General features: G+C 39.5%; 1 pseudogene; it reads right to left on the reverse strand.

Annotated features, from left to right (window-relative positions):
* Positions 1–24,970: 24,970 nt before the first annotated feature.
* Positions 24,971–60,552, reverse strand: LOC138329593 (N-acetylated-alpha-linked acidic dipeptidase 2-like; annotated as a pseudogene).
* Between the last annotated feature and the right edge of the window lie 396 nt (positions 60,553–60,948).

Genomic DNA, 60,948 nt, shown 5'->3' on the forward strand with positions numbered 1-60,948 from the left:
ATAAGGAAACCTCTATAATGTGTAATACTGTCAACAACAGGACCTTGGCTCTATAGATATACGGATACATCTATGATGTGTTATACTGTCAACAACAGGACCTTGGCTCTATAGATATACGGATACCTCTATAATGTGTAATAATGTCCACAACAGGACATGGACCATCTATATATGTGTAATACTGTGATCACTGGCATCTGGAGATACCAAACGTTATTGTCAAGAGGACTCGGGTGTTTAGGAAATACTAAACATTAGTGTCAAAAGGACTCGGGTGTTTAGGAGATACCAAACGTTAGTGTCAAGAGGACTCGGGTGTTTGAGGAGATACCAAAACGTTAAGGTCAAGAGGACTCGGGTGGTTAGGAGATACCAAAACGTTAAGGTCAAAAGGACTCGGGTGTTTAGGAGATACCAAACGTTAGTGTCAAGAGGACTCTGGTGTTTGAGGAGATACCAAACGTTAGTGTCAAGAGGACTCGGGTGTTTAGGAGATAACAAACGTTAGTGTCAAGAGGACTCGGGTGTTTAGGAGATACAAACGTTAGTGTCAAGAGGACTCTGGTTCTTGAGGAGAAACAAACGTTAGTGTCAAGAGGACTCGGGTCTTTGAGGAGAAACCAAACATTAGTGTCAAGAGGACTCTGGTGTTTAGGAGATAACAAACGTTAGTGTCAAGATGACTCGGGTGTTTGAGGAGATACCAAACATTAGTGTCAAGAGGACTCGGGTGTTTGAGGAGATACCAAACGTTAGTGTCAAGAAGATACCAAACGTTAGTGTCAAGAGGACTCTGGTGTTTGAGGGGATACCAAACGCTATTGTCAAGAGGACTCGGGTGTTTGAGAAGAAACAAATTCGAGATAAATCTACACAGACAATAAAAACACAATCACGAAAAAAAATATTCTAACAGGAAGGACTAAAAGCATAAAAGGTGATTTCTTTCTATCAAATAAACATAATCACATCCATCAATTTATCAATATTCATGATTTTGTGTAAAATTGCATATTTTTTTCTTCAATATATAATTTTACGGGCGATGATAAAACTATGAATATATTAAAACATATTCAAGCACTTGGTATGTAGATGACAAGCGGCATAAATACATATTAAAATAAAATGTTATAAAAGGTTTTACAAAGTTTCCGATTTGTCTCAGATATTGCGAAACAGTGTCTAGTAAATGTAGTTGATGGAGATAATGAAGGGTTGTGCGAACCTTTTGTATTTGTTTTCTAATAAACAATACGACTTTCATGACGTCAAAATTTTCGAAATACATGTATCGATTTCCTATCACTTAACAGATAGGTACAAAATGTAATAGTGAAAGTGGTAGCCTAAGCTTCACATCATGTTGTTTGTGTTTGCTGTATATATGTAAATAATATTCAGATATAAGATATTGATAACATTACCAGTTATATGTCCCGAATTACCCTGTATCTGTATTAATTACGGATTAATTATGCATAGCGCGGTACCAATAAGTGTTATCTGATCGAGATAATCGCTTTAATGAGCTAAGATATGGGCTATACTGGGAAATCATAACATATCGATTTTTACACTCCTCAATCGCGTGATTCCGAAGGCTTTATCGGCGCGTATCGTCAATCGTGTGTTTCCGTCATTCGCCTCGACCGAAAGGCCGTTTACGACCGGTTCAACCAGTTTTTGATAGTGGACTTTGAGTATTTTGTCAAGACTTTTTTTTTAAATATGAAATCAGATCCGTGACGTACGCCAGCGGTCTCCTTAAGCTAATTAAAATTATCCTTGTAATTCTCCTCCACTACGATGCTCTACGTTCCGAATATATCAACCACACCGAAGATTTCGTAGCCAACACGCTGATTGACCAACCATAGGGGTCATGTTAATGTGACCTCGAACGGGGAGTTGTTAGAGCTTGTATTGGAGCGTAAGGTAGAGCATCGTAGCGAAACGGACAAGTCTAATTAGATCGACGGCCTCTCCTGTCGTCTGCATCTAGTCTCGTTTGTCATAATAGGTTTCCGTCGTTTATCTCGTTTGTCGGGTACATTTTTGTCAATCAGAACTGAGAAATTTCCTGCAATCGTCGGAAATGATATACATGTATTTCCGAAGAATGCTAGAAATTAACCTGATATGTTGTGATTTACATTTTTGTATTTGCGTCGCCATTTTTGTCCGGTGTGTGTTTCCGCCAACAGTCTTGTTTGTCGTTTATGTATTTCCAGCGTTAGTCTTGTTTTTGTTGTATTTCCGCCGCCAGTCTCGTTTGTCGTTTATTTCCGCCGTCAGTCTCGTTTGTCGAGTATTTTCGCCGTCAGTTTCGGTTGTGGTGTAATTGCGCCGCAAGTTTCGTTTGTCGTGTTTATTCGCCGCCGGTTTCGTTTGTCGTGTAATTCCTCCGCCAGTCTCGTTTGTCATGTATTTCCACCGCCAGTCTAGCTCGTTTGTCGCGTATTTTCGCCGCCAATCTCGTTTTTTGTTTATTTCCGCAGTCAGTTAGACTCGTTTGTCGTGTATTTCCGCAGTCAGTCGATCTCGTTTGTCGTGTAATTCCGCCGTCAGTCTCGTTTGTCGTGTATTTGCACAGTCGATCGCGTTTGTCGTGTTATTCCGCCGTCAGTCTCGTTTGTCGTGTATTTGCACAGTCGATCGCGTTTGTCGTGTATTTCTGCCGCCAGTCTCGTTTGTCGTGTATTTGTGCCGCCAGTCTCGTTTGTCGTGTATTTGTGCAGCCAGTCTCGTTTGTCGTGTATTTGTGCAGCCAGTCTCGTTTGTCGTGTATTTGTGCCGCCAGTCTAGCTCGTTGTCGTGTATTTGCACAGTCGATCTCGTTTGTCGTGTATTTGCACAGTCGATCTCGATTGTCGTGTATTTGTGCCGCCAATCTCATTTGTCGTGTATTTCCGCCGCCAGTCTCGTTTGTCGTGTATTTGTGCCGCCAGTCTCGTTTGTCGTGTATTTGTGCCGCCAGTCTAGCTCGTTGTCGTGTATTTGCACAGTCGACCTCGTTTGTCGTGTATTTGCACAGTCGATCTCGTTTGTCGTGTATTTGCACAGTCGATCTCGTTTGCCGTATTTCCACAGCCAGCCTCGTTTGTCGTGTATTCCCGCCGTCAGTCTCGTTTGTCATGTGTATATTTGCCGCCAGTCTCATTTCTCGTGTATTTCCGCCGTCAGTCTCGTTTGTCGTGTATTTCCAGTCAGTCAGTATCGTTTGTCGTGAATTTCCGCCGTCAGTCTCGTTTGTCGTGTATTTCCACAGCCAATCTCATTTGTCGTGTATTTCCACAGCCAATCTCATTTGTCGTGTTTTTCCGCCGCCAGTCTCGTTTGTCGTGTATTTCCGCAGCCAATCTCATTTGTCGTGTATTTCCACAGCCAATCTCATTTGTCGCGTATTTCCACAGCCAATCTCATTTGTCGTGTATTTCCACAGCCAATCTCATTTGTCGTGTATTTCCACAGCCAATCTCATTTGTCGTGTATTTCCACAGCCAATCTCATTTGTCGTGTATTTCCACAGCCAATCTCATTTGTCGTATATTTCCACAGCCAATCTCATTTGTCGTATATTTCCACAGCCAATCTCATTTGTCGTGTATTTCCGCCGCAAGTCTCGTTTGTTGTGTATTTCCGCCGTCGTGCAGTCTCGTTTGTCGTGTATTTCCGTCAAATGTCTTAAGATCATCTGTCGTGTATTTCCGCGACATAACTGATATGGGCAACATGGGCATTACAATCACATGACACAAATCTTACGCGCTATAGTACTTTGCCTGTACTTTGTAAATTAACGCACGTGACTCGTCCCATAAATATTTCACGGACAGTGTATTACTCTGCACTCCTCGACACTTCCCAAAGGACTATCTCCAATTCTTCCCAGAAAGTAGACATGACCTTTTTACACGTAGTTCTCTACAACCAGCCAGTACAAACTATTATCTCCCCTGAAAAACTCCTCAATGCCTAGGCCGGATAGCCACCACATGTTGGTTTAATCTGGACATTGTCCACTCTTCCTCTGATGGGCGATTTTGGAAAGATATATCGACCGTCCAAGCTATTTCAAGTTTGGAAATGGACATGATTGACTGACCTTTAATCATAACAAGAGCGCATGCGCAAATTTTTGTTGCGCGCACCTGCATAAGGTTTAGTTTCGTACACTGCCAAGTTATGAAATAATTATGACACAATATTGGATTGTCTACGTATTCTACAAAAAATGCTTTTGACGAACAGAAAACTGACAATGAGAGTCTGAATTCGGTGGCAAATGAAATATTAACGAGGCGCATTAGACATGCAATGTCTGTTACGGGAGGATCGATGGTGTACTCCTGTCAGACTCTAAAGCTTCAGCACGTATCATCACTGGGGCATATGGAATAATGACATCACTGATATGTTGGTGTAATCACCATTATCAGAGATGGACCCTTTCATAGAATGTATTCTTATACTGTGCATAAGGGCGTATTCTCAAAATCGAAATCCAAGCTAAAAGCAAATATAAAAAGATAAAAATTTAGGTTGATAAAGGGTCACTCTTTGGATAAAATATCGTTAGTGTGTAAACTTAGAGAGTTTCAAGTGCATTACCTGTTCACCTGTACCCAAGTCGTTTTGGTAATTTGGCCAACAAACTCAATGCATGTGTTATCACCATAATTAAATCAGTTTTCATTGTGGGCGGTACAGAGAGCAGTGATGACTTCTTAACCGAATACATGGCTCAAATCTGATATATACCTAATTAAAGGAATGAGAGTGAAGCAGAACGTGCACCTTTTCATGATTTTGATGTCTTCATATATCACGAATGTTGGCCTGCGTAGCAGTGCAAGGGGGTCTTAACCGTCTTGATGACAATTAAATACCATTTTATCAACCGATGGCAGAATGCGAAACTGACATAACTAATTCCATATTTAAAAACAGCCCTATACAATTATACGATAGTTTAATATACAATCTTACAGACAGAAAAGTTCAAATAATAGTTTTCAATTTCATTATGGTATAATCTATCTGGCGCTGGTAACACTGGTCGATGATATGAACGATGAAATTATATTGCATGCGGATACAATACTTTTGTGTTACATGTACGTGCGACAATACAACTTTACCACGCGGTAGCACTACATGTCCAATGGCACGCAAATCATAGCGTTGGCAAGGTAAAATTTTGAGCTCGCACGCAATAGTATTTTTTTGATGTATTTTTTTTTCTCACACATCGTTAATTATGTTTATGATTTTTGGAGAATTTTGGAATTCGAAATTTAAAAGTTCAACTATAGTGCCCGTGTTATACTAAACCTCGGTCCTGAGAAGCTGACCGGGTTCATTAAGGCCGGCTTTATCGCCGTCTGATCAATTATTCATAACAGTTAGCATTAATATTTGATTTGTATGAATGTTATCGCATTGGCGTTAGAATGGAGATCGCTATCTTTTATCAAATTTATCAATAATTAATCATTTTGAACTCATTAAATATTCAGACACTCCGCCTTTTGTTCAGTCTGCCCAAGTCCCAACCATATGGCTTTCTGTCATACTCAAAAGGAGGTGTACATGTAATGGGGGGCGGGGGAGGGGGAGGTGATAGTTACCGGTGCCGGTGTTCATTTGTACACACTTATACAATATGCAGTTCCTGACAAAATTTCATTTATTTTTCTATGAAAGCAAGCACCATGGAATTAATAAACCACAACTGAACTGATAGCTATAAAGGAAGAATCATAAGTCATATATATACAGTGGAACCTTAATTTATGCTCAATTATAACTCTCCACATTTTTATTGTATTTTTGTTTTTTAGTTTTACATTTATTCCAAATTCACCAAGAACTTAAATAATATAAGATATTGAAAGATACATTGTATATCTCTTTTTCAGAACTATTTCAGACCCATTTTAAATACAAAATAATCATTTAATAGTTGATTACTTAAACTGCAAGAAATATTCACAGCTTATGAAGCCTACAAATATAAAAAAAACCATTCAGACATTTACGTAAATTTTGTGTAAAATTATGTAAATTTATAGAAATTCTGAAAAAATTATCATTTCTCCGCTTCTATGTTACTTACATTAGTTGAATGTTGTAAATAGGTCTCTCTGTACACCGTATTTTGTAAAGAGACTAAATAGTTTTGATGCAAGCTCTCCATCGGAAGGCATTAATACTGTATTGTGGTCAGTACATCTAGAGAGCCTCACCAAGTAGCGGAGAAACAACAAATGTATATCTACTGATAAACACGGGTAAAATGGAATCAAAATTACGACAACACCAAGCTATGTCTATAATTGACAATTACTTTATTTATTCTGATTCGCAAATAATAGATAACACTTTCTGGAAAACATATACAGGTACAAAGATAAATAGTGAAGAAGTGGAGACGAACAACTAGGCGTACTCGTATATCGAGCTAGATCGATACCATAAAATAACTGCTTATTGTGCTCGGATACATAATTAATCAGAATCTAAATGTTTCATTAGCTTTTTAGTAGAAAATGATTGGAATATCGAGCCGATTTATAACTGGACATGGCGCATGCGCATCGTGAGCGACACGATCCATCCAGGTGACGCGTAATTAAAGGTACGTTTAATTATTTATACGCTATAGCCAAACGCCGATTCCATGACCACACTTTCCAGCTATATGGCACTCTTATATGAAATAGACACAGCTCCACGTCACAGTTCGCTCGTCGATAGAAGCGATCAAATTAATCTATATGTTAAATATTAGTTTATAAATAATATACATGAATTAAGCAGCTGCTCCCTAAATATCCCACCCCACGACCCAGGTAGATATTGTTCTGATGCCACATGGGTTCCCTCTATACAGTGTATCGACTCGTATAGACACAAGCGCGCTAGTGACATTAATTATTCATGGTGCGGCGGACGCTTTTCAAATAACCTTCATGGAGTAAAATGATTAAGAATGCAGTGAAACTAATAATTTACTACGGGAAAGGAATTCGTGTGAATTATTTATTAGCATAGAGTTTTAGGCGATAGAAACGTGGCTAGGACTACTACCAGCGTCACCGATACAGCGTGTTCAGTACCAGTCAGACGGTGGGAGAGGTGAGACGGGGTACCCCGACACTCCGGCAAACTCAGGCACATATATAAAACTTAAAAAAAACATATAGCGATGCAGTGACATACAGCCTTGGCTGGGATAAACACAACATTGATTTTGTCACTTAGACTTTGTGTTTTAAACATTTGTGGAGATTTTTTTCTCAAGAAAGTAGCACAGAGCATTGGTTACAAAGTGAAATACTACTTAGCTTGTTGGACGTATGAACTTCTTGGAGAAAAAATATTTTACTGTTCTCGGAATTCCATTTGAAGTAAAATGGAGCTACCTGGCGAGCTTCAGATTAATATCAAGCAAGAGCCTTTGGAAGACTTTGGCTGTGAAGAGTTTGGTAAAACTTGTGTAGAACAGTTGTCAAGTTCATCGGACCCTCTCTCGGAAGTTTCCTCGAGACCAGAAAGTGAACGCGGTGATAAAAGGAAAAACTTACACGGTACTGAACTAATTTCATTAACGAAACGAAAACGCTGTGATACTAATGAGGCGAATGACGTAGAATTATTCGCGGAAGATTACGTCACCACAACATCGAAAGGTGATCAGCGCCGTGGCGAGAACAACTCTGTGACGTCAAAGATCTTGGGCAAACTAGGTAAGTTTCAGTGCCTACTTTGTGATGATGCGTTTGACACGGAAAACGAACTTATGACACATCTGTCGCTCGTCCATAAACATGTACCCATCAATCGTCGACAGTCCAGTCGTTTTGCACGACATACCTGTCAAGTTTGTTTCGCGCGTTTCAGAACTTTGAAAGACTTTTTCAACCACACGTCATGTCATAGTTCTCACCCCGGCCTAGCAACAGTTGACAGGGACCTGAGTACCCGCGTATCTAACAGTCTAAGTAAAAACGCACTACAGAACTATTTTCTGAACGCTGCCTCGGGTTTTAACAGCCGGGATCTGATGCAGCCTACGTTTAAATGTGACTGTTGCAGTACAGTTTTTGGGAATCGAGATTCATATGCGATGCATGTGATGATGCGCGTTAAAAATGAGTCATGTAAATTGTTAAATGGTGGCGGGGAACCGTCAGTGGACATGGCCATGTTAAACTCGGGTAACGTCACTATCAACGGCGACCAATCAAAGTCTCCGGGATCAGTGACGTCACCGGAGGAGCAAGGAAGAGTAAAGGCGGATACTAGCCCCCCGGCTGGACTCCATCAGGCCTACTACATCGACGTGACGTCATCAGCCGATAAAGATGAGTATCTGCAGTCTGTCTTGGTAAAAAATAATACAAACGGGAACCAGTCGGAACCGTTCGGAATAGATAATATCCGCGCGGCCATTAAGGAAGGGAGGAAGTGCGTCCTCTGTGAGCAGATTTTTGATGATCAAGATTCTTTAGCTATGCATGTCATGTCGCGTCACTCTGACAGTATGACGTCATCACAGCCTGTGACGAGTTCAGCACAATACAACAAAACACCATCTCCGCCCACGTCATCCCGCGTGATGAAGTACTTCTCCCCCTATACACACGACAGAATGTTAACTTTACAGACTGAAGTTCTCTACTGTGAACATTGCGGACAGTCTTTTGTTAACCGTGATGCACTTGCAATGCACGTGTTGACGCACATGCAAGATCAGGATGTCACTGCCAGTCAATCTACGTCATCAACGGCGGAGGCATTGCGTTTTAATAATCGTATTCATGAGAGCATGTGTAACACAAGATACCCACGTCATCTCGGTGGTTCAGTCAGACCCACACAGGAAACGGAGACCAATGAACCTCTTGATTTAGTCGCTAAGAAAACTCTTAAAGCCGGAAGTGTGTCAAACGGAAACGAAAACAATGGCCCTTCTGATATGAACGTTTCTATTGACCTTCGAATGTCACGTGACGAGGCGAAAACCGATACTCAGGGGATCATAAACAACAGTCAATCTACTAGTGCTTCTGGATATGATAGAAATCCAAAGAATGAAAAAACATCACGTGATCAACAAAACGTTCGCAGCGTCATGGAGAATGGCGTTTATGTGGAATCTGGTGACTTACAGGAATCAGTTTGGACGCGAAGTGCAAGTGTTCCGAGTGTTAGTTGTCAGGAACTATCGGGGACTAGTGAGAGGGCAGCATCAACCGGATGTCTACCTTCAGCCACTCAGATGGCCAGAATCCCGGCTAATTTTGTTTTTACCGCGCAGGGAAATTATAAATCAAGGGAGACTACTCCAGAGAAAAACTCGTCAAACGAGGAACACAGCAAAGTAAGCGAAACTTTAAAGCAAAATACAACAAACATTAAAAGAGAAAAGTCGATGCACGGAAAGAATAGCTTGGAAGGATTACTCGGATTCAAATCCCCGGAAGTTGTAGCGTCGACCTCACAACTTGTAGGCTGCCCTTATATGGCTTCTGATGGAAAGGAACCAAATATCATGGCGACTTTAATGAAGAACAAAGACTCGCACATGTGTAAATATTGTGAAATCATATTCCCAAATAGGACGCTGTATTACCTACATATGGGCTTACACAATGTCAACACCCCGTGGCAGTGCAACATGTGCGGTAAGGTGTGTGGGAACGTGCACGACTTTAACGCGCACATAATCCATCTATAAATAGAAAGAATGGAAGTGACCATGTAGGTTGCTGATAACTTGCTCAATCGATCATTTCATACAGTGCATTATTTTACTTTTTTCGTTTCGTACATAGTGTGCGTGACATGTTTTTACTAACAAATGTGCATTTGTACACAAGGAACTGTGATTTTGTAATTTTGAATAATAATTCATTTCCGCTTAATTGGGATCACTACACCAGATATCTTACCACGTGACATTTACAAGAAAATGTCAGACAAATGTGACTTTATTGAATAAAATCATTCTATCGAAGTTGGGTTGTATCGAGATGTTTCATTGGATATCGCGTGTGTTCCTGTTACGTTATCTCTGATTGGCTAATTAGCGATGTACTGGATAAGCGGTATATAAAGTGGATATTTAGCTCCCCGGGGATCTGTAATACCGACACATGTGTTGCATAACCTGGCGCACTTCATTGTTTATTTAACATTTGATCCTCAAACTGACACAATCCGATCGATAAGAGCAGTCGATATATTGATTTCTCAATAAACTGACACATATCAGATTAAAAATTTAAACCTTGAACGATCTGTTATTTCACCTTTATTGTCTAATTAATGTTTCATTTAAATCTAATCTGACCTTTCGACCTTACCTTCTGACCTCCAATGAGGGTAAACGACATTACTAGTATTATCACGATACTCTACACACTGATTTATTATTAGTGTAACTTTATTACAAGACAAATGGCCATACAATTTAAATTCCAAGCCTGAAATCGATACTAAAATTAATTGATTAAACATATCATAGTTCCCGTTACAATAGATGCAGTTACGATATTAAAATTTACAAAGAGGCGCTCATGATCAATGTATGTGTTGTGTTGTACAAAGAGGTGTTCGCAATCAATGTATGTGTTGTGTTGTACAAAGAGATACTCACGATCAATGTATGTGTTGTGTTGTACAAAGAGAGGCTTATGATCAATGTATGTGTTGTATGTTGTACAAAGAGACGATCATGATCAATGTATGTGTTTTGTATTGTACAAAGAGATACTCAAGATCAATGTATGTGTTGTGTTGTACAAAGAGATACTCATGATCAATGTATGTGTTGTGTGTTGTACAAAGAGATACTCACGATCAATGTATGTGTTGTGTGTTGTACAAAGAGATACTCATGATCAATGTATGTGTTGTGTGTTGTACAAAGAGATGTTCACGATCAATGTATGTGTTGTGTTGTACAAAGAGATACTCACGATCAATTTATGTGTGTGTTGTACAAAGAGAGGGTCATGATCAATGTATGTGTTGTGTGTTGTACAAAGAGATACTCACGATCAATGTATGTGTTGTGTGTTATACAAAGAGATACTCATGATCAATGTATGTGTTGTGTGTTGTACAACGAGATACACTTACGATCAATGTATGTGTTGTGTTGTACAAAGAGATACTCATGATCAATGTATGTGTTGTGTTGTACAAAGAGATACTCATGATCAATGTATGTGTTGTGTTGTACAAAGAGATGTTCATGATCAAGGTATGTGTTGTGTGTTGTGCAAAGAGACGATCATGATCAATGTATGTGTTGTGTGTTGTACAAAGAGATGCTCATGATCAATGTATGTGTTGTGTGTTGTACAAAGAGATACTCACGATCAATGTATGTATTGTGTGTTGTAAAAAGAGATACTCATGATCAATGTATGTGTTGTTGTGTGTTGTACAAAGAGATACTCACGATCAATGTATGTGTTGTTGTGTGTTGTACAAAGAGATACACTCACGATCAATGTATGTGTTGTACAAAGAGATACTCATGATCAATGTATGTGTTGTGTTGTACAAAGAGATACACTCACGATCAATGTATGTGTTGTGTTGTACAAAGAGAAACACTCACGATCAATGTATGTGTTGTACAAAGAGATACTCATGATCAATGTATGTGTTGTGTTGTACAAAGAGATACTCATGATCAATGTATGTGTTGTGTGTTGTACAAAGAGATACTCGTGATCAATGTATGTGTTGTGTGTTGTACAAAGAGAGGCTCATGATCAATGTATGTGTTGTGTGTTGTACAAAGAGATACTCATGATCAATGTATGTGTTGTGTGTTGTACAAAGAGATACTCGTGATCAATGTATGTGTTGTGTGTTGTACAAAGAGTGTGTATGTGTTGTGTGTGTACAAAGATGATCATCATGATCAATGTATGTGTTGTGTGTTGTACAAAAGAGATACTCATGATCATGTATGTATGTGTTGTGTGTTGTACAAAGAGATACTCATGATCAATGTATGTGTTGTGTGTTGTACAAAGAGATACTCATGATCAATGTATGTGTTGTGTTGTGTGTTGTACAAAGAGATACTATGATCAATGTATGTGTTGGTGTACAAAGAGTTAGATCATGTATGTGTTTGTAAAAGAAGATCATGTATGTGTTGGTTGTACAAAGAGATACTCATGATCAATGTATGTGTTGTGTGTTGTACAAAGAGATGACTCAATGATACAAAGAGATAATGATCAATGTATGTGTTGTGTGTGTTGTACAAAGAGATACTCATGATCAATGTATGTGTTGTGTGTTGTACAAAGAGATACTCATGATCAATGTATGTGTTGTGTGTTGTACAAAGAGATACTCATGATCAATGTATGTGTTGTGTGTTGTACAAAGAGATACTCATGATCAATGTATGTGTTGTGTGTTGTACAAAGAGATACTCACGATCAATGTATGTGTTGTGTGTTGTACAAAGAGATACTCACGATCAATGTATGTGTTGTGTGTTGTACAAAGAGATACTCATGATCAATGTATGTGTTGTGTGTTGTACAAAGAGATACTCACGATCAATGTATGTGTTGCGTGTTGTAAAAAGAGATACTCACTATCAATGTATGTTTTGTGTGTTGTACAAAGAGATGTTCACGATCAATGTATGTTTTGTGTGTTGTACAAAGAGATACTCACGATCAATGTATGTGTTGCGTGTTGTAAAAAGAGATACTCACTATCAATGTATGTTTTGTGTGTTGTACAAAGAGATGTTCACGATCAATGTATGTTTTGTGTGTTGTACAAAGAGATACTCACGATCAATGTATGTGTTGTGTGTTGTACAAAGAGATACTCACGATCAATGTATGTGTTGTGTGTTGTACAAAGAGATGTTCACGATCAATGTATGTGTTGTGTTGTACAAAGAGATGTTCACGATCAATGTATGTGTTGTGTGCTGTACCAAGAGATACTCACGATCAATGTATGTGTTATGTGTTGTACAAAGAGATACTCACGATCAATGTATGTGTTGTGTTGTGCAAAGAGAGGCTCATGATCAATGTATGTGTTGTATGTTGTACAAAGAGAGGGTCATGATCAATGTATGTGTTGTGTTGTACAAAGAGAGGCTCATGATCAATGGATGTACTGTGTTTGGCAGACTTGATAAATACGAGTCCAAGTAGATTAATTCAGCACTTTGGTACAGATTGTTACTATTGTAATGTTCTATAAATTTGTCCCATTTATTTTTTATTCTGCCTCCGCAAACTTTCAAAACAAATGATATCCAACAAAGATGACTCTCTGACTGAGACACTAGAAAGTGTTGAATTGAAACTCGAACATCGACAAAAAGAATCCTTTTTTATCATATCCACAATATCTGCGGAACAGTAAAACCCGAGTGTCCTTTGACCCTAGCACTAGACCTAATAACTAAAAAGAGGCCCAGAGGGCCTGTATCGCTCACCTGTTTTTTAGCAATTATCACAAAGACTCTTACAATTAGAAAAATTAGCAAAATTGACTCCAAAATTTGTTTAATTTTGAATCACAGCCATATAATGATGCTATAGATACCATAAAATATGCTATCCAATGCATAGGTTCAGAGAGGAAGTAAATTATATGAAAATAGTAGCCTAATTGACCTTTTTGGCCTCGCATCTAGGGCCCCGGGGGTCAGCCCTATCGTTTGTACAATTTAAATCTCCACTCAATAATGATGCTACCATTGCATTATGAGTGCTCTTCCCTGCAAAATTGCAGAGAAGAAGTCGTTTATATGATAACAGCCAAATTGATTCCTTTTGACCCCGCCCCTCAGCCCCCGGGGGTCAGTCCTATCATTTGTACAATTTTGAATCTCCACCCTATAAGGATGCTACCATTGCATTATGGGTGCTATCCCATGCTTAGTTGCAGAGAAGAAGTCATTTATATGAAAATAGCCAAATTGAGCCCTTTTGACCCCGCCCTTCAGGCCCCCAGGGGGTCAGCCTCAGCATTTGTACAGTTTTAAATCCCCAACCTATAACGATGCTACCATTGCATTATGAGTGTTATCCAATGCTGAGTGTTATCCAATACTTAGTTTCAGAGAAGAAGTCGTTTATATGGAAATGGCCAAATTGACCCCTTTTGGCCCCGCACCTCAGGCCTCTGGGGGTCAGCCCCATCAGTTGTTCAATTTTCAGTAAGTAGCCCATAAGGATGCTACCAGTCAAATTGTGTTGAAATCCGAACAGCGGTTATGGAGAAGAAGTCGATTGTTGATGGACGACGGACGCCGGTGTAACGTTGAAAATGGACCCCGTTGAAAACTGACCTCGGGTCATTTGTCAACGTTGAAAAATGACTCCAAAAACCGTTGAAAACTGAACATTAAGCGCACTTTTTACACCGACCCGTTGAAAATGGACCCCTTTGAAAGGTGACCCCCATAAGAACTCGTTTTTTTCTTAATTACGTAACCCAACTTTCTCGATGACTGGCATCAGTCGACTATCTATCTATCTTACTTTGGAAAAAACCAATGCCAAAATGCCAGGTCGTTATTTTTATCAAAAGCCAAGATTAATTTTTTTGTACAATTTTTATCGATTTTTTACGATATAATGAAGAAAATAAGTGCAGAAATAAGCAAAACGTTGTCGGACAAATCCATTAGTTTGGTTTGGTTTATTTTTGCTTTTTGCAGTCAGGGTCATTTCAGGACGTGCAAGTTCAGGAGGTAGTGGAAAGCCAGAGTACCTAGAGAAAAACCACACCACACAACACACCACACAACATACCACACCACACCACACCACAAAACACAACACACAACAACATCATACGACAACACACCACACCACAAAACACAACACACAACAACATCATACGACAACACAACACATCAACACACAACACAACAACACCAAACAACACCACAACACACAACACAACAACACCAAACAACACCACAACAAAACATCACAACACCATACAACACACGCAACAACCACACAACACCATACAACACAACACCACACAACACAACACCACACAACACAACAACGCAAAATACGATAACACTACACCACACAGCCACACAACATCGCACAATACAACAACACACCAAAAACACACAACAACACACAAAATAAATTAAATGATGTATTTGTTACGATGATAACAATACAAAATTTCAATTCAAATCGAGGTGATTACGTAATTTAAATACTAGCACATACTGTTACACTTATATTAGGAATGGCGAAAACAGAATTCGAGAATGTTTGTGCAACAGCTATATATGTGTATGTACTAAGGTCATTTTTCAACAGACGGTCCGTTGAGAATTTGCCAAGGTCATTTTTCAACAGACCCGCCGTTTAGAATTGACCCTAGACGCTGTCAATTTTCAAAGGCATGTTCAATTTTCAACGGCATTCGGGGTCCGTTTTCAACGTTGAAAAATGACCCGAGGTCAGTTTTCAACGGAGGTCCATATTCAACGTTACATCGAACGACGGACGACGGACCTAATCCCATAAGCTCACCTCGGTCCTTCGGACCAGGTGAGCTAACAAGTGTCCAATAGCTTTTGATTTGAGAAATTCGTATCCCACGCTTCAGTTACCATAGCAACATGTATAGTTGTGATGGACAACAACTCCCCATGTACATAGTGTTGATGTAACGAGATTTTCATCCCTTTGTAGCATATGTTGTCTTTTTGAATGATGACATATTTTCACATTCAAATTCTTTTATTACTCTTAGCTTTACATTGGAAATATTCCGTTATTATATAGTTAAACCTGAATATTTACTATGTTCTGTCAGAAACATATAGGACAAAGAAGTGATTTTAAGTGCGGACAAAAGATTGTCGAATTTTCGAGGCGATCTGGCCCTTTTTCGATCCGGTGTAATATGGAAAACAACTGTTGATTTTACTTCCTTGACCCTTATCAGAATCTTACATACACTATATGTTTGTGGTTCTATTATCGCTATCTATTTTTCGTTAAAGTACATATATAGGTCCCTCGTCAATATTAGTATTTATAATGAATACACTGGTCAGAACTAATTAACATGTCCAATTAACATCAATCAGTCACGAGACCTGAATGCCAGTGATAACGAGATGATGAAGAGATTCCTGACCACATACATTGATGGGTCGGGGACGTCCTGAACGGGTTTTGTGATAAGTTATTGATACTGAATCGACAAAACAGTTAGTCATCAATTAAAGGAATATGTGACTACACAAATGACAATTGTATTTATAAGCCGAGTTAATGATTTATCAGAACTTGTACAAACAGCTTTAGACACGTTATATTCCCAGAGTTTAGGAAAGAAACATCAGAAACAATCTTGAAATGCCAGGGAACGGATTTTATTATTGACTAAACAGACTAAATTCGACAGAGTGGAAAATTGTCAATGCAGACAGAAATTCCAGGGAACGTATTTTATTATTGGCTAAATAGACCGAACTCAACAGACTGGAAAATTCGCAATCCGAACAGTTTGGGATGAGGACGTCCGGATTACCACTAATATATACCAAACAAAAAGTATGAATTTTAACGATACGGCGCGAAGTTAAACATTTATATAATTCTATTGGATATACTGAATGTCAATACATCAGCTAATCAGTAAGCTGGTACATATATACAGTATTTTATGTTTCTGTTTGCTGTACATTATCAATTATTGAGGATTAATTGATCGAATCACGTGATCAGTTAGAGACGTAGCTATACCCTTGGATACCGTAGTGCCATCTAATGGGAAAACCCTCATCAATAATTGACAGTCTAAACGTTTTTCTACGATAATACATTCCCGGACTTAACATTGGTTCATATTAACACAACACATGATTGAAGACACACACAGGGGTACACACATACACAGAGAGGTACACACACACAGAGGAGTACATACATACACATGAGTACACACCCCAACAGAGCGGTACACAAGTTTATATATATGTGTTCCATATCATATATATCTGTTAAATGATAAAAAACACACTATTTATTTTTTTCAAAATAAATTATATTGTTGAAGTAAAATAACTGAGTGAATTTGAGACCAGAATTTTGGTCCTGTTCTTGCTGCAACGTTTTCTTATTAACATTTCATAATTGCATAATGAGAAGATATTGACTACAATTTGCAGTAAGATTAGGATATTGCTTTACACGTTACGTAACTTAGTATCTTCTATTGATACTGACCGGAAAAATCTTCATCCTGAGGGAGTCGTCACTAAAAAGAGAAACCAAAATTCGACAGGAATTTTGAATCTGGATTTTAGTATCACAAAGTCAACGAGAAGATCGTTATAACGTGTAACCTCGGGGTAGCCTGTACATACTTAGGATTTTAGATAAGAAGTTCTGTTAGGAACTCACTGAACCTTTACTTATAATTAGTGTCACAGGGACCTGGCACGAAAATTTTTAACCAATAGTACACGTATATATATATTATAGTATCTATAATATATATATGTATACTATTGGTTAAAATTTTTCGTGCCAGTTCCCTGTGATTAGTGTCAAAATATCAGTAACGAAGCGATCGCAAGTGGAATATGACAAATAATGTTTTAAAGTGAACAGTCGGGCAAGGAAGGCTAAAGTCGGTAAAAATGGTGTGAATGTATCCAGTATAATTTCTTATGCAATGGAAAAATAAAATCTCTCGTCAAAATCTGTCTGCGTACGAAGAAATTAATTTTAAGTATGGAAATTCTAAAACGTCCTCCCGGCTCACTATGTCCGTGGTTACATTTCCACGCAGCCTCGCTTTCAATGATTTCAACTTTTCTTTACTTTAATGGTCAGAACTGGGAAACTAAGCAGAACTTGACCGTCGTATTAATATGTGAGAACTTTTGGAAGACCAATGAACGCATTTAAACTGGTTTTCTTTGCCCGTCTATTCACTTTAATGTATCAGTAATAGATCGCATGACGAATTTATTTTTTTAATTCCAAAAGTATTCGGGAGTGTAGGGGTATCATCCCTGTGGCATGGACCTTGCTATTGGAAACTTACAGGGGTACCCATATATACAGGGGTACACATATACACAGGGGTACACATGCACAGGGGTACACACATACACAGAGGTACACATACTAAACACACAGGAGTACACATATAAACAGGGGTACACACATACACAGAGGTACACATACTAAACACACATATACTTAAGGATGCATGTTACTTCACTGTGAATAATATACTTCCGGATGCATGTTACCTCACTGTGACCAATATACTTAATGATGCATGTTACTTCACTGTGACTAATATGTTACCTCATAGTGACTAATATACTTAATGAGGTATCATGCATCCGTAAGTCTATAAGTCACAGTGAGGTATCATGCATCCGTATGTATATTAGTCACAGTGAGGTAACATGCATCCTTAAGTATATTAGTCACCGTGAGGTAACATGCATCCGTAAGTCTATAAGTCACAGTGACACGTCTATATTAGTCACAGTGAGGTAACATGCATCCGTAAGTATATTAGTCACCGTGAGGTAACATGCATCCGTAAGTCTATAAGTCACAGTGAGGTATCATGCATCCGTAAGTCTATAAGTAACAGTGAGGTATCATGCACCCTTAAATATATTAGTCACAGTAAGGAAGCATACATCCGTAAGTACATTAATCACAGTGAGGTAACATGCATCCTTAAGTTTTGCCACGGTCTTTTAACGGATTACGTGGTGGATCGTGAATAAAGGGGTGTTCACGAAGTTAAAGGTACACTACGGCTTTAGCACGGTCTATCAAGGATACCAAGTGTAGTTACGTTCTATCTAGGCCTGTTACGATCTGATCAGGTTTGCTGCGTTTTGCACGTTTTGATCTAATCGGGCTTTTCTTTGGAGCAAATGAAAAAAGTATTTAAAGCCTAAAATTTCAATTAATACACATTTTGTTTTGTATCAAAATGTGTTAAAAGAAAATAAAATAAAAACTACATTTGGTATAAACATATAATTATTATATATTTAATGTATGGTAAAGCAGCTAAGTAACACATGAGGCAGCAGATATGCAACTGCTAAACAGGTACTATTCCAGAACTCCCCATTGAATTGGCAATGCCATCCTACTGCTCGAGCCTTCTTCAATGAGATCATTGAACAAATTAACCCAGACATCGAGATATAAGAAACAATGTACTATTCTTCAATCTGACCTAGACTAAAGCTACTATCTACTATTGTTTGAGGATTGGAGAAAAAACAACCCCTGACATGTTTTCAGGCCACCGTGGACAAAACGTGGTGACCGCGAGACAACGTGAGACAACGCAGAAGGACGTGATAGACACACGTGAGCGGTCGTGATTACCGTGGATGCCGTGCCAAATTTTTAAACTGTCAAAAAAATTGCCACGGCAGTCACGGAACAGATGATGAACACCGCCGGACGTAATAAAACGGGATTGACGTAACAAAACGTAACAGCGCGTACGAGGCCGTAACATAACTTTCAGACGGTCCGTGGTGGAACGGGCAGCAAGCACGTTCCCCAGAATCTCACGGTGTTTTCAATTTTTGGTATGTTCTGTTGCGTTTTTCCACGGTTGATGCAGATTGGCTGCACGTTTTGTGCCGTTTCGTCCAGGTTTGTCAAGGTTTTGACGGCAAGCCAAGGTGGATGATAACTGTTTTGATGCGTTCTGTCAAGGTACATCACGGCTCGTAGCGTTGAAAGCTCGACGTGATACGGCGTGTTGCGTCTTATTATGGTCTTACGTTGCAAGCAATATATGATGGAGTATCATTGCCTGGCCTGGTACATATTTGCTACATCATTGAATTATTTGTATTAATAAATAGAAATAGTCATTATCAAACACACTTAAACCATCAAATTATACCAAAGCTATTTTTGCAAAAGGCAGTAAAGTGAGAACCATTACAGAAATAAATATTTGCGTAGAAACACTTGGCTATAATTATTAACTTACATAATATATACTAATAATAATAATAAAAATACTGTTAGAGGTATCTTCATAATTCCAACTATTCCGAAATCAGAATGATTTTTTTTAGTGTTCCAGCAAAATTAATGTATTCTATTTTTCTTACTTTTTGAGAAAATCAACTTTTTATGTCCCTATTCCCCCGATGCAAAAATTCACTTGGAAGGTCTTAATCACTACGGTGTTGATTCCGGTTGAAAACAAGCGTTCTGACACCCTTCGAATTTGCGAATTCAAACTCAACAAAAGTAGCGGAACAATATCAATAAACCAGATATTTTCAGCACTAATATCGAGATTAATCAGGCATAGAACTCGATACCAGGTAACACGAATTTCCTGTAACAATTGCGATAGGAAAATATTGCGATGTCAGTAAATAAACGTTTCTTTATTCTGATTACCATTTCTAAATTTGACGATTTGATCCCAAACATTCCAATGACGTCACTCTTTAGTCCTCTATGAGCCCGGGTGACTCGACCTTGCAAGCTGGCGTTTTGAAGGAATAAACATTCATTTGTGGTATTATGGTGGCAATTTGCACTCATATACAGCATAACATAGTTTAAAATAATAGTGTAAGTTTATCTTGAAACATGTCATTATTTAAACGTCACTTTGACAAAAAGAAAAAGAAACAGTAGGCCTAGGCTACAATGTACGTAAATCTTACAGCGTTTGTGGATACAATACTTCGTTTAGTAGATGAAATTCATGAAATATTGCACAAAAACATCATTAACATGCTTCTGAATCATATGATTAATGATTTGAATTGAATATGTTTGACATTGTGTGTAAAAATTCTATTTTGGTCTTTCGCCGTCGAAAACCGATAAAACTGCGGTGTACTTGGTTGCGAGCAGCTATCGTGATTTTCGTGTTCTTTTTTTCTTATTCATTAAAAAAGAAGCGATCTTTGAAGACTTAAATATTCACATGAACTGTCTTAGTCCAAAAAGTTTCGGCAATAGCATACATTTTTTATATTTGAGTTGAATGCATCAAATCGGATCTGTTCCCGACATCGACTGTATAGCCCTACCTGCAGTTATCGTAATTTTTCATGCAACTTAGTAGAATTTTACGATGCATATGAAGTAGGCTCGATCGAAATATTTCATCTAAAATAGATAATATTGTACAATTTCTCACTGCATACAACTCTGATATTCCATGGTAACGTTATAAAATAAAAACTATCGTTTTCTCCGTATCAACGTAAAACGAGCCTGTGCTTCGTCACCGCGAAATCTAACTCATTCCTCTGTGGTGTCTTCACCGACGTTCGAGCATTTCGGAAAGAGATTATACTAAGCCAGGTATATCAAAGAACAACAAAAAACTTTATGATTTGTGATCAAAGTGTTATTATCATTTTTTCCCACTTTTCTTCAGGTTGAAACAGCAGTTACACGCACATTACAAAAGTGTTTTCTCTATTATGAAATACAATATCATACATCATCAAATATTTGCTATTAAAGATAGGTGATTAAAATAACAATGTTACAGTGTATCTGCTTCTTATAAAAAAATCACTGTATATAAAAAAACAGAAATCTGGCTTAGTTTTAACGTACAGATCTTCTGATCTTTTGATTCTCACCACAGGCGGCAATTTTTTTAATATAACATGCAAACATGCCTATTCAAACTATTCACAAAATCTGGTGAGGGCTACATGTACATGTAGCTATTACTACAAAATAAATAATTATATATCTGAGGATTTACATCGGATACACGGTCAGTATCTTACAGTAGGCCAAGGACGTATCCTTGGATAGGCCTGTTAGTTTTATTTTGGTGTCGACACGGAAAGACGAGATGACACCTGTCTCCTGGACATTAAAACAAGTCATTTATTTCATCTAGGCAAATCATAATTTGAAAATTCCATATACCGCCTGCAAGGAGACGCCCTATGCCTATCGCTACCCACGATGCATTCAATCGTGGTCTTATACATATGTATTATGTAACTTTTCATCGATAATTGATCCAGATATATCTGTCTTCGACAGTTATATTTAGAATTATGAATATGTTGAAGGAGCGTGTGTACAAGATAAAAACAACCCCATAAATTGGTCACCTCAGCCCAAGCACAGGGGCACGCAAATTATTCATCATGTAAAATAATTGCAATGTACGTCATGTCCAAATGACTGAAAATTGCGAAAAATGAATTATATATTATGTAAATATCGGTTAGCTTGTAATTATATATTTATAACAAATATAGTTTAGATTTTCTTTTCTTTTAACACATTTTGTTATTAAAACGTGTTTGAAATGACATTTTCAGCAATAAATATTGTTTCATTTGCTCAAAAAAAAACAACCCGGCATCAGACTTTCATCCGTAGCTACCGTGTTCGCAGGGAACATAGTGTAAACCTAGCATTAACCAACTTCATTTCGCTGACTCTTGCTCTTAATGCACCAAATTATCGTGCAAGTGGATGTAGGGGCCATTTTGATTCTGCTGTTGGATATGAAACCGTCACTAAAGATGACTTATAGACTTAAGGATGCATGTTACCTCACTGTGACTAATAGACTTAAGGGTGCGTGTTACCTCACCGTGACTAATAGACTTAAGGGTGCATGTTACCTTACTATGACTAATAAACTTAAGGGTACATGTTACCTCACCGTGACTAATATACTTAAGGGTGCGTGTTACCTTACTATGACTAATAAACTTAAGGGTACATGTTACCTCACCGTGACTAATATACTTAAGGGTGCGTGTTACCTTACTATGACTAATACACTTAAGGGTGCATGCTTCCTTACTGTGACTAATATACTTCACATGAATCTGAAAATTAGCTACAGATTAAATAATGATGGACCCAACAGATTGACCTAAGACCATTTTTAAGGCGTTTTAGGGGTCTAGATAAAAATGGTATCATACTGTACATAGTACTATATACGTAAAGGGGGGAAAGCTTTCAGACTCAAACCTCCTAACCCACATAGCTGTAGCGGCTAAAAACAAATTTCTAGTACATCGTCATAAAAACAGTTAGTTACCACTGTTGGAAAAATCATCCTACACATCTATACAAAGTGCCGTAACTAAGACTATTGCTGCCCCATTTTGACAGATATCACTAAAAATTGTGTACGGTCGTCGAGTTTAAATTCATAGTGACATTTCTTTTCATTTGTCACGGTGTGTGTGTTACGCCAAAGGTAAATGGCGATGTGTCCCGAAAGGACCATAACAACTTTTTATTTCGGTCTGCCAATGAGATTGCAGAGTAGGTATCGGTCATGCATAATGCATGAGAAAATATAATTAAAATGTCACTATTAATTTTAACTCGGTTACTCGGTTATCCTTAAGCGGCTGCAACCGGTTTAGCCACTTAATTAAGCTAGGTGGATTAGGAGTTTTTAGTTAGGGAGCTCTCCACCCTTTACGTTTATAGTACTATGTAGAGTATGATTTTTACCGATTTTTGATCTAGACCCCTAAAATTGTCCAAGGGCACTCGTTGATCCATAATTATATAATCTGTAACTAATTCTCAGACCCCTGTGACAGACTTAAGGGTGCATGTTACATTGTACCATACTGTGAGACTTTAGGATGTATCCTACCTTACACGCCCTCGATATTGCAGGGGTTACTATCACTATCGTGATGTCTATGTGGATATGACGACAGTGATAGTAACCTGTAGAGTATTGAGGTGATCTTACTGTGACGAGATGTTTGTATGATATCCTAGAAGACTGAATGTGAGAAGAGAGTTAAGGATGTATGTAACTTTTTTGACGTTAATATTACAACTATGCTGCCGTATTTTAAAATTTTATTTCGAGGAAATTAATCAATTAAAATATTTTACTAATGTCTCCAAACCAAAATAGATGATTCAGACATGATTTGGTATTTGTAGCCTTTAATGTTGTGATCATAATTTTTCTTCCGAGTCGGAACGCGGGATTCTACCGGCCATTGTTAAGCATTTATAAAACGGGAAACTTTCCCTGCAAAGTTTGGCTTGCGCTGAAGCAGGTAAGCTGTGCGTATAAGGCCCCTATTAATATTTAATACACCTTTCGTAGTTACGTAATAACACCGGCTTCCAGTCGAGTATATTTGCCACTAAACCCGTTTTATTTTTAGACATTTAAACACATAGATTCTCAAGAGTTTTGAAATATGCAAGAAAATAGGGCTCTAGCTGGGTTATTAAAGCAGGAAAGGGAAATGTAACCGAATTATCCGCGTCACAGGTCTTACGATTTTAACAAGATTTTTTCGTGGCGTTCCATTTCTAATTAGTTCCCAAATACCATGGTTATTAAATATTGATAACGGCGGTTACTTTGCCAGAATCCATGCTTTATACATGGCAAGATGTTGTTTATTAATCTACGGCCCTTCCCTAGAAACTGAATTTAAAATTGCTGATTCATCAAATTAGACAAACTAATCACGGATTGTGTCGACGAATTTACGGAATTGTCACCACCGACTGTGGCAGTGGCAAATATCGATTTACATAAAGGAAAATAGTTCACATGAAAATAAAACAACAGTGCTGACTTATAGAAAAACACTAGTGTTCGAATTATATAAATTTTAGCATATGTACATGTTGTTTGTCTAGGTAATAAGTATGGAGTTTTATGATGCCCAGAGGAGTTATGGATATATATCTTAGTATAAATACATAAAATAAAATACATACCTAAATAGAAAAGTTATTATCTTGTGATTAATGAATATTTAATTTCAATATCGTAAAACTGCAGCTTTCAAACTTACCCTAGGGAGTCTGGCACCTGGAGCTCCCTAGCAATCTGTCACTCAAAGTGGAAAGGCGGGCCGTAAATAATTACATTACACAAGTTAATTGAGGTAGCATTTATTAAAAAAAAATCATCCACGCATACAAAATCGCACATGCACTGAAAAAAATGATTCAGAGAAAAAAATCAGACCAAACTACTACAAGCAGATACAAGTTAAAGCCATAAATAACTAATTAATGTAAGAATCACATGCTGAACATGTTTTGGTTGACTTATTTCATGATTGATTTTATTAACTATTTCATTCTACAGAACCGAATTCTTTCCTAAATAACTACAGACATGAGAGATTTACTGTAAAATGAATTTAATAACGCAAGACTTTAGCTGCCGAGAAGAACGCATGCGCAATAACCGAGAGGTGTCCCTCCAGCTTCCTAGCAGCTTCCGGTGTGCTGTTATGTTTATACCGGAAGATGAGATCCTCAGCTCCCGGGAAACCCTGGCCTCCATAATGGTTTGTGGCACTTGGTGTATGTAGCAGATGCCTGTAATACAATGTAATACATAGTGAACTACAACTAAAATTTAAGAGATATATATAAAGTGTAATCGGTGTATCACTGATGGACTATCTGGATACCACGTGATATATCTCCCACTGACGGGATATCTCCCACTAACGAGATATCTTTATATAACGTGTTATATCTCTAATTGACGGGATATCTGTATATCAATTGATATATCTCCCACTCACGAGATATCTGTGTACCACGTGACATATCTCTCCCGCTAACGGGATACCACGTGATATATATATATCACTGACGGATATATATATGTATATCACGTGATATATCTCCACTGAACGGATATATGTATGCCACGTGATATATCTTCCACTGACGGGATATATGTATATTAACTCCATTTAAACATCGTGTAGCTCACTTACTTTAACCGTCACCGCCATGTTCATTTGTTCATCGGAACGCTTCTCGAGTTTACCCAAAAGCAAAACATTACATAATTTGCATAATGTAGTCACGATATGTAAAGTCGAGAAGCGTTCGAGAGAAAAATGAACATGGCGGTGACGGTTGAAGTAAGTGAGCTACACGATGTTTTAATGGAGTTTCTACAAAGTACGGGTCATGACACCTCCAAAGGAGATTTTGGATGAACACAGTTATGGGTACTTTTTACCACCACAAGCGTAGATTTTGTGATTTTGGCTTGGTTTTTGAGGTACCCATTAGAGCCGAGACGACATTTCGACCGGACAGGGAAATGTCTACCTAGCATATTTTTCGTAAATTTCCCGATATATCAAGCCATAACTTCGTCAATAATGGCCAATTTTGTTCATCAAGCACTCAATGGAAAGATAAATTATTTTCTCTTTAAGGTAAGATATCCGTCAATGTTGTATAGAACCCATTTATTAAAATGATCACGGTTTTAAAAAAAATAGGTCCGTTTTTCTCGACCGCCGGGTTCAAACCCTTGATACTATAATATGTATACATGTATGTATACTGTTAGTTTAAAAAAATCGTGCCAGGTCCCTGTGCACGTGATATATGTATATCACTGACGGGATATATGTATATCACGTGATATATCTCCACTGAACGGATATATGTATGCCACGTGATATATCTTCCACTGACGGGATATATGTATATTATTAGTTATATAGTCAGTTACTGACCCCCTTTAAAGGCATAGAGGGTAAGTAAGATTTATAGGGGGCGAGGGCGTAGCCCGAGCCTCCTGTACTTCTTACTGACCCTCTATGCCTTTATAGGGGGTCAGTAACTGACTATATAACGAATTTATCGCATCGAGGACCATTCATTTGTTTCATTAGATCTTTGTTTCCTATTTGTTTTCTCAAGAATCCGATATCAAACCTGAACCATGCTGGCGAAGTATACAACAATCGCCGCATTTTTAAATATTTGGCCTACAGTAGGCCTACGTATTTATTTACATGTATGTATTTCTTTCCAGAATCTGCAAATAACTGTATAAAGAACCTGAAGAACAATACTGAGTAATTCATAAATCAACAATAATTCGACATTCCTAGTGCACAATAGGCCTACCTCAATGCGACATCAGAATGGTTGTATATTGAAAGCATCACAAACAAATTATAGCGCAGACTCATGATCACCTCTGCATTCTCGCTGAGTTAATCACTTAAAGTAATGCCGATAAAATAGCTGTAGAGTGAGGACTGATAGATCTAAAGATACGAACCCCTCCATTTGTTTATGGTCAAAGTCAAGAAAACGCTTGAATTCTTACGTTTGACTTTCACCGCGTCATCAACTTTCAAACTGGCGTAGGGGAAGCAACTCGTATTTAAAAAATGCGTTTCATTTAACTTGAAGTATTAAAACGATTTTAAATGAATTTTACATAACAAATAATAAGTAAAATATATTTTTACGATAAAGAAATGGTATATTTAGTTGAAGAGAATGTGTTAAAATTTTGAAGCGAGAGCGACAGCCGCCATATTGCACCATAATAAAATTTACTGACCCCCTATAAAGTATTAGGGGGGACCCCCTATAAAGTATTAGGGGGTCACCACGTGACGGCTCTCCGCCAATCATTTGGGGACATTTCTGTCCGAGGTACGATAAAACGTGATATATCTCCCACTGACGGGATATCTGTATACCACGTGATATATCTCCCAAAGAGCGGATATATGTATATCACATGATATATCTTCCATTGACGTGATATCTGTATATCACGTGATATTTTTCCCATTGACGGGATATCTGTATACCACGTGATATATCTTCCACCTACGGGATATCTGGATACCACGTTATATATATTATTGATGGGTAGTATACATATATCCCGTCAGTGTGAGCTATAATCGGTGAATCACATGGCATACAGATACCCCGTCAGTTGAAAGTTGATCACGTGGTATACAGATATCCCGTCAGTTGGAAGTAGATCAAGTGGTATACAGATATCCTGTCATTTTGAAGTAGATCACGTGGTATACAGATATCCCGTCAGTTGGAAGTAGATCACGTGGTATACAGATATCCCGTCAGTTGGAAGTAGATCACGTGGTATACAGATATCCCGTCAGTTGGAAGTAGATCACGTGGTATACAGATATCCCGTCAATTGGAAGAAGATCACGTGGTATATAGATATCCCGTCAGTTGGAATTAGATCACGTGGTATACAGATATCCTGTCATTTTGAAGTAGATCACGTGTTATAGAGATATCCCGTCAATTGAAAGTAGATCACGTGGTATACAGATATCCCGTCAGTTGGAAGTAGATCACGTGGTATACAGATATACCGTCAGTTGGAAGTATATCACGTGGTAAACAGATATCTCGTCAGTTAGAAGTAGATCACGTGGTATACAGATATCCCGTCAGTTGGAAGTAGATCACGTGGCATAGATATCCCATTGTTTTTTAATTATTTGGGTTTATATTAAGTTTCCCTTTATGTTGATCGTTATATCAAGTCAATGTACGATAGTTTTGTCAGAAATGTTTAGTAAACTCCGTCATTGGATATCGTTAATTATTGATGTTGTGTTGTACTCAAAGCTTGCTGCCATTATCATTAAATAAGCTATTAATTCCTATTAGGCTGTGTTATAGCGAGTCTAAATTATTCATTTGCTTTCCTATTCATTTTCAGCGGATAGACAATCAATACAGATAGCTGAAAACCGACGAGATGAGAAAAAGATTCTATTGAACTTAATTAATCCAAACAAAACCGGCTAGTTTGTTTGTTGGTGTATTATTTGACCTTAAGAATAGATGATAATTAGTTGTGTCTCGAACCTTGACATGAAAGAATCCCACCTCATACATATTTAATACATACATACACATAATCGCCCTATTATTGTAAACTTTATTGATATACAATGTACAGAAGGTCCATAATGACGTGACTGAGCAATGGATCGGTCTGTACTGCTATGGATGTGTAATCAGACTCAGTTAAGAGGCAAGTCGTCATTAGTTGGTACATGTAACCACAATGTGAATTAGTCTCTATATCGCACCCAACGGTCTTTAAATGAAAAAAATGACTTAAACATACAACTAAAAGTAACAGCAACACCACACTCACTTGTAATATGGACGATTTGGGACTCCATTGATGTCGAGAAAGGCTCTTTCTAAAGCCATCATTTTGTCGTTTAGGATCCGGACCGCTACAGGGCTGAAAAAAGTATGAGCACACAAACTTTTAAGAGTCGTAATTATATGTCAAACGCATATCATTTACAATGGAACTGCATTTTTATCATGTAAAAGCCTCTCAGAAAAAGGTCAGTAGGTCAGATACCGCACACTTTCTACAAAACAGCTATTTCCCACCGCCATTCAATACCAACATGTATATATTTAGACTATATGTCAATGTCATTTGCATACGGTAATGGCGACAGTAATAAACCTGTCGTGTTGTGACGTCACAACAGTATATATTAAGTCACAATTAAGGTCTGCTGGACCCAACCACCAATACAACAGACGGACACAGACGAACTCTCTCGTGTGATGAGGTATATGAAATACTTCGTGCCAAACCACACTCAATTAAAACACAACAAAAGTTGCGATTATGTAGGTCCTAGGTAAATGAATAAAATATATAATAAAAAATAAAAAATAGAAATAAACGTACAGGATACAAGATGTAATACTTGTACAGTCTTTGACGTAATCATTTGATTCATGTAGAGTTTTGTATTAAAAAAAATAATGAAAACCATATCGCATGAAATTATAGATCGATCCAAAAAGGAGTATTACAAGTAATGATGACCTCACGAACGATAACTCTTTTCAGAAAATCGCGATTGTTCGATAAGGATTTTATGATTAGGTTTTGAGAATTTAACTTTTTGCATATTAACCTACTTTTTCCTGTCCAAGCTCTCGGTGTCGTTCTCAAACCCATCAACAGCCTCCCTAAGGGCTTCGGAGCCCTGTATCACACCATCTGTAAATACAACATTATCTCTGACCTAAACGGTTGGTATATTAAAATGGTCATTTGTAATTAATGTGACGATGATTTCACTGATTTACTCTTATTTCAAATTAAATCTACTTTAAAGATGATCCACCGCTGACAAATAGTATTTCTTTCACTATCAAAAAAGCAGCAAACGATTTAATATTTTTCTTCAGTTACAAAAGTTACTTCCTTTACAACCATTACCATGTTGAAAAGTTTGAGCTTCTAATTTTACTTCAAGCTTAAAATATCGAAAATAATTAATTGTATCTCCTATACGGAATGATGTACTGATTGCGCATGCACCAAAGGCAAAATAAATTATTTTATATATTTTGTGTTAACTAGAATTATTGTATAATATATGAATATCACTTATGAATCTGTCCGGCCGGTTGGAGCATATACCTTGTAATCAAAATAATTTTGCATTGATAAGCTTATTTTTCTCTGAAATAAAATCCCCTTACCTGTTTAAGATGTTCCGTAATTAGCTGAAATATGCCACCATATGATTGTTTCGGCAAAACTTACCGATATATTTGTATTCGACAATTCCAAATACGGAATTGTTCAAGGCGATGACTGACTGCCGCAAGTCATCGGCGTAGTCTCTCACTCCCAGCGGCAATCTCTGCGAAGGACGAGTGAATCTGAGAGTTGTCTGCCCGTTTCCGCAACCATTCCCGCCACGGCGCTAGCAAACATTTATTATCCGGGATCTGTCATCATCATCAGAGTGGCAAAACTTACCGTAGTTTCGTATCTGGTGTGATACAGTGGTGCCCAGCTCCTCGGCCAATCGGTCTAACGAACATGATGATAACATGATTTATACATGACCGTCGTAAGGGCGAGCTTGTTGAACCAAATGCATGCAAGACAAAGCAGAGACTTGTTCTGATTGAAATTGGCTGTTTATTAAATATAAACGCCGGACTTGAAAATATTACTTTTAAAGCCAATATATCAAAACCAAATTGATCCCACAATACATCATTTGGTTTGGTTTTATTCAGGGCGGTGGGGGGGGGGGGGGGGGGGGGATAAAAATCAACCACAATGTTGTTTCTGTAACAATCATAAATGGTTTAACATCACAGAGGGAAAAAAAAAACCCATTTTTTAAACAAGGAACACGGGATGTTGATTGATTTGTTGAGATGACGATGTATGTATGCTTCTAGGAGGTTAAACGTCTGACTATTGGCACAACAAAACAACATAGCAACAGTATACAGAAGTGGTAACAATTAAGACAATACAAGTTACTCCTTAGTTAAAGCTGTAAGTTTCCTATAATTTACCTTAAAAGTAGATCAAGGTAATTCACTTGAACAAAATTGTCAGCCCTTCATCCTAGTATGATACAGGCCCTTCATCCTAGCATGCTGCTGACCTTATATCGGGTCTTTAGGCCTATTTATTATTATGAAAAGAAGCATTTAATGAATTTAGCCTATTTGACCCTTCTGACCTTGAATAACGGTCAAAACCAATCAACAATCTTGGTAGGCCTTTATCCTAGCATGTTACAGGCTCAATATCTAGACCTTATTAGTTACCGACAAGAAGTTGTTAAAAGATTTCAGCCTATTTGACCCCTATGACCCTGAGTGAAGGCCAGGGTCAATCATTTGAACAAAAAAGGTAGCTCTTCATCCCAGCATGCTTACTGTGATGGGTCAGAGAAGCGACGACCGCTTTTGAATAATAGACCTCGACGACAAATACGCCTTTCGGTTAGTGACAAGAATTCGTTTGAATGAGACGGCTGACGACAACGGACAGAACTATAGGTCCCTTCGGGTCAGATGACTGATACAGAGTATCATTTGTGTGGTACAAGTTATTTTCTTGTTGTTTTGATGTAAAGAGAGTAACGATGAACTCATTTAATGTACTCACAGTTTTAACGTATTTAGGATAAAGGGAGGGAACTCCGGCATTAGCTACAAACGGAGTATGGTCACTCCCGGACCCGATCTTGGCAGTTCTGTGAAGATAAATCATCAGACATATAAGTCATGTACGATGCGTATAATGTGTCCAGAGGTTTCTTAAGATTTAACATGAAATTAATGGCTCAACTGATGTCATCAAGCGCGCGAACTTTTTTTTTATACTGAATGCCCAAAGGTCACAAGTAAAGAAATACAATAACAAACTGAAAACAATACAGAAATAGATGCAAATATAATTTGTTATATTGACCTTGATCCAAATTAATTGTTATGTCTAGCATTTATTCGTGTAAATTGTTATTAACAAAAATACGCCAATATCGATGTAGAAGTAAATTATGTTTACTTTAAAGTCTAGCTAAGTATGTTGTTACCTTGGTATCTCCTCCTCTCCTCGCCATACATCATACACGGACCGGCCGCTCCCGTGGGGATCAGGTACCTACAATAGTAAAATACTGTACAGGCCTTTTCATGATTGGTATATTCAAATCATCAGCGTGTTTCAGAAACGATGTGTAAGATGTAAAAACAGGTTATTTTGTATTTTTCTTCAGGAATGGCAATTAGATCTAAGGATTCTGTACGTTTGCCCTCCCTCGATATCCCAGGGGTTACTATCACTATCGTAATATCTATATCTAGACAATCTCATGGTAAACAAAAGGCAGTTCACGAGAAAAATAACTGACCAGTGACAAGCCAGCGAAAACATAATTTCAAGAATACAGAGAGCGACGAACAACTTTAAAGCAACAAAGTCAACTACAATGTGCCGTTATTCGAAGTGTAAAAGTGAGCCGTGGAACATCGAGAATGACAACTGCCAAATCCTGACATGTTCTGTTGTACAATATCACAGGGTGAGGCAGCTTATCTGTTTGGCAGCATCAAAGACAGAGAAACAATATCACAGGGCGAGGTAGTTTACCTGTTTGGTAGCATCAAAGACACAGAAACAATATCACAGGGCGAGGTAGTTTACTGTTTGGTAGCATCAAAGACAGAGAAACAATATCACAGGGCGAGGAGGTAGTGTTTACCTGTTTGGTAGCATCAAAGACAGAGAAACAATATCACAGGGCGAGGTAGTTTACCTGTTTGGTAGCATCAAAGACACAGAAACAATATCACAGGGCGAGGTAGCTTTACCTGTTTGGCAGCATCAAAAGACAGAAACAAATATCACAGGCGAGGGGGTTTACCTGTTTGGTAGCATCAAAGACACAGAAACAATATCACAGGGCGAGGTAGTTTACCTGTTTGGCAGCATCAAAGACACAGAAACAATATCACAGGGCGAGGTTAGTTTACCTGTTTGGTAGCATCCAAAGACACAGAAAACAATATCACAGGGCGAGGTAGGTTACCTGTTTGGTAGCATCAAAGACCACAGAACAAACAATATCACAGGGCGAGGTAGGTTACCTGTTTGGTAGCATCAAAGACACAGAAACAATATCACAGGGAGCGAGGTAGTTTACCTGTTTGGTAGCATCAAAGACACAGAAACAATATCACAGGGCGAGGTAGTTTACCTGTTTGGCAGCATCAAAAGACACCAGAAACAATATCACAGGGCGACGGGTAGTTTACCTGTTTGGTAGCATCAAAGACACAGAAACAATATCACACAGGGCGAGGTAGTTTACCTGTTTGGCAGCATCAAAGACACAGAAACAATATCACAGGGCTAGGTATTTACCTGTTTTGGTAGCATCAAAGACACAGAAACAATATAACAGGGCAGGTTGTTTTACCTGTTTGGTAGCATCAAAGACTACAGAAACAATATCCCACAGGGCGAAGTGGTAGATTTACCTGTTTTGGCAGCATCAAAGACAAACTAAACAATATCACATTGCGCGAGGTAGGTTAACCTTTTTGGTAAGCATCAAAGGACAGAGAAACAATATCACCAGGCGAGGTAGCTTTACCTGTTTGGTAGCATCAAAGGACAGAGAAACAATATCACACAGGGCGAGGTAGGTTACCTGTTTGGCAGCATCAAGGACACAGAAACACAATATCACAGAGCGAGGTTGTTACTTGTTTACCTGTTTGGTAGCATCAAAAGACACAGAAACAATATCACAGGGCAGCGAGGTAGTTTACCTGTTTGGTGCATCAAAGACACAGAAGAAACAATATCACAGGGCGAGGTAGTTTACCTGTTTGGTAGCATCAAAGACAGAGAACAATATCACAGGGCGAGGTTGTAGTTTACTTTTTGGCAGCATCAAAGACAGAGATACAATATCACAGGGCGAGGTAGTGTTTACCTGTTTGGGTAGCATCAAAGACACAGAAACAATATCACAGGGCGAGGTAGGTACCTGTTTGGTAGCATCAAAGACACAGAAAACAATATCACAGGGCGAAGGTAGTAGTTTACACTCAGTTTGCAGCATCAAATACAGATAACAGATAATCACAGAGGCGAGGTAGGTTACCTGTATTGGGCAGCATCAAAGACACAGAAACAATATCACAGGGCGAGGTATGTTACCTGTTTGGCTAGCATCAACGACAGAAACAATAACACAGTGCGAGGAGGTTAGTTTACCTAGTTTGGGGCAGCATCAAAGACAAACAAACAAACAATATCACATGTCGAGGTAGTTTACCTGTTTGGTAGCATCAAGATCAGAAGACAGAAAACATATATCACAGTGCGAGTTAATTTTTACGCTGTTTGGAAGCATCACAAAGATAGGAGAAACAATATCACAGTGCGAGGTAGTTTACCTTTTTGGCAGCAATCAAAGATATAGATAAACAATATCACAGGGCGAGGGTTTACCTGTTTGGGTAGAAACATATACCTGTTTACCTTGTTTGGGAGGTAGCATCAAAGACAAACAAACAATATCAACAGGGCGAGGTTTAGTTTACCTGTTTGGCGAGGTTGGCTTACCAGCATCAAAGACAGAAACAAACAAATATCACAGGGCGAGGTAGGTTACCTGTTTGGTAGCATCAAAGACAAACAAAAAACAATATCACAGGGCGAGGTAGGTGTTACTGTTTGGCCAGCATCAGAAGAACAGAAACAATAACACAGGGCGAGGTTAGTTTACCTGTTTGGGTTGCATCAAAGACAGAGAAAAACATATAATCACAGGGCGAGGTAGTTTACCCTGTTTGGCAGCATCAAAAGACAGAAACAATTGATCACAGGGCGAGGTAGCTGTTTGGCAAGCATCAAAGACACAGAAACAATATCACAGGGCGAGGTAGTTTACCTGTTTGGCAGCATAAAAGACACAGAAACAATATCACAGGGCGAGGTAGTTTACCTGTTTGGCAGCATCAAAGGACACAGAAACAATATCACAGGGCGAGGTAGTTTACCTGTTTGGTAGCATCAAAGACAGAGAAACAATTATCACAGGGCGAGGTAGTTTACTGTTTTGGCAGCATCAAAGGACACAGCATCCAAAGAAAAAAAAATATCACAGGGCGAGGTAGTAAAGACACAGTTACCTGTTTTGGGACAGCATCAAAGACACAGAAACAATACACCACAGGGCGAGGTAGTAGTTACCTGTTTGGTAGCATCAAAGACACAGAAACAATATCACAGGGCGAGGTAGTTTACCTGTTTGGTAGCATCAAAGACACAGAAACAATATCACAGGGCTAGGTAGGTTACCTGTTTGGGTAGCATCAAAGACAGAGAATCAATATCACAGGATGCGGTAGGTGATACCTACCTGTTTGGTAGCATCAAAGACACCAGAAACAAGAATCAATACACAGGGCAATATAAGCATCCAAAGACAGAAACAATATCACAGGGCGAGGTAGTTTACCTGTTTGGTAGCAGGCATCAAAGCGACAAGTAGAACCAATATCACATAGGGCGAGGTAGTTTACCTGTTTGGTAGCATCAAAGACACAGAACAGAAGAAACAATATCACAGGGCGAGGTAGTTTACCTGTTTGGTATGCATCAAAGACACAGATAACAATATCACAGGGCGAGGTAGTTTACCTGTTTGGTAGCATCAAAGACACAGAAACAATATCACAGGGCAGAGGTATGTGTTACCTGTTTGGCAGCATCAAAGACAGAAGAAAACAATATCACAGGGCGAGGTAGTTTACCTGTTCTGGCATAGCATCAAAGACCACAGAAACAATATCACAGGGCGAGGTAGGTTTACCTGTTTTTTGGCAGCATCAAAGACAAACAAACAATATCACAGGGCGAGGTTAAGTTTACTCTGTTTGGCTAGCATCAAAGACATGAACAAACAATTGGCAGCACATTCAGGCGAGGTAGGTTACTGTTTCTGTTTGGCAGCATCAAAGACGAAACACAAACAATATCACAGGGCGAGTTAGTTAACCATGTTTGGCAGCATCAAAGACAACAGAAAAACAATATCACAGGGCGAGGTAGGTTTACCTGTTTTGGCAGCATCAAAGACAGAAAACAATATCACAGGGCGAGGTAGTTTAATGTTTGGCAGCATCAAAGACAAAAACAATATCACAGGGCGAGGTAGTTTACCTGTTTGGCAGCATCAAAGACAAAGAAACAATATCACAGGGCGAGGTAGTTTTACCTGTTTGGCAGCATCAAAGACACAGTCAACAAACAATATTCACAGGGCGAGGTAGTTTTACCTGTTTGGCAGCATCAAAAGACACACAAACAATATCACAGGGCGAGGTAGTTTACCTGTTTGGCAGCATCAAAAGACACAGAAACAAATCACAGGGCGAGTTTAGTTTACCTGTTTGGCAGCATCAAAGACAGAAAACAATATCACAGGGCGAGGTAGGTTACCTGTTTTGGTAGCATCAAAGACACAACAAACAATATCACAGGGCGAGGTAGTTTACTGTTTGGTAGCATCAAAGACACAGAAACAGAAATATCACAGGGCGAGGTAGTTTACCTGTTTGGTAGCATCAAAGACACAGAAACAATATCACAGGGCGAGGTAGTTTACCTGTTTGGTAGCATCAAAGACACAGAAACAATATCACAGGGCGAGGTAGTTTACCTGTTTGGTAGCATCAAAGACACAGAAACAATATCACAGGGCGAGGTAGGTTACCTGTTTGGCAGCATCAAAGACAGACACAGAAACAATATCACAGGGCGAGGTAGTTTACCTGTTTGGTAGCATAAAAGACACAGAAACAATATCACAGGGCGAGGTAGTTTACCTGTTTGGTAGCATCAAAGACACAGAAACAATATCACAGGGCGAGGTAGTTTACCTGTTTGGCAGCATCAAAGACACAGAAACAATATCCACAGGGCGAGAGTAGTTTACCTGTTTGGTAGCATCAAAGACACAGAAACAATATCACAGGGCGAGGTAGTTTACCTGTTTGGTAGCATCAAAGACACAGAAACAATATCACAGGGCGAGGTAGTTTACCTGTTTGGTAGCATCAAAGACACACAGAAACAATATCACAGGGCGAGGTAGTTTACCTGTTTGGCAGCATCAAAGAGACAAAAAACAATATCACAGGGCGAGGGTAGTAGTTTACCTGTTTGGCAGCATCAAAGGACAGAAACAATATCACAGGGCGGAGGTAGTTGTTTAACTGTTTGGATAGCATCAAAGGACAGAAACAATATCACAGGGCGAGGCTAGTTTACCTGTTTGGTAGCATAAAACTATAACCAGGGCCGAGGACACAGCATCAAAAACAATATCACAGGGCGAGGTAGTTTACCTGTTTGGTAGCATCAAAGACACAGAAAACAATATCACAGGGCGAGGTAGTCTTACCTGTTTGGCTAAGCATCAAAGGACCACTCAGAAACAATATTCACAGGTGCGAGGTGTTTACCTGTTTGGTAGCATCAAAGACAACAGAAACAATATCACATGGCGAGGTAGTTTACCTGTTTGGGCAGCATCAAAGACACAGAAACAATATCACAGAGGGCGAGGTAGGTTTACCTGTTTGGTAGCATCAAAGACACAGAAAACAATATCACAGGGCGAGGTAGTTTACCTGTTTGTAGCAGCATCAAAGACACAGAAACAATATCATCAGGGCGAGGTAGTTTACCTGTTTGGCAGCATCAAAGACACACAAAACAATATCACAGGGCGAGGTAGTTTACACTGTTTGGTAGCATCAAAGACACACAAACAATATCACAGGGCGAGGTAGTTTACACTGTTTGGCTAGCATCAAAGACACAAAGAAACAATATCACAGGGCGAGGTAGTTTACCTGTTTGGTAGCATCAAAGACAATACAAACAATATCACAGGGCGAGGTAGTTTACCTGTTTTGGTAGCATCAAAGACACAGAAACAATATCACAGGGCGAGGTAGTTTACCTGTTTGGCAGCATCAAAGACACAGAAAACAATATCACAGGGCGAGGTAGGTTTACCTGTTTTGGCAGCATCAAAGACAGACAAAACAATATCACAGGGCGAGGTATGTTTACCTGTTTGGTAGCATCAAAGACAAGAAACAATATCACAGGGCGAGGTAGTTTACCTGTTTGGCAGCATCAAAGACACAGAAACAATATCACAGGGCGAGGTAGTTTACCTGTTTGGTAGCATCAAAGACACACAAACAATATCACCAGGGCGAGGTAGGTTACCTGTTTGGCAGCATCAAAAGACAACAGAAACAATATCACAGGGCGAGGTAGTTTACCTGTTTGGCAGCATCAAAAGACACAGAAAACAATATCACAGGGCGAGGTAGGTTTACCTTGTTTGGTAGCATCAAAGACAAACAAAACAATATCACAGGGCGAGGGAGTGTAGTTTACCTGTTTTGGCAGCATCAAAGAAACAGAAACAATATCACAGGGCGAGGTAGTTTACCTGTTTGGTAGCATCAAAGACACAGAAACAATATCACAGGGCGAGGTAGTTTACCTGTTTGGTAGCATCAAAGACACAAAACAATATCACAGGGCGAGGTAGTTTACCTGTTTGGTAGCATCAAAGACACAGAAACAATATCACAGGGCGAGGTAGTTTACCTGTTTGGCAGCATCAAAGACACAGAAACAATATCACAGGGCGAGGTAGTTTACCTGTTTGGCAGCATCAAAGACACAGAAACAATATCACAGGGCGAGGTAGTTTACCTGTTTGGTAGCATCAAAGACAGAAACAATATCACAGGGCGAGGTAGTTTACCTGTTTGGCAGCATCAAAGACACAGAAACAATATCACAGGGCGAGGTAGTTTACCTGTTTGGTAGCATCAAAGACACAGAAACAATATCACAGGGCGAGGTAGTTTACCTGTTTGGCAGCATAAAAGACACAGAAACAATATCACACAACTGGCGAGGTAAGTTACCTGTTTGGCAGCATCAAAGACACAGAAACAATATCACAGGGCGAGGTAGTTTACCTGTTTGGTAGCATCAAAGACACAGAAACAATATCACAGGGCGAGGTAGTTTACCTGTTTGGTAGCATCAAAGACACAGAAACAATATCACAGGGCGAGGTAGTTTACCTGTTTGGCAGCATCAAAGACACAGAAACAATATCACAGGGCGAGGTAGTTTACCTGTTTGGCAGCATCAAAGACACACAAACAATATCACAGGGCGAGGTAGTTTACCTGTTTGGCAGCATGCAAAGACACACACAAACAATATCACAGGGCGAGTAGTTTACCTGTTTTGGTAGCATTAAAAAGACACAGAAAAACATATCAAAGGGCGAGGTAGTTTACGGTTGGCAGCATAAAAGACACAAAACAATATCACAGGGCGAGGTAGTTTACCTGTTTGGCAGCATCAAAGACACAGAAACAATATCACAGGGCGAGGTAGTTTACCTGTTTGGTAGCATCAAAGACACAGAAACAATATCACAGGGCGAGGTAGTTTACCTGTTTGGTAGCATCAAAGACACAGAAACAATATCACAGGGCGAGGTAGTTTACCTGTTTGGTAGCATCAAAGACACAAAACAATATCACAGGGCGAGGTAGTTTACCTGTTTGGTAGCATCAAAGACACAAAACAATATCACAGGGCGAGGTAGTTTACCTGTTTGGTAGCATCAAAGACACAGAAACAATATCACAGGGCGAGGTAGTTTACCTGTTTGGTAGCATCAAAGACACAGAAACAATATCACAGGGCGAGGTAGTTTACCTGTTTGGTAGCATCAAAGACACAGTAAACTAATAAAACAGAGGTAGTTTTACCTGTTTTGGTAGCATCAAGACAAACAAATCAATATCACAGGGCGAGGTAGTTTACCTGTTTGGTAGCATCAAAGACACAAACAATATCACAGGGCGAGGTAGCTTTACCTTTTTGGCACGAAAGACCTGTTTGGTAGCATCAAAGACAACAAACAATATCAAGGGCGAGGTAGGTTACCTGTTTGGTAGCATCAAACAGACACAAAAACAATATCACACAGGGCGAGGTAGGTAGTTTACCTGTTTGGTAGCATCAAAAAAGACACAGAAGCAATCATCACAGGGCGAGGTAGGTTACCTGTTTGGTAGCATCAAAGACACAGAAACAATATCACAGGGCGAGGTAGTTTACCTGTTTGGTAGCAATCAAAGACACAGAAACAAACAATATCACAGGGCGAGGTAGTTTCAACCTGTTTGGCAGCATCAAATCAAAGACAAACAAAACAATATCACAGGGCGAGGTTAGGTTACCTGTTTGGCAGCATCAAAGACAAACTAAACAAAATATCACAGGGCGAGGTATGGTTACCTGTTTGGTAGCATCAAAGACACAGAAACAATATCACAGGGCGAGGTAGTTTACCTGTTTGGTAGCATCAAAGACACAGAAACAATATCACAGGGCGAGTAGTATCACAGGGCGAGGTAGTTTACCTGTTTGGTAGCATCAAAGACACAAAACAATATCACAGGGCGAGGTTGTTTACCTGTTTGGTAGCATCAAAGACACAAAAACAATATCACAGGGCGAGGTAGTTTACCTGTTTGGTAGCATCAAAGACACAGAAACAATATCACAGGGCGAGGTAGTTTTACCTGTTTGGTAGCATCAAAGACACACAAAAACAATTCACAGGGCGAGGTAGTTTACCTGTTTGGTAGCATCAAAGACACAGAAACAATATCACAGGGCGAGGTTAGGTTTACCTGTTTGGTAGCATCAAAGACACAAAACAATATCACAAGGCGAGGTTGGTTTACCTGTTTGGTAGCATCAAAAGACAGAGAAACAATATCACAGAGCGAGGTAGTTTACCTGTTTGGCAGCATCAAAGACACTAGAAAACAATAATCACTGGGCGAGGGTAGGTTTACCTGTTTGGCAGCATCAAAGACAAACAAACAATATCACAGGGCGAGGTAGGTTACCTGTTTGGCAGCATCAAAGACAAACAAACAATATCACAGGGCGAGGTAGTTTACCTGTTTGGCAGCATCAAAGACAAACAAACAATATCACAGGGCGAGGTAGTTTACCTGTTTGGCAGCATCAAAGACAAACAAACAATATCACAGGGCGAGGTAGTTTACCTGTTTGGCAGCATCAAAGACAAAACAAAACAATAATCACAGGGCGAGGTAGGTTACCTGTTTGGCAGCATCAAAGACAAACAAAACAATATCACAGGGCGAGGTAGTTTACCTGTTTGGCAGCATCAAAGACAAACAAACAATATCACAGGGCGAGGTAGTTTTACCTCCAAAGAAAGAAACAAACATTGGTTTTGGCAGCCATCAATAGACAAAAACAAACAATATCACAGGGCGAGGGTAGGTTTACCTGTTTGGCAGCATCAAAGACAACACAAACAATATCACAGGGCGAGGTAGTTTACCTGTTTGGCAGCATCAAAGACACAGAAACAATATCACAGGGCGAGGTAGGTTACCTGTTTGGCAGCATCAAAAGACACAGACAAACAATATCACAGGGCGGAGGTAGTTTACCTGTTTGGCAGCATCAAAGACAAACAATCAATATCACAGGGCGAGGTAGGTTTACCTGTTTGGCAGCATCAAAGACAAACAAACAATATCACAGGGCGAGGTAGTTTACCTGTTTGGTAGCATCAAAGACAGAGAAACAATATCACAGGGCGAGGTAGGTTACCTGTTTGGTAGCATCAAAGACACAGAAACAATATCACAGGGCGAGGTAGTTTACCTGTTTGGCAGCATCAAAGACACAGAAACAATATCACAGGGCGAGGTAGTTTACCTGTTTGGCAGCATCAAAGACAAACAATATCACAGGGCGAGGTATCACTGTTTGGTAGCATCAAAGGGCGAGGTAGTTTACCTGTTTGGTAGCATCAAAGACACAGAAACAATATCACAGGGCGAGGTAGTTTACCTGTTTGGCAGCATCAAAGACACAGAAACAATATCACAGGGCGAGGTAGTTTACCTGTTTGGCAGCATCAAAGACACAGAAACAATATCACAGGGCGAGGTAGGTTACCTGTTTGGTAGCATCAAAGACACAGAAACAATATCACAGGGCGAGGTAGTTTACCTGTTTGGCAGCATCAAAGACAGAAACAATATCACAGGGCGAGGTAGTTTACCTGTTTGGCAGCATCAAAGACACAGAAACAATATCACAGGGCGAGGTAGTTTACCTGTTTGGCAGCATCAAAGACACAGAAACAATATCACAGGGCGAGGTAGTTTACCTGTTTGGCAGCATCAAAGACACAGAAACAATATCACAGGGCGAGGTAGTTTACCTGTTTGGCAGCATCAAAGACACAGAAACAATATCACAGGGCGAGGTAGTTTACCTGTTTGGCAGCATCAAAGACACAGAAACAATATCACAGGGCGAGGTAGTTTACCTGTTTGGTAGCATCAAAGACACAGAAACAATATCACAGGGCGAGGTAGTTTACCTGTTTGGTAGCATCAAAGACACAGAAACAATATCACAGGGCGAGGTAGTTTACCTGTTTGGCAGCATCAAAGACACAGAAACAATATCACAGGGCGAGGTAGTTTACCTGTTTGGTAGCATCAAAGACACAGAAACAATATCACAGGGCGAGGTTGTTTACCTGTTTGGTAGCATCAAAGACAGAAACAATATCACAGGGCGAGGTAGTTTACCTGTTTGGCAGCATCAAAGACACAGAAACAATATCACAGGCGAGGTAGTTTACCTGTTTGGTAGCATCAAAGACACAGAAACAATATCACAGGGCGAGGTAGTTTACCTGTTTGGTAGCATCAAAGACACAGAAACAATATCACAGGGCGAGGTAGTTTACCTGTTTGGCAGCATCAAAGACACAGAAACAATATCACAGGGCGAGGTTGTTTACCTGTTTGGTAGCATCAAAGACACAGAAACAATATCACAGGGCGAGGTAGTTTACCTGTTTGGTAGCATAAAAGACACAGAAACAATATCACAGGGCGAGGTAGTTTACCTGTTTGGCAGCATCAAAGACACAGAAACAATATCACAGGGCGAGGAGGTGTTGTTTACCTGTTTGGTAGCATCAAAGACACAGAAACAATATCACAGGGCGAGGTAGTTTACCTGTTTGGTAGCATCAAAGACACAGAAAACAATATCACAGAGCGAGGTTGTTTACGTGTTTGGTAGCATCAAAGACACAGAAAACAATATCACAGGGCGAGGTAGTTTACCTGTTTGGTAGCATCAAAGACACAGAAACAATATCACAGGGCGAGGTAGGTTTACCTGTTTGGTAGCATCAAAGACACAGAAAACAATATCACAGGGCGAGGTTGTTTACCTGTTTGGTAGCATCAAAAGACACAGAAACAATATCACAGGGCGAGGTAGTTTACTGTTTGGTAGCATCAAAGACACAGAAACAATATCACAGGGCGAGGTTGTTTACCTGTTTGGTAGCATCAAAGACACAGAAACAATATCACAGGGCGAGGTTAGTTTACCTGTTTGGTAGCATCAAAGACACAAAACAATATCACAGGGCGAGGTTGTTTACCTGTTTGGTAGCATCAAAGACACAGAAACAATATCACAGAGCGAGGTAGTTTACCTGTTTGGTAGCATCAAAGACACAAAACAATATCACAGGGCGAGGTTGTTTACCTGTTTGGTAGCATCAAAGACACAGAAACAATATCACAGGGCGAGGTAGTTTACCTGTTTGGTAGCATCAAAGACACAGAAACAATATCACAGGGCGAGGTAGTTTACCTGTTTGGTAGCATCAAAGACACAAAACAATATCACAGGGCGAGGTAGTTTACCTGTTTGGTAGCATCAAAGACACAAAACAATATCACAGGGCGAGGTAGTTTACCTGTTTGGTAGCATCAAAGACACAGAAACAATATCACAGGGCGAGGTAGTTTACCTGTTTGGTAGCATCAAAGACACAGAAACAATATCACAGGGCGAGGTAGTTTACCTGTTTGGTAGCATCAAAGACACAGAAACAATATCACAAGGCGAGGTAGTTTACCTGTTTGGTAGCATCAAAGACACAGAAACAATATCACAGGGCGAGGTAGTTTACCTGTTTGGCAGCATCAAAGACACAGAAACAATATCACAGGGCGAGGTAGTTTACCTGTTTGGCAGCATCAAAGACAAACAAAACAATATCACAGGGCGAGGTAGTTTACCTGTTTGGCAGCATCAAAGACAAACAAACAATATCACAGGGCGAGGTAGGTTACCTGTTTGGCAGCATCAAAGACAAACAAACAATATCACAGGGCGAGGTAGTTTACCTGTTTGGCAGCATCAAAGACAAACAAACAATATCACAGGGCGAGGTAGGTTACCTGTTTGGCAGCATCAAAGACAAACAAACAATATCACAGGGCGAGGTAGTTTACCTGTTTGGCAGCATCAAAGACAAACAAACAATATCACAGGGCGAGGTAGGTTACCTGTTTGGCAGCATCAAAGACAAACAAACAATATCACAGGGCGAGGTAGTTTACCTGTTTGGCAGCATCAAAGACAAACAAACAATATCACAGGGCGAGGTAGTTTACCTGTTTGGCAGCATCAAAGACAAACAAACAATATCACAGGGCGAGGTAGGTTTACCTGTTTGGCAGCATCAAAGACAAACAAACAATATCACAGGGCGAGGTAGGTTACCTGTTTGGCAGCATCAAAGACAGAAACAATATCACAGGGCGAGGTAGGTTACCTGTTTGGCAGCATCAAAGACAAACAAACAATATCACAGGGCGAGGTAGTTTACCTGTTTGGCAGCATCAAAGACAAACAAACAATATCACAGGGCGGAGGTAGGTTACCTGTTTGGCAGCATCAAAGACAAACAAACAATATCACAGGGCGAGGTAGTTTACCTGTTTGGTAGCATCAAAGACACAGAAACAATATCACAGGGCGAGGTAGTTTACCTGTTTGGCAGCATCAAAGACACAGAAACAATATCACAGGGCGAGGTAGGTTACCTGTTTGGCAGCATCAAAGACACAGAAGCAATATCACAGAGCGAGGTAGGTTACCTGTTCGCCCTGTGATATTGTTTACTGTGCCTTTGCTTTGATGCTGCTAGCATCAAAGACACAGAAACAATATCACAGGGCGAGGTAGGTTACCTGTTTGGCAGCATCAAAGACAGAGAAACAATATCACAGGGCGAGGTAGTTTACCTGTTTGGCAGCATCAAAGACACAGAAACAATATCACAGGGCGAGGTAGGTTACCTGTTTGGCAGCATCAAAGACAGAGAAACAATATCACAGGGCGAGGTTGTTTACCTGTTTGGCAGCATCAAAGACAAACAAACAATATCACAGGGCGAGGTAGGTTACCTGTTTGGCAGCATCAAAGACAGAGAAACAATATCACAGGGCGAGGTTGTTTACCTGTTTGGCAGCATCAAAGACAAAGAAACAATATCACAGGGCGAGGTAGGTTACCTGTTTGGCAGCATCAAAGACAGAGAAACAATATCACAGGGCGAGGTAGTTTACCTGTTTGGCAGCATCAAAGACACAGAAACAATATCACAGGGCGAGGTAGTTTACCTGTTTGGTAGCATCAAAGACAGAGAAACAATATCACAGGGCGAGGTAGGTTACCTGTTTGGAAGCATCAAAGACAGAGAAACAATATCACAGAGCGAGGTAGTTTACCTGTTTGGTAGCATCAAAGACACAGAAACAATATCACAGAGCGAGGTAGTTTACCTGTTTGGTAGCATCAAAGACAGAGAAACAATATCACAGGGCGAGGTAGTTTACCTGTTTGGCAGCGTCAATGACAGAGAAACAATATCACAGGGCGAGGTTGTTTACCTGTTTGGCAGCATCAAAAAAGACTTGCTGTAGAAGAGGAACAGTCCTCAGTAGCACTGTCCTGTTACCTGTACAAGTACGAAAACATTTCATCAATTACTTACAGAGTCATGTAAGGACGGCCCCCCATGTATGTGGCGTTTAGTGTGTATGAATGTGGTGTATTCGTGTTGTGACAAGATCCCAAATTTAGTCGCCTTTTATGATCACGCAACAGGGGCAGTAGGTTCAATTCTAACGTCCTACCTGCAGGGCAGTTGATCATATGACAGAGTTTCAAAGTGATGTCATGCTTACAAATATAGACCAGGAAAACCATCGCCTTACATGTATATTTCGTTCATTTAATTTCATGATTAAATTTTACAGAATGAAATACGTCTGGCAAAGGTCCAAATAATATTTTTGACTTGTCAAACCCGTTTTTTAAGACTCCTCAGTGAATGTTATAAAATATGCGGTACAATCACGTAAATTGTTTTGAGAAAATATAATTTCTGTGTTAACAATTTAACAGGCAGTATCGGCATACAATAAATAAATGTATTCACAAAGTTCGTAAAATGTTGTCATGCTGTCTACGGGATTTACCGAGCAATGTCGGAAATTGTCGAAAAATCTTCGACAGTCTCAATTCAGTCGATGATTCCTTTTTAGAAAAACTAACCAGTTATAGAAGAGTCGACGTTGATATAGGCAACGGCGTTTGACGTCAGCCATTTTAAGTTTTCCTGTACAATAAAAACATGTCATTAGTGCATACTTACATGTAACGAATAGATTTTTATTTTGTTCATATTATGAGGGTATATAATGATAATGGAGCACGTGTAAATTATGTAACCCCGGCGAAGCCCGGTTAAATAAAATTTACACGTGCTCCATTATCATTATACCCTCGTAACCTTAAGCCAGGGTTACATAATTTACACGTGCTCCATTATCATTATACTCTCATAACCTCAACGAAATAAAAAAACCTATCCCTTATATTTACAGTTTTTAATGTAAATGAATATTATTTATTCTCGTGACAGTTGCATATTTTTTTTATTAAAATAAACATATTTTTTTCACTCTTGTCATCGTCAACGAATTCGATTGAACTGCTGATTGTTATCGAGTCATTAATTCATATATTCAGGACTACCAAAGTAGGGGTCATGACCCCACGTTGCTACGCAAGCGACTATTTCCGTAACAATAGATTCGCTGCACGTGTTGTACTATCATTATACACTGATAATGATTAAACTAGAAAGCATGGTTATTGAGTCTATGTCAGTGCAAACTGTAAATATATATGTATAAAGTAGTATATTTAAATATATTTAAATGAAACCTTTGATAGCTATTTAGAATTTTTTCCCATCACTGTCTGTCTATCATGAGCCTAACATACCTCGACCCACTCGTAGGAACCGACAAGTCCGTATTCCTCCGCGTCCCAACTACAAAACAAAAGAGTTCGCCTCGGACGCCAGCCTACAACACAATGAGGCATATCCCATACAGTTATGGATCCAAGTCACTTTTACAAGAACTGGTTGTAATATTTTAGCTAACATCAATCACAGGCGTCTGCTTCTGGTTTTGGAAAATTACAATAAACTTCCACTACTATATGAGCAAAAGTTCATAAATCAGTTAACGTAACGCACCTGTTTCTAGTAGTTTCCCAAATATCCGGGCTGTCTCTATGAGGACGACCCCACCGGAAGCTGGATCCAGGCCGCCGTACACCCAAGCGTCTCTATGGTTACCAAAGATGACGTAACGGTCTGAAAAAGAAATCGTCATAATAATGTCGGATTTATTTTTTTTGATAAAAATATTGGAAAAAAAATCATTATATTTGGTGACCCGCTGTTAATTTTGGAGTGAGTGCTATGTTAAATTTGGGCTTCAGTCGTCTGTTGTCAACAGTATTGGTTCTTAGAATTACTAGAAGGCCGAAACAGCTGAACAGTGCTGCACTCGAACCTTTTCAAACACGCTAATATCTTGATTATGTTTGGTGCAATTTAGCAGAGACTCAGAGAGATCAATCCTCCATAGAAATAGTTTATTGTTTTATTTCTCACATCTGGCAGCATGTAAAAGCAGTAATGAATTTACCTGTTTCTAACCAGGATTTACATATACAATAACAATAGTATGACGTACCTGGTTCTATAGCACCTGTGATCTTGCCTATTACATTATGTATCGGAACTGTACGGTTCTCATTTTTTACGACAAGTCTTATTTTCCTGAAAAAAGAGCATCACCAATGTATATTGTATAAAAGAGGTTTGACCTTCTACCATCATCTTTGATTATGAATAATGAATGCATATTTACATGGCACACATCGCATAAAATAACTATATATGTTACATGTTGTAATAAGAGGCACAGAGGACATGTACATGTATCAAAGACCCGCCTCTCCCCCGAGGATGTTTGATGCATTTTGTTAAATACATTCAAAGGATCTACCGCTGTTTCCCATTAATGGACCGATCCCTCCTTGCCCAAATTTGCCAAGGCCAAGATTTATATAGCCTCTTAATGATCTATTTTCCAAAGGATGTTTTGGCCAAATAGTTACAATTCACGAAGAACTTTATGACTAGTAGCGATTTGAAGGATTCACCTCCAGTTAACCCCCATTTGGGCCCGCTCTCCCTGTCTCTAGGTGGCCAAGGCGGCTAAAATTTATAAAGTATGTTCCCCTCAGTATGTTTCTGGCAAATTTGGTTACTATTCATCCAATCCATCCAAACGATATGTTGACCGACAGACGGGCGGACACAGCGCCATTGCATACTCTCGACAGCTGTTTGGACCAGGTGAACTAATATCTACGTACCGGTTGTTCCATAGGTTTGGGCCGAACCTGTAAGTAAGGTTAAGATCTCCCCGCCATTCCGGGAATACCTCCTCCCCTTTCAGCTCCCTGGAAATATCAATAGATGATCTAATGTTGGAAGATTGAGGGATAACATCCTCTCGGAATCAAAGAATATAACTAAACCGTCTACGAAAAATTATCATCAACAACGATTCCGACAGGATAGACACAATTCATAAAGTTTTGAGAAGAATTTTACTGTGATTCTTCACCTGAGGATATTATAGGTGTCTCTGCAAGTAATACTTTACCTGAGGATATTATAGGTGTCTCTGTATGTAATACTTTACCTGATGATATTATAGGTGTCCCTGTATGCAATACTTTACCTAGGGATATTATAGGTGTCTCTGTATGTAATACTTTACCTGAGGATATTATAGGTGTCTCTGTATGTAATACTTTACCTGATGATATTATAGGTGTCCCTGTATGCAATACTTTACCTAGGGATATTATAGGTGTCTCTGTATGTAATACTTTACCTGAGGATATTATAGGTGTCTCTGTATGCAATACTTTACCTGAGGATATTATAGGTGTCTCTGTATGTAATACTTTACCTGAGGATATTATAGGTGTCTCTGTATGCAATACTTTACCTAGGGATATTATAGGTGTCTCTGTATGTAATACTTTACCTGAGGATATTATAGGTGTCTCTGTATGTAATACTTTACCTGAGGATATTATAGGTGTCTCTGTATGTAATACTTTACCTGAGGATATTATAGGTGTCTCTGTATGTAATACTTTACCTGAGGATATTATAGGTGTCTCTGCATGTAATACTTTACCTGAGGATATTATAGGTGTCTCTGTATGTAATACTTTACCTGAGGATATTATAGGTGTCTCTGTATGTAATACTTTACCTGAGGATATTATAGGTGTCTCTGTATGTAATACTTTACCTGAGGATATTATAGGTGTCTCTGTATGTAATACTTTACCTGAGGATATTATAGGTGTCTCTGTATGTAATACTTTACCTGAGGATATTATAGGTGTCTCTGTATGTAATACTTTACCTGAGGATATTATAGGTGTTTCTGTATGTAATACTTTACCTAGGGATATTATAGGTGTCTCTGCATGTAATACTTTACCTGAGGATATTATAGGTGTCTCTGTATGTAATACTTTACCTGAGGATATTATAGGTGTCTCTGTATGTAATACTTTACCTGAGGATATTATAGGTGTCTCTGTATGTAATACCTTACCTGAAGATATTAAACATTGTAGGTGTCTCTGCATGTAATACTTTACCTGAGGTTATTATAGGTGTCTCTGTATGTAATACTTTACCTGAGGATATTATAGGTGTCTCTGTATGTAATACTTTACCTGAGGATATTATAGGTGTCTCTGTATGTAATACTTTACCTGAGGATATTATAGGTGTCTCTGTATGTAATACTTTATCTGAGGATATTATAGGTGTCTCTGCATGTAATACTTTACCTGAGGATATTAAAGGTGTCTCTGTATGTAATACTTTACCTGAAGATATTATACATTGTAGGTGTCTCTGCATGTAATACTTTACCTGAGGATATTATAGGTGTCTCTGTATGTAATACTTTACCTGAGGATATTATAGGTGTCTCTGTATGTAATACTTTACCTGAGGATATTATAGGTGTCTCTGTATGCAATACTTTACCTGAGGATATTATAGGTGTCTCTGCATGTAATACTTTACCTGAGGATATTATAGGTGTCTCTGTATGTAATACTTTACCTGAGGATATTATAGGTGTCTCTGTATGCAATACTTTACCTGAGGATATTATAGGTGTCTCTGTATGTAATACTTTACCTGAGGATATTATAGGTGTCTCTGTATGCAATACTTTACCTAGAGATATTATAGGTGTCTCTGTATGCAATACTTTACCTGAGGATATTATAGGTGTCTCTGTATGTAATACTTTACCTGAGGATATTATAGGTGTCTCTGTATGTAATACTTTACCTGAGGATATTATAGGTGTCTCTGTATGTAATACTTTACCTGAGGATATTATAGGTGTCTCTGTATGCAATACTTTACCTGAGGATATTATAGGTGTCTCTGTATGTAATACTTTACCTGAGGATATTTTAGGTGTCTCTGTATGCAATACTTTACCTAGAGATATTATAGGTGTCTCTGTATGCAATACTTTACCTGAGGATATTATAGGTGTCTCTGTATGCAATACTTTACCTGAGGATATTATAGGTGTCTCTGTATGTAATACTTTACCTGAGGATATTATAGGTGTCTCTGTATGTGAATGCGTTACCTGTGGATATTATAGGTGTCTCTGTATGTAATACTTTACCTGAGGATATTATAGGTGTTTCTGCATGTAATACTTTACCTGAGGATATCATAGTTGTCTCTGTATGTAATACTTTACCTGAGGATATTATAGGTGTCTCTGTATGTGAATGCGTTACCTGTGGATATTATAGGTGTCTCTGCATGTAATACTTTACCTGAGAATATTATAGGCGTCTCTGTACCCTATAGGATGACACGGTATCTGTGGCAGTTTCCTCTCCAGCTCCTCCTCAGACAGTCTTTGGCTGTACCCTGAAAAAATGGTATAAAACTATTCGCCTTATTGTATAAACAAGAGGCCCAAGAGGCCTTGACGGTCACATGAGTACTGTTACAGAAAGAGCATTGCAAAGTTGATTCAAATCTGTAAAAGGTATTTACGAATCAGAATAAACTTTAAAGTTGAACCTTTGTATTAGAATTTTTATTTTTTGTTTTTCATTTTGATAGTTAGTGTATTATGTTACCAAACCTTATGCTTCAAATTCCAATTTGCTTTGCCAACGTTAAACAACAAAACCAACTTAGAAGTCAGTCAGTGTCAGTGATTTTATGATTAACACATTTTGGCCCCGCCCCTCTGGTCCCTGGGGGTCAGCCAGGACCAATATGGTCCTATTAAAACTAAGCAAATAATGTTCATAAATGTGTTTTTCCTATATAAACTATAGTAAACTTGACCCCCTCCCCAGGGGAAAATCTGTGATCCCAGGGCCACGAAATTCACAATTTTTGTAAAGGGCCTTACGACCTTCCAATCTATGATGAGTATCTGGTTCTATCAAATCTGTGAATTCAGAAGAATTTTGAAGTTTTAGCCTATTTCACACCCCTTTTGACCCTACCCTTAACGCCCCTGGGGGTCGGCCAGGACCAATATGGATATGGCGATAAAAATGTTATCTCAGGCTAAAACTTCTAACCCAGTTTGACTAATTTCCTATGAAAGATAAGCAAATAACATTCGTAAATGTGTTTTTCCTATATAAACTATAGTAAACTTGACTCCCTCCCCAGGGGGAAACCTGGGACTCCAGGGTCATATAATTCACAATTTTTGTAGAGGGCCTTGAGAAATTTCAATCAATGAAGAGTATTTGATTCTACCATTTCCAGAATTTCAGAAGAAGATTTTTGAAGTTTTAGCCTATTTGACCCGTTTTGCCCCGCCCCTAAGGCCCCTTGGAATCAGTCATGGAAAATTTGTTAATAGGATTCAATGGTCATTTCAAAGGGATAATTTTGACAACATTTTACTAATTTTCTATTATTAATGACCAAATAATGCTCCAAAATGTGTTTTTCCTATATAAACTAAAGTAAACTTGACTCCCTCCCCAGGGGGAAACCTGGGACTCCAGGGTCATATAATTCACATTTTTTGTAGAGGGCCTTGAGAAATTTCAATCAATGAAGAGTATTTGATTCTACCAGTTCCAGAATTTCAGAGGAAGATTTTTGAAGTTTTAGCCTATTTGACCCGTTTTGCCCCGCCCCTAAGGCCCCTTGGAGTCAGTCATGGAAAATTTGTTAATAGGATTCAATGGCCATTTCAAAAGGATAATTCTGACATTTTACTAATTTCTATTATAAATGACCAAATAATGCTCCAAAATGTGTTTTCACTATATAAACTATAGTAAACTTAACCCCCTCCCCAGGGGGAAATCGAGACCAAAGGGACATATAATTCACAATTTTGTAGAGGGCCTTGAGAAATTTCAATCAATGAAGAGTATTTGATTCTGCCATTTCTGGAATTTCAGAAGAAGATTTTTGAAGTTTTAGCCTATTTGACCCCTTTTGGCCCCACCCCTTAGGCTCCTGGAGGGCTGGGGCCATACAATACACAATTTTTGTGGACATTTGGCTATGGAAGGTTTCTGCAAAATTTCAGCAAATTTGGTTCAGTAGTTTTGGAGAAGAAGTCGAAAAAAGTGAATTGTTTATCACCATACGACGGACGACGCACGACGGACGACGACGGACAAAAGGCGATTAGAATAGGTCAATTGAGACTTCGTCTCAGGTGATCTAAAAATATAAGAGTAAGAATTTATCAGATAAAGCAATATAATTATGTTGTTTTAAACATTTATTTTGAGTGAACATCAGCATTCCAGACAACGCAATGGGTAAAATGATGGAGTTCTTGCTCGTCCATATTATATGTGGCTTCCAGAATCAAAATGTGGCTTCCGAGAGCTCAAACAATGTAATATATACCGTAGTATTTTTCGCGTAATTACGCCAAAAATTCGTAATAAAGCCAAAATTTCGTACTAACGTGTAAGTTTCGCGTATTGACTTTTTTCTTCTACCAGAATGAGGCCAATCGGCTTATATTAACCGACATTGTATTTCGCCTCATGCGGAATATAAAAAGTTATTTACGATAAAAAAAATAAGAAATAACTTACAGAGGGCGGATTATCCCGAGGTATGATCAGAAATAACTTACAGAGGGCGGGGTATCCCGGAGTATGATAAGAAATAACTTACAGAGGGCGGGGTATCCCGGAGTATGATCAAAAATAACTTACAGAGGGCGGGGTATCCCGGAGTATGGTAAGAAATAACTTACAGAGGGCGGGGTATCCCGAAGTATGATAAGAAATAACTTACAGAGGGCGGGGCATCCCGAAGTATGATCAGAAATAACTAACAGAGGGTCATAAATAACTTACAGAGAGCGGGGTATCCAGGCGGGTATCCCGAGGTATGATCAGAAATAACTTACAGAGGGCGGGGTATCCCGGAGTATGATAAGAAATAACTTACAGAGGGCGGGGTATCCCGGAGTAATGATCAGAAATAACTTACAGAGGGCGGGGTATCCCGGAGTATGATAAGAAATAACTTACAGAGGGCGGGGTATCCCGGAGTATGATCAGAAATAACTTACAGAGGGCGGGGTATCCCGGAGTATGATCAAAAATAACTTACAGAGGGCGGGGTATCCCGGAGTATGATAAGAAATAACTTACAGAGGGCGGGGTATCCCGGAGTATGATCAGAAATAACTTACAGAGGGCGGGGTATCCCGGAGTATGATCAGAAATAACTTACAGAGGGCGGGGTATCCCGGAGTATGATCAGAAATAACTTACAGAGGGCGGGGTATCCCGGAGTATGGTAGAAGAAATAACTTACATAGGGCGGGATATCCGGAGTATGATCAAAAATAACTTACAGAGGGCGGGATATCCCGGAGTATGGTAAGAAATAACTTACAGAGAGCGGGGTATCCCGGAGTATGGTAAGAAATAACTTACAGAGGGCGGGGTATCCCGGAGTATGATCAGAAATAACTTACAGAGGGCGGGGTATCCCGGAGTATGATCAGAAATAACTTACAGAGGGCGGGGTATCCCGGAGTATGATCAGAAATAACTTACAGAGGGCGGGGTATCCTAGAGTAAGATCAGAATAACTTACAAAGGGCGGGGTATCCCGGAGTATGATCAGAAATAACTTACAGAGGGCGGGGTATCCCGGAGTATGATCAGAAATAACTTACAGAGGGCGGGGTATCCCGGAGTATGATCAGAAATAACTTACAGAGGGCGGGGTATCCCGGAGTATGGTAAGAAATAACTTACATACATAGGGCGGGATATCTCGGAGTATGATCAAAAATAACTTACAGAGGGCGGGGTATCCCGGAGTATGGTAAGAAATAACTTACAGAGGGCGGGGTATCCCGGAGTATGGTAAGAAATAACTTACAGAGGGCGGGGTATCCCGGAGTATGATCAGAAATAACTTACAGAGGGCGGGGTATCCCGGAGTATGATAAAAAATAACTTACAGAGGGCGGGGTATCCCGGAGTATGATCAGAAATAACTTACAGAGGGCGGGGTATCCTAGAGTAAGATCAGAATAACTTACAGAGGGCGGGGTATCCCGGAGTATGATCAAAAATAACTTACAGAGGGCGGGGTATCCCGGAGTATGATCAGAAATAACTTACAGAGGGCGGGGTATCCTAGAGTAAGATCAGAATAACTTACAGAGGGCGGGGTATCCCGGAGTATGGTAAGAAATAACTTACAGAGGGCGGGGTATCCCGGAGTATGGTAAGAAATAACTTACAGAGGGCGGGGTATCCCGGAGTATGATAAGAATAACTTACAGAGGGCGGGGTATCCCGATGCATGATAAGAATTAACTTACAGAGGGCGGGGTATCCCGATGTATGATAAGAAATAACTTACAGAGGGCGGGGTATCCCGGAGTATGATCAGAAATAACTTACAGAGGGCGGGGTATCCCGGAGTATGGTAAGAAATAACTTACAGAGGGCGGGGTATCTCGGAGTATGATCAGAATAACTTACAGAGGGCGGGGTATCCCGAAGTATGGTAAGAAATAACTTACATAGGGCGGGGTATCCCGGAGTATGATCAGAATAACTTACAAAGGGCGGGGTATCCTAGAATAAGATCAGAATAACTTACAAAGGGCGGGGTATCCCGGAGTATGGTAAGAAATAACTTACAGAGGGCGGGGTATCCCGGAGTATGGTAAGAATAAAAGAAATAACTTACATAGGGCGGGGTATCTCGGAGTATGATCAGAATAACTTACAGAGGTCGGGTTATCCCGAAGTATGGTAAGAAATAACTTACATAGGGCGGGGTATCTCGGAGTATGATCAGACTAACTTACAGAGGGCGGGGTATCCTAGAGTATGATCAGAATAACTTACAGAGGGCGGGGTATCCCGGAGTATGGTAAGAAATAACTTACAGAGGGCGGGGTATCCCGAAGTATGGTAAGAAATAACTTACAGAGGGCGGGGTATCCCGGAGTATGGTAAGAAATAACTTACAGAGGGCGGGGTATCCCGGAGTATGATCAAAAATAACTTACAGAGGGCGGGGTATCCCGGAGTATGATAAGAAATAACTTACAGAGGGCGGGGTATCCCGGAGTATGATAAGAAATAACTTACAGAGGGCGGGGTATCCCGGAGTATGATAAGAAATAACTTACAGAGGGCGGGGTATCCCGGAGTATGATCAAAAATAACTTACAGAGGGCGGGGTATCCCGGAGTATGATCATAAATAACTTACAGAGGGCGGGGTATTTCGGAGTATGATCAGAATAACTTACAGAGGGCGGGGTATCCCGAAGTATGGTAAGAAATAACTTACATATGGCGGGGTATCTCGGAGTATGATCAGACTAACTTACAGAGGGCGGGGTATCCTAGAGTAAGATCAGAATAACTTAAAGGCGGATACCAGAGGGCGGGGTATCCCGGAGTATGATAAGAAATAACTTACAGAGGGCGGGGTATCCTAGAGTATGATCAGAATAACTTACAGAGGGCGGGGTATCCCGGAGTATGGTAAGAAATAACTTACAGAGGGCGGGGTATCCCGGAGTATGATCAAAAATAACTTACAGAGGGCGGGGTATCCCGGAGTATGATCAAAAATAACTTACAGAGGGCGGGGTATCCGAGTATGGGAAATACTTACCGGGTATCCGGAGTATGATCAGAAATAACTTACAGAGGGCGGGGTATCCCGGAGTATGATAGAAATAACTTACAGAGGGCGGGGTATCCCGGAGTATGATAAGAAATAACTTACAGAGGGCGGGGTATCCCGGAGTATGATCAGAAATAACTTACAGAGGGCGGGGTATCCCGGAGTATGATCAAAAATAACTTACAGAGGGCGGGGTATCCCGGAGTATGATCATAAATAACTTACAGAGGGCGGGGTATCCCGGAGTATGATCAGAAATAACTTACAGAGGGCGGGGTATCCCGGAGTATGATAAGAAATAACTTACAGAGGGCGGGGTATCCCGTAGTATGATCAGAAATAACTTACAGAGGGCGGGGTATCCCGGAGTATGATCAGAAATATCTCACGGAGGGCGGGGTATCCCGGAGTATGATCAGAAATAACCTACGGAGGGCGGGGTATCCCGAAGTATGATCAGAAATAATGTACAGAGGGCGGGGTATCCCGGAGTATGATCAGCAATAACTAACAGAGGGCGGGGTATCCCGGAGTATAATAAGAAATAACTTACAGAGGGCGTGGTATCCCGGAGTATGATAAGAAATAACTTACAGAGGGCGGGGTATCCCGGAGTAGCCTGGTCACCTTTGGTCAGTATAATGTTGCCCCTTTGCATGCCCGTGTCCGGTAACCACCACGTGTCGGGGTAGGGGTCAGCTAGTCCGGACGTCGTGGTGTTGGAGGGAGGTGGACCGTAGTCAGCAGGATCCGAGTACAATATAACTCCTACGGCCCCGGCTTGGTGGGCAAATAGAACCTAGACAGGTTAAGGCGGGGAGGGGGGCAATGGAGGACAGAATGTAAGAAAGGAGGGGGAGACGTAATGGGGAGAAAGCAGGAAAGGGAGAGGAGAAATAAGGAAACAAACACGGAAAACATGAAATGAGGGAGAGAGGAAGAAGAGAAAGACGGGGAAACGAGAGAAAGTGGGGAGATTAGAAAAGAATGAGAGGGAGGATAGGCAATAAAGAAAAGACGAAGAATGATAGAGAGAGGATGAAAAGGAAGAGTAGCAAAAACGAAGTGAAAGAGGAGGGGAGATAAACGCGGATGGGAGAGAGAGATGAGACAAGAGATAAAAGGAAGGTAGGAAGAAAAGAAAGGGAAAGCAAAGGAAGAGAAAGGATAAAGGTAACAAGAAAAAGATACACGAAACAAGAAAGAAACCAAAGTGTACGTTTAAAGAACGATAACTCTAACAGATGTAAATTTTGATATTCAATCATTTACTTCATATTTACATGTATATAGTAAACAGACCTAATAACCATCCTTATAATCACAAACATCAATTAACCAATCCTTATTACAGTGATGTCGAATGCCTACTAATGGACTTTCTGATATATTAAAGATCAAAACATTTCCCTATCAAACAGTTCCATTTCTTGTTTTACGCCGTTGTTGAAAAACAAAGTATTTACCTTATTTCCTCGGAAAATTTTGCCATATCTAGCAATTACTATTTTACCGGAACAATTAAACCCAAGTTCATGGAGTTTATCAAAATCTTCTGCTCTTCCATAATTAACATACACCAAGTCGGCCTGGAACATAAATTCTCAAAGTATTAACTCGACCTCGAATGAATTTAGAGATATGAACATTATAATCAACTCGACCTCGAATAAATATTGAGATATGTAAAATATTAGAAACTGGACCTCGAATTAATATCGAGATATGTACAGTATTATCAACTCGACCTCGAATTAATATCGAGACATGTACAGTATTATCAACTCGACCTCGAATTAATATAGAGATATGTAAGTTACAGTATTATCAAATCGACCAGGAATGAAATAGAGATATGTAAAGTATTATCAACTCGACCTCGAATTAATATAGAGATATGTAAAGTATTATCAACTCGACCACGAATTAATATAGAGATATGTACAGTATTATCAACTCGACCTCGAATTAATATAGAGATATGTACAGCATTACAAACTCGATCTCGAATGAATATAGATATATGTATAGCGGAGATAATTGGTACTAAGGCAAGTAATCTATAGTCTAAAACAGCTGGTGGGAAAGCATGGGACACTTACAGTGACGTCACCGCTTGGAGAAAAGGCATTAAAGGCCTGTACTTCGTCCGGATGTCTGGTATCTTCTGGTGTTAGCTCCTCCAGGGACACCGTACGGTATTCCTCGATGTCATCCCCACTCACTATAGCAGCCTGGGGTCAAACATACGTAACGATTAGGATATATAATATATACGTTATATATCACTTCCATACGGATATTTCTTGTTAATACGTTTCTGGTCGCTATCAAGATAAAATTAGATACAAATATTTCAAAACTCAAGTACTCACAAAGTTGTCGTGTTCCTCGACTGGGTAAGATAAAAACACGTCATAGGTATCTATGTGTGACGTCAGACCAAACTCTTGGAACAAGTTGTGTACGTAGTCGGCACTCTCTCGCTGACTCTCAGTCCCCGCCAGTCTCGGTTTGGATGTCAACTCTCTGAAAAATTTACGCGATTTTGTTGTTAAAATACAATATTGAGTAAATTGTGTCAATGCACGATTCAGTATTCATGCAACTTCGCTTGCCAAGTGTATTTATTCAGTACAATACTATCTCTGTATCGCACTGAATACCCTTGGCTAGCATGTTGCGCTATACATTTTTATCCTACAACCAGTATTGGTGTCTTCGGAAAACACGTACCACATATATTTTTGCTGTATTTTATCATTTTAGCTTGTGCGACAATTAAACTGACCTTCTACCGAGACGTATATATTTGCATTGTTGTTGTTATAACTTGTTTATAAACTGTAATTTTGGATTGGGACAGAAAGGAAGAAGTTACTATTTTCTAACCCTTGCCAATACACAGCTTATATTTTCAGAACAATGTATAATTTATAATTATTTTCAATAAACTGTTCTGAAATAAGTAGCGGGCTTATTTATTTTTACAAATGCTGCTTCGTGTTTGATTTAAAGCATCTGAAAAACCATCTAAGATCTCGTTTTCACAATGATAGCGCCAATAAATTACGTGTGCTCACAACTCAAAGAATGCCATTAACCAAAATAGTCATATAAGTCTGTACATAAAGATACATTTGTAAATGTTAAATCTAAATAACACGTACATAGTACTTAGATATATAACCACTTGGAATACAAATGGCAAATGATCAGGAAAGAGCCATCAAAATACCCTGGTATCACACAATACCACGTGACCATACCTGTAAACACTGTCCATGTGTTGGGCATCAATAAGGTCCAGGAGAGTTTCTGTGATGCCGCGGTCCGCATCCTTCGTCAGTCGCTGTAGCCCAGCACTCGGACACTGTCCAGAATCGGGTCCATAGAACGACTTGGAGAAGAAACCAATGAGTATTCCGAGGACAAACACCAGCACGGCCACCAGGGCGGCCACGCTCATCCCCTTGTGGTTGTGGAGGGCCATTCCGGGGTGGATCACTCTCGGATCCTCCTTGTTTACAGTATACTGTCTTTGTACAGATTATGTAGCCGCGATGTTAAAACGCACACGTATATATCGAATGTTGGCGTGTGCGGAGATGTGTACTACTCTTCACGTGTAAAACATGTTAACAATCCTCACCCACTGATATCTAACGTATTATACACACGAGTGTGGGTCTTTACAGAGTACATCACTGTCAATCACCCAGGGAGGGAGGATGGGGGGAAAGGCGGGGGGATCACGGGTCGCGATACACAACATTCTCTATATAACCAAGGCAGACGTACAGAGAAACGTCCGGATGTTTCTCGTCATCATTAACTTGTCTTACACGTGAAACCCAGCCAAAAGCCAAACACTTTGTAATAACAGTAATTATATAAAGTTTTGTAAGCATCAGTGAAGACTGGCGGGAGTGTTCTCATTGTTCAGAGAGCGTCTCATTCCGAGCTTTATTCGTATTCATGATGTTCGAACTAGTTTTCAGGTTTGATGGTTTAGGAAACCCGTAGCACCCAAAATATCAAAACACTGTTTTTATTTTTTCAAAAGTGGTGCCTACT

The sequence above is a fragment of the Argopecten irradians genome, chromosome 8, assembly GCF_041381155.1.
Source record: "Argopecten irradians isolate NY chromosome 8, Ai_NY, whole genome shotgun sequence".
In the NCBI taxonomy this organism is placed as follows: Eukaryota; Metazoa; Mollusca; class Bivalvia; order Pectinida; family Pectinidae; genus Argopecten; species Argopecten irradians.